Source organism: Ixodes scapularis, unplaced genomic scaffold (genome assembly GCF_016920785.2).
Source record: "Ixodes scapularis isolate PalLabHiFi unplaced genomic scaffold, ASM1692078v2 PGA_scaffold6__148_contigs__length_123643588, whole genome shotgun sequence".
In the NCBI taxonomy this organism is placed as follows: Eukaryota; Metazoa; Arthropoda; class Arachnida; order Ixodida; family Ixodidae; genus Ixodes; species Ixodes scapularis.
The window spans coordinates 32,188,539-32,260,627 of NW_024609881.1; the positions used below are offsets into that span (position 1 = coordinate 32,188,539).

General features: G+C 46.8%; 1 protein-coding gene across 1 annotated transcript; it reads left to right on the plus strand.

The window, feature by feature from the left end:
- The first annotated feature begins 34,759 nt into the window (after window positions 1–34,759).
- On the plus strand, window positions 34,760–38,265 carry LOC120840048. The gene has a single exon (XM_040210483.2). It carries the CDS (start codon window positions 35,180–35,182, stop codon window positions 36,356–36,358), a length of 1,179 nt encoding a protein of 392 aa, XP_040066417.1. The 5' UTR covers window positions 34,760–35,179; the 3' UTR covers window positions 36,359–38,265.
- Window positions 38,266–72,089: the final 33,824 nt, after the last annotated feature.

Sequence of the window (72,089 nt, forward strand, 5' to 3'; positions counted from 1 at the left end):
GCAACCATGCAAAACCTGGAAGCACCCTCTCCCAGTTGTCCCGTATACTCATAGTTGCTGATCTGTCAAAACTATGAGTGTTTGTCTAGTCGATAATTAAAATGGTCTTTCAGTATACTTGCCTTTCTGAGGAGTAGCCTGCACCTTGAAGTTGCTAACATCTCCTTTATGAATATGACTACTATTACTACTTCTCTCATGTTTGCATATACCAAAATATATATCTTACAGGTGTCCTAACAGAAAACAAAACGACAAGGAAGTGGAGGTAACACTGAAAGACAATGAAAGGACAGCAGTGACGTAAATGCGCCACGTCAAAGAACGACTGGAGAAATGCCGCAAAGGGTTAAGTATGCAAGATTGGTCTGCATGTGAGTGCTGCAGTGTTGTATATGAGAACCACAGGACTTTTTAGCAGTAACTAGAAAAATGGAACAGCGGGAACTAAGACAAGCAAGTTTGATCAAAGAGGGACTCTCCGTGGCAAAAGAGGGCTTTTCAGCACACCTGAGAGTGTTAATGTTAAGATATCAAGCCACGTCTGTCCACTTAAAAATTATCTCTGAGTGCTGAGTTTCTGAAGCCATAGGGGTTCTCATGTGGAAGAGCTAGAGTAATTCAGCAAAACACAACCTCCTATAGGTATGTTCCACTTTCCTTCTAGGGAAGCTGTGGGGATGGTACCGGGGGAAGACACGGACAATTAAAGAATAATTTTGTTTTTGTAAATGAAGATGTTTTATAATTTTCATTAACAGCTAATCCAGGCTCTGTTTAACTACTCACAGCTAGTCATTTATTATTTTTAAAATAGAAGTACAGTATTCATCATATCCACTAAGCCTATATAATGCTACTAGTGTTAAGTGCATTTTTGCACCATTTCATGATCAAATGTTTCTGCAATAAGAAGTTTGAGCTGCGGTACATGGCGCATTGCAACGTAAACTATCTTTGCTTGGCATAACTGCCGAAAGAGCTTTACATTTCAGATTTGCTTAAAACTTTATATTGAAACATTAGTGCATAAAATCTGAGTACATGAGTGCAGGCTCAAGGCAGCCTTCATCATGACAATTGATGCACATCACTATGATTCATATCGGTTGCATCAATTGCTATGACGAAATGTGCCTGAAGCATGCATTCACTGTGCTCAAATGTAGTACAGTTTCCCCTTAAGATTCCGTGCAAAATGTAGCATTCCTAATGGGCCCTATTAGCCCCGAGAGCGAACCCAAGCGTCGCTGCGGTCGCCGCGCCCTGATTGGGTGAGGTGTACCGTGACGTCAGGCGGAGGACTCCGCTCCGCGAGCTCACATCGGCTCGCATTCCAGCACCGGTTTCCTGGTTTGGCGTTGTGTGCCGCAAGCTCTTCGAAGAGCTGGACTTCGTTTAGCCGATGTACAAGACGTTGAGTTTGGCCGATATTGACGTGCTTCCGTACATTTTATAAGCCTGCTTGTCCCTTTTACCTTTAAAATTGGGTTACAAATCCCGAAAGCTATCGGCGGAGGCAATTCCGCCGATGAACCTCGACTCTGCGCTGCCACTCCGCATGCGCTGGTTCGCAGATGTATTCAAGGCCCTGCGTCTGATGATCTTTGAAGTGCTCGTGGAACAGGGTTGTTTTACATAAATGTAGCTTCTTCGTGAATTAATTATATAGTTTATACACGTATGCAAGCATATTTCTTAGAGGATGCACAACTACTGGAAATTGGTTTGTGTGGTAGCAGCAAAAACGGCTGAATTGCCCCCAGTTGCCTATATGATATGTATTGAACTGCCCAAAATGTGCACAGCAATAGTGCCGCAATTTGGAATGTTTATACTTATTCCTGACATTCTTTATTCCAGCCTTGGGTATTCGGAAAATACACCATTTAGTATGGAAAAATTGTCATTTCCAATCAAACGAGACACTGCTGCAGGTCCCCAAAGCTTCCTCAGCCTTCAAAATACGGCTGGGCTCTCTGACAACAGAGGAAAACAGGAGTAAACGGAAGCATTCGAACGTCTGTCTAGTGGTAGATGCAGCACTAGTGGCAGAAAATGTGGAGTCTGAAGGGCGACACTCTGCGTGAGAAAAGCTTCTGATATTTTAGCTTCAGGACAATTCGATTTAAGTAAAATCTCAATTTTAGGGCTTAAGGGACTAATAACGAGCTAAACACCTTCGCTTACGTTTGTTATACATTACTTGAGGGTTGATATAAACAAGTGCACAGATACCGCCCGTGTAGTCCATTTAAATACTATTCGAATCCAGCAAAGGTCAAATGCGAGCAATGCATATAATATATGTTCCTCGTTTTTCTACTTTGCCCCTGCACTTGGGCTGCCTTACTTATGATTCTCTTCCCATGGCCCAGACTGTAATTAGCATGTTGTTCGAGCAGCATGCAGCTTTTCTGTTTCGGCGATCTTGTTTAAAAACAGAGATACAAGAAAGTATAGTATACATAACCTGCTAATTCATTGAGACTCTCAGCAGCATTTATTGTGCGAGATGTAAATCTATAATGATGCTCCTGCAATTGTAGCCATATCTACTTAATTTTCATATACCAGCTGTGATTCATGCGTTGCCTGCCCTGTGAACCATGCTTCAAATGTTGGTTGAAGTTTCGTCTGTAGCTACACGCCATACCTCAATAAAGGCACATATAAAAATTTACACTTCTTACGAAAAACATGCAAAAAAAAAAAAAAATAGAAACAAGCGCGCCGTCAGCTAGCGTCGTCACAGCCTCCACAGGGCGAGCGGAGTCGAGTCGGGGAAAACTTCTCTCCTCGCCGTGACGTCACCCCGGTTCGCCGTGAGGGGGCGCCACGCGAACTTCTCGGGGCTAATAGACCATTCCATTTAGCGCACTCTGGGCGGCACCATTTTGTTCGATAGCAGCGCCCCCTCCATACATCCAGGAAATTCAGCGGCTTCGGCGGGGTAAAACGAGAGAGAGGGCACGCGCCCGACTCCGCTAGCAGACGACAAAACGGGAGGTTGCCATTCTCCATCTTTGGGCTGTACTGGCGGGCTGTACGGAACATCGAACTCTCGCTCGTGGCTGCCGTTGTGAAGTGGTTCGCGTTCTTAGAATAGTTATGGCTACTCCAAAATCAGCCTAGAGCTCTTTGTTGTTCTATTTCGGTAAATGATGAACCAGCATATCTTTTTTCCGTTACTTAAATCGCAGTTGAGTCAAGCGGCAGTACTACCCTCAACTACTGCGTTTATTGCTGCACGAGAGCACGTTTCTATTTATTATTTCAGACTTCCACTCATGGTCGCTAAAGGCCTACACCAGTACGAAATTTGTATAGTAAAAAAGGTACAGCAAACGGATTTACTTTTCGCCGGAGAGACCGGCGAATCTGACACAGTTTTCCCTATTTTTTGTTTATTTGCACGCAGGTAACAGCGCAATGGGACCTTGTTATTCTAGCATAGTATTACACGGGATCTGGCATACCAAAATCTGCGCATCTGCGATTGAAAGTTCCAAAATGACGCGATTTTAAACAGAGTTTGTACGCCAGCCGGATGCTAGGTACAGCCCACTCGGCGGAGCAGACGACAGCAGGTGAGAGGGGGAGGGCATTTCTTTTCTTTCTATTGCCCTTTCTGCTATGACCCTAATGGAACGGTCTATAGACCTTTTCTGTGTACTCTCGTCCCCAGCCACCTAATAGGCGTATCCAGTATGGGCGACGTAAAAAGAATCCAACGTTTCAACCTGCAAATAGTAAACAAATAAAGGGGAGGCAAAACAAGAAAGTGTGACGGTTACGCTTATATCCTAAATGCCTCTGTTGGCGTGGCAAAGGAAAAACAATGTTTTCGCCCATACTGGAAATGACGTCAATTTAAGATGGCGGCGCACTTGCAGAAAAGGTCTATAGCCATCCCCAAGAGGATCTTTGGGAGGTCCATGGGATGTCCGGGAGCTTCCAGGCTCATTCAGAGTCTCATTTGGGATGCTTATGGGAGATTTGGTGGGAGCTCCCAGGGACGTCCTTCTTATCCCAAAGGTGACGACAGACACCCTTTGGACATACCAGAGACAAATGTGCGTTGTCTGGGTTTGTAATATGCGGCACTCGCGGTCCAGAAACGAGCTTCATCCAGTATCCAGTAATGACAGAAGAAGCGGTGGCGTGTTTTTTTTTTGACAGGTTGTATATGGCAATCAATTCAATAAAACAAAAATCTTTACTTCTGTGCACCCCCCTCTCCCCCCCTCCCTTTTCTGCCAAAACTTTCCGACGCCCCTGGCTTGATTGTTCAAAAGAGGCGATGTGATTTGAATCCTTAAATAGGAACTCCGTCGATTTTTTTACAGCCTTCGATTTGGCGGAAAATTCGGAGACCGCATCAATAACCCTTTGTTCTTAAGTGGTAGCCCAAATATTTTTTAAAAATAAAAATTTCCCTTGAATTTATTGAATTTGTAAGTTGCTCCGGCCGCGAGGGTTCCAGGAGGCGACTCTCAACTGGCCAGAGTAAAAAATTCCTATTTTTCCCCACCCCTGCACGCCACCGGCGGGCAGGCGGACGAGCGACTAGAGTGACTAGAGTTCAGTGGATTTTTCATGTGCGCCAACAAAAGCTCGCGCTCGATCTCTTCATTGTCGTTCCAAGCGTTTGCATGCCTACTTTCCTTCCGCTCTCTCGAGGTGGGGAGGCACTCACTTGATCGAATGACGTTTTAGCGAACGCCCACGTTTCACCGAATGACATTTTAGCGAATAGTCGGACGCCGCGAAGCGGCGTTTTCGGGTGGGCCAAATGGGTTCGCATTTCTGTAATGAGCCGCCGCAGACTGTCGCCGCGAAGCGGCGTAAAGCGCAGCGCGGCGGATGGGTTAACGCGCGCCCCGGTTATTCGCTAAAACGTCCATTCGCTCAAATGTCGCTGTTCGCTAAAATGTCATTCGCTCATATGATATGGACCCCTCGAGGTCAAGGTGGTGGTCCCGTCGCGTGTGTCTAGTTTCCTCCGGCTCCTCGGGGCGGCGATAGTTCGTACCTTTTTTTCAAAATTCTGTGTCACGAAACAGCTTCGTTGGTCATCCACCTACACAGAATGGAATGGCTCATGATTTTTTTCACAGCTTCAAGGTCGATAATTGTTTTGCAATGAGTAGCAATCTGTGCTCCGCGATATATTGTAGGAACAGTGCCGGGAAAAGCTTCTTGTTACCCTTGTTTTTGTTGGAGGAAAATGCGCTCCCCGGCAGTAGTGGTTCCTTTGCGCGAGCTGTGCACCCAGAGATCTAGTGTTATGAACCATTGTCACTTATGCTCGGAATACTTTATATATAGCCGCGTACTGCGAGTTGAGTATTCTCGAGCAACCGAAACAGCTCCATTGAAAGTCACATACAAATTTTATTTTCAGCATGCAGTCTTATATTACCGGCTTGCAACGTACTTGCTGAATATCTTCGAATGCTTTCCATTATTTTTCAAAGTGTTTCAACTCTACTCAAGATAATTCTTACTAAAATTAACTTGAATACTATAGTCGGTTACAAGTCAAGAAGGTAGGAGAAGCTCCTCCCACAAGCGTGATGCGCCGGTTTCAAATGCCTTCGCAGTCGAAAGAAGAGTTCACAGGAAACGCTCCTTGTTCCGCTTCAATGGATAGATATTGGCTACAGAGTGATGCCAACTTGTCTCTGACCCCCACGTTTTAAGAAATCGACCTTTGTATCCATCGAAGGGGGAACCTAATCCCCGAAAGTCGTATTTGCTTCCATCGGAAGGGGAAAACTCTGATCTCCCTCTCGTGGCTTCCACAATGCTAAGTCGAAGTGGAAAGAGAAAGCAAATATGTACAAAAGGCAAGACCCTCCTTGCGCGTTGGCCGCGACGTCACGGACACGATGGGACGCTATTGCATGCCGAGGTGGCGGAGGGATATATGATTCCCTTTGAGGGGCATTAGCCGCTACCTTCTTAACCTGTTACCGACTATACGCTAAATACATTTTCAACTTGGAAAATTTAGCGCAAAGACAAGGGGGGGGGGAAGGTAGAGACAGGATAGAGCGTTACTTACAACTGGCATTTATAACTAAGCGAGAGAAAGACAGAGGACAACTGACAGTTAAGGGAGGAAGACACACGAATGAAAAGACTAAAGGTTGTCAGAAAAAGAACGGGCGGGGGAGAGAGAGAGAAATAACAATAAAAAGAAAGAAGAAGAAAGAAAGATTGAAGAAAAAAAAGAAAAAGAAGGAGTAAGGTCTAAGCTTGACGACTGCTTTACGCATCTGCGTCGGCCGCACTCCCACTGTCCAAAACGACAGCGACCTACAGGACACCGGGGAAACCGTGGTTCATGTTCTGAATGACGAACACTTCTCCTGGTGATGCATTGCCAACTAGCCCACCAGGTTAGTTTTATACATTTTCAAATGGCTGTTTAGTATCGTATCTAAAATACTTTTGTTGAGTATTTGGCCAAAATTGGTAATTAGTTACTATCCAGATTTCGTTTTTTTTTCTTTTTTCCTGTTCATGCTTGATTTAATAATGTAAGATGGATGAGCGGAGTGCAGGTGGGTGTTTCGTATGTTATCTAGAATACTTTTGTTGAGTTTTCGGCAAAACTCTGGTTATAAAATACCATCTAGGCGTTTTTTTTTTGTTTTTGTTTTTCACGCTTGATTTTATATTGGAAGATGGATGAGCGGATTGCGGGTCGCATGCGGTTCCGAATTTTGCACATGCGGTTTGGATGCACACACAACATACTTGGGTAGTAATTCAATTACAGTAATTAAATTACTGTAATTTAACTACTTTTCTTGGTAATTTGTAATTGTAATGAATTACTTTCGGCTAAAATTAATTGTAATTTAATTACTTTCTAGCGTCAGTAATTGCAAAATTTCAAGCACAATTACAATTACCTTTGAAAAAGTTTGCGGCGTCTAAAGAACCTCTCTGAGCGCTTGCACGGGCGGCCTAGCGCTCAGTGACACTCTCGCACATATAGACACGTATGCATATACACGCACAACAAAAATAATATTGTGTTGTTTGTTGTTTTGTTGCTTACACTGCGGGCTGAGAGACAGTCGTCTTTGGAGCCTACCTCAACGGTGCCGTGTAGCGTCGTCTGCGGTGCGAGAAGACAACAATAGCATGAACATGCCAAAATATTGAGAGAAAAAAAAAAATTAAGCTTCAGCTTTCAGCCAAGTTTGGGAACTTATTTGTCTATGAAGTTATTTTTTTCTCTTTTCTGCCAGATTTTTTTTTTTACGTCCCCCTTCCAGTATTTTTGTTTTATTTTCAAATTTATTGTTGGTTTTACTTCGGATAATATTTGCATAAGCACTTTGCAGACTGACCTTGCACCTGTGAATATTGTCACCAATTATTCGGGAGCCCCGATTCGATACTCATATATTTCTGAGCTGTTATAATTTCAACTCAATGTAAATAATTTACAATACCATGATGTTTTATGTGGACGAGGTCATATTAGCGCGGGTGGATTTCACCGTATATATAAACACATGTAAAATATTCTTATGTGACTAATTGTCACATTTTAATTCGCGTGGCTAACAAAAGTCTGTCAACCCAATTTTTTCTTCAGCGATCTGGCATCAATTCCAGCGTATAAACTAATTTATTATTATTTATTAAAATATAAGAACGTAATACTTCATTGCCCCATACTGTCAAGTTCTATCCTGAATTTGACAAAACGAATAAAAAAAAGTACAATACGCCAACACGGGAGTAAGGGATCAACAAATACGTTGCATTCTATACGACTGGTTTAAAGTTATATGGCCCAAGTCGGGTCGCTCTCGGAAATAGGTAATTGTAAAGTAATTGCATTACTTTAGAAAAGTAATTTGTAATTCTAATTATTACTTTTCACGTAGTAGTAATTGTAATTGTAGTTAAACTACTTTTGGAGCAAAGTAATTGTAATTGTAATTAAATTACATATTTTAAGTAATTTACCCATGTATGACACACAAAGTATGCGAATGCAGATCGGATGCTGATACAACAATTTAAGAACATTGCGGACGCTGTTTGGGTGCGGGTACAAAATCTGCAGATGCAGATCGGATGCGGATGATCAAAGCGTAATCCGCGCGAGGCTCTAGTGATAAACTAAAACTTACTAATTAAGATTCTAACTAGCATTGCTTGGTGACCGGCACCAAGGACAAGTTTGTAGCTGCGGGAAAACCGATATCATGTTCGTTTTTATTTTTCTTGATGCAGAGGAATACTTGTGAGCACTGCAGAGCGACAAAATCGCAAACTTTTTCTGCCGCAAACCCGAGCCTAGCGCATCAAGGGCGCTTTTCCTTTTTCAACTTTCACACTTGTGTGCTATTTTTTTTTTAATTTGTGAATATACATAGCATAAATATAAAAGCTAATACAAAAAAATGTGTAAACGATGTAGATCGACAACATAGGCATATTGAAACCTCGTTACCTAAAGATAAAATTTTTAGAAAATTTTAACTCGAATGTCTTTAGCAGCTTCTTGGGTGTTGGTTTAAATCACATTCACTACTGTATTTTTCACCTTATGAGCAGTATTCTATAATAAATATTGAGTTTTTTTTTCTTTTTTAGGGGAGTTTGCGTATGTGTGTGTGGGAGGGGGGGAGGGCGGAAGGGAAAAAGGGATATGCTTGTAGTAAGGCTTGGACACTGAAGTAGTGTGCGTTGATTTCAGAGTGTTTCCAACTGCTCGATGGAACGACGAAGCCGTCGACAACGCAACGTGTGCACGCTTGGCACCAATCTGAACGCTTTCCATGGTCTCAGCTGTTCCGTCTCTTAAAGGAGCTATGCAACGATATTCAATTGGAATGTTTTTTTCTCTATACGAACTTACTGGCACACCTGGGACTCGAGGATACTCAGACGCAACGCCATTGGCCAAGAAACTCCTTTGTTGCGGTGTAATTTCAAGGACAAAAGCGATCATTTTCATTCAATCTCTCCTTTGCAAAATTTGATGACGTAACTCGGGGATCGCAGTACACCCAAGTGACGATATTTGAATGAGGTTCATAGATTGGACCCGAGCATTGCGTGGGCACTCGACTTGGGCTCGTGACAATTGCTAGCTCGAAAAGCATTCGGGTTGTGACCCGTGTCCAATCGCTGCAACGACGACAACAGCCGAGCCATAACAATGTCTGGAACTCAGCGCGTGTCCTGCGCTTTGCCAACCCCAGCGCGTGGCTATGATCAACACTGGCGGCATATAATCGGCTTCAGATCACGTGGCCGCTTGTTCTGGCTGCGAGTTGAGGGGGTGAACGCTGCTCGTTTTTCTTTAATTTTTTTCTGGGACTTCCGTTGGGTGGGGTAAAGAACGAACGTGTGTTTCATAGGTCATTAGCGTTATGGATCCGTTTTAAGCGGTATTTGCGCAAAGTACAAAAATTGTTGCGTCGCTCCTTTAAATCTAGCCTCTCTATTTTATGTGCATTTTAGGATGCGAAATACCGCACTCCCGTTCCTGATTTTCCCGTATCCGGATTGCACAAGAAATGACACGAAAAGAAGATGCGAGATCTTGGCGCGTTTCCGACTCTTCCGTCGAGTTGAAGCTCGCTCGCTCGCTCCTCCCGCATTCCTAACGAGGCTGCCACAACCTCCCCCCATGTGTTCCGCGCTCGGGGCTTCGAGGCGTGGCGACCTTCGCCCACTCCTCTTGCCCGACCCTGACACCGTATGCCATCTGGCAGCCGTCTGCCCGTTCCCGTCGGAGATAAGGGGACGTCACCCGACTGTGAAGCGGAGCTCTCTCGCTCATGTTACGTAAACTTGCACTCCCGACAACTCATTCCCGTACGGACGCGACTGGCCAAGGGCGAACGGAGTCAACGTAAATACGCGCGTGCTATCTCGCGAACAGATGATATTTACGTGGGCGCCGCCTTGTCAATATGGGGGAAAAACAACCGCGTTCCCATAGCATTGCCGTGGCAACACCATGGTTTGCCCCATATTTACATGCCGGCGCTAATTAACTGAGTTTTTTTTTTTTTTTTTTAAATTTTAGTGAGTGTTCAGCCGAGCTGGTAATTATTGATGATAATTTACCACCTGTGACTGTGGTGCGAAACAACTTGTACTCGTTTTCACCTCAAGAACCGTAGTAAAATGAGTAAGGCTCCTCGCGGAGCTTTACAAGTTGCCCCTTAATGTGGAAAATTAAGATATATTTGGTGCATTTTAGATTAGGTATGTGTGACTTTATCCAGACGTCCACACTTCAAATGCTAAAAGACTCCCTTCTTCCTCCAATAACCAAGTCTTGTAAGAACTACTTCGCCGGGCGTATGAACAATGCGCAAAACGTCATTTATCCAGTCATGACGGGGTCGGACATATGTCCGCGGGATAAAGCTCCTTCATGTTTTAAAAGTAGTACAAGGTGCGTCGATGCACGAGGCTCGTCCAACGTTCAGCCCTTGGGAAGATCATGGCTGCACAACACCGCACTGAACTAGATTTCAGACGCCATGTTCTTCCCAGAAGTGGTGCGCGCCGCGTCTCGAGCATTTCTTAAACAATGAATGGCTCCACACTTCCCAGGTTAGAGGGGCTTTACCGCGGGAGCCGGGACTACATTTCCGCAGGTGCAATGGGGTGTTACAGCGGGGCTTAGGCCGCCGGCGGGTTGCAGTGAAGCGGCGTGTGCGGGTGGGCCAGGTAGGTTAATATTTTTTAATAAGCCATCCACAGACTGTCGCCGCGAAGCGGCGTAAACAGGGCGGGGGAAAGGCGGGGGGGGGGGGGGGGGGTTAACACGCGCCTTAGTGATACACTTGCCGCCCCCCATTACCGTGTCCCCCGCTGGTCGCCAAAGGCGACCAGCGGGGGACACGGTAGAAGAAAATAATGGCACGGGACAGAGCACGGGCACTATAGCTCGAGGATGGTTGGCCGTGATAACAAGGCGCTGCCTCCAGATTATTCAACTGTGTGACAGTAGATCCATCGTACCTTGGGTTGTACGAACTCCTTCGGGGCGGTCGAGGCGGGGCCTGAGAGGGCGGCTGCCTAAGGCCCACAAACGAAAGAACAGCAGTAGGAGAACTCCGAGAAACTGGGGGGACACTTTTTGACCACGCCTACTTCCGTTACATTTCATTTTCTATATAGAGAATACAGCCGCAAACACCAGCGCATTAGAACCTCCACGTTTGCCTCATATTTACGTCTCGGCGCCCATTAAAGGGGAACCCCGAGGATTTTTATAGTCTTCGATTTGGCTTGAAAATGGCAGACCGCATCAATAACCCTTTCTCAACTGATAACGAAAATGTCTTATAAGAACAAATATTTTCCGTAAACTTCATAAATTTTTTGAGTTACGCCGGCCGCGAGGGTTCCAGGAGGAGGCTCTCTGCTAGCAACAATGAAAAAACTCTACTTTTCGCTACTCGTTAACATCACCGGTGGGCAGGCCGATGATCGGACACGAGCAGCCGCGGCAGCCGAGATGCGGCATTCCGAGTGCCTCTGGTCGAGATTATTCTTTTCACAACTTCAAGGTAAAAAGCTACTTTGTAATGGGTAGCAATTTGCGCCCCGCGGTAGACTTTAGGAACATTGCCGGGAAGAGCTTCTTTTTGGAGCGAAGATGCTTATGGCTAGGGTTCTGTGGATTTTTCATGTGCGTCAACAAAAACTCTCTACGCTAGCACCGCCGCATGCGCACGCCTTCCCCGTATAAAAGATTCGAACTAAATAACCAAAATAAAGCTTTGACGACCGCGCTTGCAAGATGCCATTTGTTTTAGGCTTTTGCTTTTGAACCGTTACTGCTGCAGACGCTGGCACGCGCGGCGCCTTCCCCGTATAAAAGATTTGAAGAAAATAACCAAAATAAAGCGTTGACGAACGTGCAAGGTGCCATTTGTTTTATGCTTTTTATTTGAAACAGTTACTTCTGCCTTAGCCTCCTCTATACTCAAAAAGCCAGGCAGTTCGACGACGGAGCCCTAGAGTGCAGGATCGCAGATTTGAGGCTCGAGGATCTGGTAACACAAAGCATTTCTCGGGGAACCTGGTCGTCAGCGCACAGCTTGTGCAGCGGCCATGACCCGAAACATGGTTTTCAAACCCGACGAAAAAAGAAGCGGTTGCGCGAGGAACGCGAGGGGCAGGAGCGGACATTCCTTCGCTCGGGAGAAGTGTGTTTCGGCGTCTCGCCGCAGTGGTGCGCCGGCCACAGACCGGGGCGCCAGTCACCTTGTTCTCCTCTTATCTGTTGTCTGCCGCTCTACCTTTTAAATTTCGGCGGCCGCGTCTCGTGGCGATCTGCTAGGCTTTGTCAGTATAGAGGAGCTAGGCTATGCTTCTGCAGACGTCGGCACGTGCGGCGCCGTCCCCGTATAAAAGATTCGAAGGAAATATAAAAATGAAGCGTTGACAAACGCGCGTGCAGGATGCCGTTTGTTTCAGCATTGCCTCCTCTATTAGCGGCGAGATGTTTTGGTGGCGCCCTCCTATCGTTCCCCCTTGTGACGTCATTACCTTGCGGACAACAAGTTCGATGGTGTTTGTAAATAGCATGGTGGAAGCCTGAAATCATTGCGCTCTCAAAGCAACACTGCCAACACCGTCGAAATTAAAGTTCTTTCATTCCTCTTATTTCCGTCGCTGGTACACCCTTTCCAACGTCATAGTCAGCTTTTGGGCCAATCGTGGAAGGCCGACCACAGCGACGCTTTCGGTCGCGCACGTCGCCAATACTCACAAAGCCTGGCAGTTCCACGACAGAATCATAGAGTGCCCTGTCGCAGATTTGGAGCGCGAGGATCTGGTAGGACAGAGCATCAAAGAGCCATTTCTTGGGGAACCTGGACGTCAGCGCACAGCTTTTGCAGCGGCGAGGACCCGAAACACACTTTCGGGTCCTTGCGTATCGCGGCGACGTTTCGCGGCAGCGGCGAGCTGCTGCGTTTCGGCGTTTCGCCGCAGCGGGGTGCCGGTCACGTGGCTCTCCTCTCATACGTTGCTGCCGCTCCTCCTTTTTCCTTTTGGCGGCCACTTCTCGTAGCGATCTGCCAGGCTTTGTCAGGATATAGGAGACTGTAGTTTTAGGCATTTGCTTTAGAACTGTTATTTCTGCAGATGCCGGCACGTGCGGAACGTTCCCCCGTGTAACAGATTGGAAGTAAATAACCAAAATAAGGCGTTGACGAACGCGCGTGCAAGATGCCTTTTGTTTTAGGATTTTGCTTTGGAACAGTTACTGATGCAGACGCCGGCACGTGCGGCGCGTGGAACACCTACCCCCGCATTCTCCTTGGTGCTTGGTTAATTTAGCAATAGGTCTATTTAGGGTGCCTTCATGTGCGCTTTGCTTAGGGTGGTGGCATCTCGCCATTTTGTCTCACACGTTTATTTTTATTTTTTGTTTAGAAAAGCGTGAAAGAGCGTGGCCCTGCACGCGTTTGTGGCGTTGACTGTATTATGGCGACATTTTGTTTTCGTTGATTTCTTTGTATTTTCCCCGTGAGCGCGTGCTGTCGGCATCGGGTACTACAAAGGGTGGCATCACCCTAAACAGTAGGACATTGAGGCACCCCTAGGTCTATTCAGTCGATTAGATATCAATAGGCGCTATTTTCAAGATCAGTAGACTCTCAGGTAGATAATAAAGGTTTCTCAGAGATTTGCCGCTGTGCGACCCGTGTCGGCCATGTCTACACTCGCATCGTCCTCTCTCCGTTGAAAAAATTATCAATGAGTTTCTATTTCGTTTTTAATCTATTCTACAAGAATACATTAGAAACTCAATAGAAACTCACTGATCACTCTTGTAAGGGTCGTCGTTCCAAGCGCTTGCGGGCATATATAGTCCGTTGCAACTCAAGAAGGTAGGACGAGGATAAGACGGGCCGGGTAGGAGGAAGCAGACGGAACGCTAAAGAGGGAAGGAGGTTTCTTCCTCTCTTCTCTAGCGTTCTGTCTGCTTCCTCCTCCCCGGCTCGGCTTACCCTCGCCCTACCTTCTTGAGTTGCAACGGACTATAGGTTCCTCTCCTTCCACTCACCCGGGGCGGCGGTCCCGTCGCGCGTGTCTAGTTTCCTCCGGCTTCTCGGGGCGGCGATAGTCGTCCACGCGAAATAATGACCACCGTCTACCGATGAAGACAACAGTGAATCTGTGTGCGTACCTTTCGTCACGATAGCCACCTTTTAAGACAATAAATGGGTTCGTACCTTTGTTCAAAATTCTTTGTCCCGTCTGTGTAGTGTGCTAAACAGCTTCGCTGGTTATCCGCCTTCACAGGGTGGAATGGCTCATGTTTTCTTCAATCACTTTTTTTTAATGAATTTCTCCACCCCTACTAAATGATAATATTAAAGTATGGTAATCGAAGATATTAGTGAAGTATGTATACACGTTGCATGCGCCGCGACCCTATCGTTTTCTCTACGCTTGATTACTCCATAGCCGGTAAGAGCAAACCCACAAAGAAGACGGAGCGCCTTGAAGATGCATCTCTAAAGCTGCTGGAGTGGCTCCATCGAATCCTAAAATCGGCAGCACTTGGACTTAAAGTGATACGGAGTAACCTGTAATGTTGTTCGGTTTGGTGCCATCTAGCGACTGCAGCAGGAAGCATTGGGTAGGCCTTGAAGTGGGGACTGCATCGTTCGATCCGGAGCTATCACTTTGGTGGCGTCGCTTAGCTATTTTGTCCGAGGCAAGAAATGGTGTGTATAGTCCAGAAAGACGTGGGCGTGCAACGTGCGAGCTAGTACGGCAGAAACTCCTGCAGCCCCTGCGGGCCGATCGGCATAACGGAATGAGGCACGTGACTACGTGTGTTATCGCCAGAGAGCGCTTCTACTGAGAAGTGTCAGTGTCAGGATTTTCGGTGCGTCATGCGTGTCGCGCTCGTATACGTAGCGCACATCGAAGCCGTTGCGGAACGCAATGTAGGGCTTAGCGTTCTCCCTTTGCCAAGTTACAACGAGACAGGGTATACTCGTATGCTCTCTCACTCTGCTGGCGCCGTCTGGCCGTTGAGAGGCTAGTTTAAGGTAAAGTAGAATCGATTCTACTTATTCGAAACATTACTAATTTGTTTTGTTTTGTTTTAACTTCCGAGTTTATGTCGGAGCGTGATTCACCCACTTCCCACAATCTTCGGGCCTGTCGCCGACAAAAAACTATCATTAGCGAAAGAAGAAAAAAAAAATTGCCTGACATTTTCAATTGCCAGCTTGTTGCCCCGTCCCCCGCCTCCCTCTGAATGCCAGCAAACCGTAATCAAAAGAAAGAACAAGCCGCAAACAATTATTCTTGGACGATCTGCTTACGACAGCCAGTGCCGTCGTAAGCACTTGCTGTCACTTCTCTCTAAGTGACAGTGACGCATCGTGATGCCAATGAAACGACGACATAGCGGCGCGTCATACAGTCTCGGAGCACGCAATCCCACGACCCCGTCCAGTTTACGAGATATGTCTCCCGGTCTGAAGGACGGGTTGAAAGATATCCGTGCCACTCGAGTTCAACCCCCACGCGCCGAAATGATAACATATCGGGACGTTTGCAGGCCGACGAGATGAAGTCAACAGCGAGAGATCGCATGGTTACGATTATTTTTATCTCCAGAGTCCCATGCACGGGGACATCTCTCTAGATATCCCTCGACGGGCCGGTGATCTGATACGTCGGCTTCATTAAGAACCCGCAGTATCATTGCTGATACATCATTCAACAGACGCGGTGTTGGCGGGAGACACGATATACAGAATTATATCAGGCACCTAAGAAGCATGCGTCATGCATATCTATGCTTCTGTCTAAGCGGATTTTTTTTTTGTCTTCTGTATGATGTATACAGTATACGCAGTATGGCCGTGGCTTTACAGGCATCTTGAGCGCGGATGGATAAACTATTTTTTTTTTTTTGCTTAATTGCGCACCTTATCGAACAAAAACATTCCATGTATCGTTTGACAGGAAAGATAAAAACATACAGAAAATTTAGAAAATTAAGTTGTATGTGTTGCTATACGATGTAGTGCGTTGTTTGAACACATTTCTGTACTTATTTTCACGAGTGCGGTCATCCGGCTTACGACAGTCACTTGACATGAAAGTTTGGACCTCTGACAAGTAATTCGTAAGGCAATTCGCTGGTACACTCATGACTGAATGTGAGCAAGTACGCAGTGGAATAAGAGGGCCTGGAGGCTAGTTCTTTTTCGAGCGAAAAATTCTTCATGTCGTCGGGGAAGCTGGAAAATAAAGGGTGTTCTTTATTTAGGTTTTACAGATGTGTTAAAAAAAAGCCGCGAACAATAATTTTGCTTGGCGTAGTGAGTTATACGGTCAGCGGGACATAATATCAGGAATTGATCGTGACAATAAGTCGGCGAATTAACTAAAATTCGTTAGTTCAAATTTTAATTCGTAAAGATGAACGTATAACTCTCATAATAAACTTGCTAGCGTATAATGGTAAAGCCATTAAACTGCAAAGGTGCATGCGAGCTGCACATGAATGACGAAAATGACCCCAGGGGCGTCATCGAACCAGACCAGTCAATTTTTGAAAGACTTAGAGCACGTGGGAAGCTCATTTGTGGTGCGCTAAAGCTACCACTCGTCTAACAGGCGCAAGGCTAGTGGTGCCAGCACAGTTTTCCGTCTCATCATCCGTGTTTTTGTACCGCCCGCATTGGGTCGGTTGCACGCGTCTTAACCTTGGCTCACTACTGCGCTACCCAAGCGCCTATTCTTTCTACAATTTACTGATTCAGTGGTTTTCTGTGATGTTCAGCAAGTTTTTAATCTAAACCTTATGTGTATTTTGAGCTAATTACCTAGAAAGGTAATTAACGAATGGTAGTTATCTATCTGCAATATCGTTCCGATTAGCACGATACATTATGTTCCCCTAACCACATACCTCTCCTGAAAAGGCCGCATAATAGTGTAGGTATAACGGCATTAAAAAAAAAAAAAAAAATGCGGAAAGGGGTAGGCACGAATGCAAGTGAGAAAGCAGTAGACGTGCGCACCTGTAACGAACGCATGTGTTTTAATGACGTACGTCAACCCCATCTGGTGTGCTTTTTAAGCTTTGCGGATTTGTTGTGAAAAAGCCATGAACGCAGCATTCAAATGCGGTTTCTGGAAGTGAGCAGGGGACGATTGTGCAGTGAGTTATAGGATCAGCTCGCTAATTGTCACGGTAAGTCTGATAACTTATGAAATTTTGTTACATAACTTTTTAAATGGCTCAAATAAACGTATAGTTATAATTAGAAAGCTGCTGAGCTTCATCGAATCGGTTAATTTTAGAAAGACTTGGTGCGCGTGCGAAGCACGGTATTGCGTTAAAGTTACCCTTCGAGCAACAAGCGCAAAGCTGGGGAGTTAAGATGTGCATGATAAGAAACGTTAAAGACCGCGCAGACGCGCTTTCGTACCGGAGCCTCGCGGTTGTTGCGCGAGTGGCAACTTGAACGCACCACCGCTCTATCCAGGCTCTCGTAGCCCCTTCCGAGGACGATGAAACCCTATGTTTATATTTATTAACTATAGGAGTTAATTAACAACTTTTAGTTAATCGTTCGCATTATCGTCACGACTACAGAGTCCGTTGCAACTCAAGAAGGCAGGGCGAGGGAAAGGAAGGCCGGGGAGGAGGAAGCAGACGGAACGCTACCTCCTCCCCTCTTTAGCGTTCCGTCTGCTTCCTCCTCCCCGGCCTTCCTTTCCCTCGCCGTATCTCCTTGAGTTGCAACGCCCTCTAATATTTCCCCTGGCCGTATAATTCAGCTCCACAGGTTGCACTATAGTGCAACTTTCAGGGACATTATTTCAAGCAGACCTGTGAAATGTACGAATGCTGCCAGCGTTTGCCCACATCGGTCGTGGACAGTGCGCCTGCGCAGAAACAAGATAAACGGAGCTGAAGCATCTGCCCATGCACTGTGCAGATAGCAGCGCCACCACGGCGGCGTGACGTCATAGCCGCCCTTTCGCGTATAGCTGGTTGAAGCACTTCAGTGAAGCACTGTCGTAATGACGCGCCAAACGAAGCGACACTCTTCCTTAAGTAGCTTTGAAAGCGTTAAAGCACCGTGCAAGCTGCTCCAGCGTTGATTAAGCAGCACAAGATAGATGACGCCGAGACAGGCAAAAGGCTGCCATGATTCCGTTCTCGCTTCGATTTCCAAAATCCGACTTCGTACACAGAACAAGGGCGAAGAGCCTTCAAATATAAGGTGAATGAACCGCATTTGTCTACTTTAAGAGCGTCATGTAAAGTTATTTTTTCGTGGCGAAAATCGTGTTAAGCGAGAATTAAATTAAACGACAGGCGGGAGACTTACGTCTTCCGAGTGGAATTGGCTAACGCTAGGTACTCCCTGCCTTTTGAACCGATCACGTGACCAGAAAGTCTCTGGCGTCGTCTGCCTTAGATTTGCGATTAAGGGACGTACACGACGCAAGATTCGCGTGTTTGTAGCTCCAGGTGTATGTGGCTAAAACATAAAAAAAAAAGAAAACATGAAATAAAGGTACGAGAAAAGCGGTTGAAACAGTGAGTACATGACAATTATCAAAGTCCGCTAGCTTTGCGGCTTCTTTAGGTTTTCATTCCTAAACTAGAGTCCCCAATTTGATGTATTTAAACATGACACTATAGAATGTCTGCATGAGACTATATTATTTTATCAAGCAGAAACAAAAGAGTCAGCTGCTATTAAAGGGATACTACAATAAACTTTCGGCGCTTATTTCTTGTTCTATTCGTGTTCAAGCAAGTTGTATATCAGCCGAGTGCAGCTACAGCCTCCTCCGTGGTAAAGAGAAACTATCGGCACAAGGCACTGGTGGCAGAAAGGCGAACATACGTACGGTGTGAGACGAAAGGAGGAGGAGGAGGAAAAACTTCATTTGTCTTAGGGTGATTGTTGAGAAAAGTATCTCGATCTCGAAAGACGGCCAGATGGTGCCACCACTGTCGTTGGAGTGCGCCCTCCTCGCTCGTTCTCCCCCACCTGTTTTTTTTTTTTTCTTTTTGCGCTTTGTTTGTTAGATTGGTGCCGTGCTGGTCGTTGTGAGCCGCCAGCACGGCACCGGTCTAGCAGACGAGCCGCGCGCGCTATTGGCGACGTGTGCGACCGAAAGCGTCGCCAAAAATTTGGCGTCGCTGTGGTCGGCCTTCCACGATTGGCCGAATGCTGACTATGGCGTCAGCAAAGGAGTTCTCATGGACGGAAATAAGAGGAACGTGAGGGCTTCAATTTTGACGGTATTGGCAGTGTTGGTTCAAGAACGCTATGATTTCAAGCTTCCGCCATGCTAATTACAAACACCACCGACTTTGTTGTTCGCAAGGTAATGACGTCACGAAAGTTAACCATACGAGGGCGCCACCGAAACATCTCGCTGCTAATACTTCACAACTGCGCTTCGCGTGATATTACCAGTGCAATAAAACAGAAACAGCAAGAACATTGAGATTTATTTTTTATTGAACACCATTCGAATGAGTTGCGGTATTTCAAACACGTATTTACAAACTCCGCTGGCAGTCCACCGCCCTCAAAGGGGAACCAGGAAGTGTAGTATGCAGTAAACGAGGTAAACGTTGTCAAATATGTAAAACGAAATTAATTACTTTAATGGACAGACTAACAGAACAACACTTATCCTGGAATTATATAAATGGCTTTATAAACAACTCTCACAAACAAAAATGCTGTATACCCAGACAAGCAAATCAACAACGAAATAAAGCAAAAGGCTTGCAGGCGAGCTGCACAATAATAAACGATAAATAAACCATAAGCAAACTCGTTAATTGGCAACGCAATGAAGAAAAAAAAAACTAATGTTTTGGAGTGACTACATCTCTGACTGTGAGTGATTTTAGGTACTCTATTCTAAGATATAAACACGAAGCTGTCAAATTAACTAAATATTGCTCTGACAGCAACTCACCTGGAGGAACCAGTCCTTGTAGCGACGGATTCGTAACAAGAACGGTGGGGCACGCGTTTTTCACGAGCGAATCTTCGTACAGCTTGCAAACGCGGTAGCGCCGAAGTGCTCGCTGCACAGTCGACGCTGGCGCAGCTTGCTCATGGGCAGGCTTCCAAAGTCCTGGCGATTTGCATACGCAATCAATTTCGATGCTCTAATGGAAAGATTGAGAAAGATCATATATTTCAATGCTTCCAGTTTTGAACGCTAACAAAAAGTTTGATATAGAGGCTCCCCTGTCGTCTGCTGTAAACCGGAAGAATGAGCACTCCGAGTTATTTTAAAGAATTGTTACACCTCTTCGCCGCGCGGTAGACTCCGCAATACGCCGTCATGAGGCACGAAACACAGTCGGCAGAATCTCTGCCAAACTATAGAGACGTCTCTAATTAACAACTGCGAGCAGCTCCGTACTCCGTACTGTTGTAAAATATGCACTTTCGATTTCAATAACCCGCGGAACGGTTTGAAAGCTTAAAGTGACAAACGCAAACAAAAAAAAAAAAAAGGCGAAAATGGTTGTCTGCCTTTCGCCCTTACTGATGATTGGTCGGAAGAGCCCAGAGTGCTTCGGTTTCGGTAGCGAAGATCATATACACGTCGCCAGCGCTCAAAAACACAGCGGCGAATATAGTCTGGTGCGAGACGATTGGGTAGACCAACGAATATGCTCTTCGGGTGGATGCAGGACAGAGAAGTCAGTGACGCGCCGCAACCCATCGGCCCAACCGGAAACTCCGTTAGCTGCCTTCGGGTGGCAGCATCACATCAGACACAAAAATCTCTTGTTGAAAAAAACGACACGAAAATGAATATTAGAACTAATTAAACGATAAGCAAAGAGCATCTGGTGGATGTCGCTAACGCCTCGTTTGTAATGCCCCTCTATGAACCTTGACAGGTAGTGACGGCAACTGTCTCGCCTCTGGCCACCAGAAGAGAACAGGGGAAGGAGGAACTCCCCACTCCCCGAAACACATTATTGTGTGTCTCAGACATTGCAATTCCCCCTCTACAAAATTATAGAAGACTAATTCGTCACTCAAAATTCGTACAAAATCAGCTTTGGGGTTAGTTGCGGTTCCCCGATCGCTGGCGTGCTTCGGCCGCTTCGGTGGCTGGAACGGCTAGGACATCTTCTGGATATCAGCCTCGCCATAGCTTTGCTCGTCCCGAAACAATCTACGTCACGATTGCGGCGGATGTCACGTGCTCTCCGCTGGCTGCCTGCCGAGCGCTTGCCAAAGTAGGCAGTTTGTAGCGAAAAATAGCGCCATCAAACTGAAAATACTTAGTGAGGTCGTCATTTAGGGATATTGTGTGTCATATATTCAGCCTATTTCTGAACACGAGGGGTATATTTCAAGTTTAGTTGAAGTGTCCCTTTAGAGCGTTTCGGTAGATTGCCTCCAGGAGCTCGATCGTGAGTTGCTGTCTTTGCATTCGGTTCCACTAGCAGGAAAGAAGGTGCGCTCTTAATTACTGTAGCAGTTGCTCTTGACTAAGGCTTACACCGCACAATTAATTTCTGTAAAACTTAATTGACACAACGCCTGCACATTACGTTACTCGAGCGCTAAAAACAGGAAATGATTCATGTAACCACAGTTTTTGCCCAGTTATAACCTTGAGGGAAGTGAGAAATGCCACTTTTTGACTGATTTTTAATTTGCACCGATCCCGAGCGCACTGAACGTAGTAACTTAATGAAACTTTTCTTTTCTCAAATTTCGCTTTACTTTAAAAGTTATAGGCAAATTAGAATTACAAAAACAAGCAAAAAATAACCTCCTTCATGACGTCGTAGGTCCTGGCTTGAGTGACCGTGAAATAGAGGAGGGATAGTGAGCTCATCGAGCGCTCACGGCTGCCGCACTCCGTGTCGACGGCTCGAGAGGGCGCCACTAAAGCACGTGTTGGATAGGCTGTATGAAGCGGGCAGTAAGGGCGTCTCGCATTGCATTTGCTGCACGATTAAAGACTAATTCGGAATAACGCTTCATTGGCCACAAGCGACAGCAAACACGGGGTAAATATCAGTTCAGAACGGGAGCCACTTCGCGCTGCCATACTGCCAAATGGCAAAATCGCCAGCCAAGCCCGCGCCGAAAGCCTTTGGAACGCTCGGAACCGGTCGGATCCTCAAGCCGGTATACGGCCGCAGCGCCTCATACCACTAGTCTGGGACCTTTCTACGCGCGCCGTTCGTCGGCGCCTCATACCACTAGCCCTTTCTAGTATGCGCCGTTTTTTAAGCCGCTTGGTGGTGGGTATGTCGACGGGTCGTTTCTTGTTTCCGTATTTTATAAACTGCATTTGTTTCTTTTCTGATCTAAAATACTGAACAAAAACGACTTTCATACATAATTGAAACGGTTCGCGACACTTATATTTTGTATTTCGACTAAAAAAAAAAAAAAAGATTTTAGTGGTTCTGACCAGTAGTAAGCACAGGACCAAAGACGTCACATATCGCGCGCTTTCGCCAACGCGGGTCGCTCTCGTAGGTGCAGGAGGTTTCCGCGTCGTCCGGTTAAAATATGACGCACTAATGTTTAGTTACTCTCTCCGTGCCGGCTGGCTTGCCCGAACCCCAAGAGACCTGGAAACCGCAAAAAAGGTAGGCGCTTAAATATGATTGCAAAGCCCCTTTAAGTCACCCAGCAATGAATGTTCCTTTCAAATAAACCGCAGTAACCCTGGTCATACATTACACAAAAGCAGACTCGCACGTAAGGGTATGAGTTACATGTATTTAAGTATTTGTTTGCGTAACGAAGTAACTGGAACGTCGACAGCACAAATCCCCAATCAAAACCCCACCCTCTCCCCCCCTTTCCCCAGAAACATACACCCAGGCCGCGCAAGAATTACGCTAGATAGACCCAACAAATATGTGCACAAGATATGTGTCATATGACCACGGTTATCATCCAACGAACGCGTTAAAAAGCGAGAAATTATTAATGACGGGAACAAATATTGGAAGCGCGGCGACTGCACCATTACGACACGTTAATTACTTCCAAGCTGAGGTAACGCGTTCTTTTTAAATCGCAGTAACAAGTAGCGTCTACTTAGTTAGTTTCAATGCGAGTAACGAATAACGATATTGTTAGGAAGATAAAGACGAGGAACGGTTGGGTACGGGGGAACGTGCGAGCAGCTCGAGAGGCCGCGCTGTGTGTGCTTACGAACGGTTCGCAATATCTGTCGCTCCCTCACTGCCTCTTAATTTATCCCATTTCCCACCCTTGCAAGTGGTGGAGGTGCTCTAGCTCCCCAACCTCTCGCTCCCCTCCAACTCTCCCACCACATCGGTCTGGAACTCCGTAGCGGTCGCAAGATCACCACTATGGCTGAAGAAGCCCAAACCGGCGTCGCCATCCGCGCTCCGCCTGCCGCTCCAGCCACCACAACACCAACCGTCAAGAACCGGCAGCTGGACCCGCCACTTTTTGCGGGCACACCAGATTCCGATGTCCACGACTGGCTGAAGACCTACGAACGGGCAAGTCTCCACAACCGTTGGGATGACTCTTTCAAGCTCGCCAACGTTTTTTTCTTCCTCAAAGACACCGCTCTGAAATGGTTTGAGAATCACGAAGAAGAAATTAACTCGTGGGACGCCTTCAAGGCCACTTTTGCAAACGCCTTCGGCAAGCCAGAGCAGCGTAAGCAGCAAGCAAAGGACAAGTTGGCTAGCCGCTATCAGGCAAACACCGAGTCATCCACTTCTTACATTGAGGATGTACTGCGGCTATGCTCCCGCGTTGATCCTGAAATGCCAGAAGATGACCGCATTCGCCACCTTTTTAAAGGACTTTCGCAGGAGCTGTTTACCATCGTTACGCCTAAATCTCCACCAACAGTACAGCAGCTCATTGACGAATGCAAAAAGTATGAAGAGCTGCAGAGTGCCCGAATCGCTAAGGCACCTTTCGAGCGTCTTCCCGAGGTGTGTCTTGCCACCGCCTCCAATACCGACATAGCTACATTGATTAGGACTATCATCCGCGATGAACTACGTCCTTACCTCGCTCATTTAACACCAGCCGTTGCTCTTGCCCAAGAAATACCACAGGTGAAATCTATGCAGCAAGTTGTCCAACAAGAAATCCGTGCTGCGTTAGGTCACCTTGCCCTACCAACTGCCGCTTGCCCGCCAGCGCCATCGGCGCCTCCACTCATTTGTTCAATGCCCCAAGACTCATACCCCCGCTATTGTAGGCCTGCGGTTCAACAGACGCCCCAATCTTCCCGGCCTTATGGGCCCCGTCGTCGAACTGAAATCTGGCGAACCGAAGATAACCGCCCCATCTGTTACCATTGTCACACACCGGGCCATATCGCACGCTACTGCCGCCATCTAGTGGACACTACGATGTACCGACCCTTACCGACAGGCACTTCCCGCACCTTCCGGAATGAGGCGCACCCTTCTGACGATCGACACGACCCACGTACTTCTTCGCCCATCACCAATCGCCGTGGCCGATCACCATCACCCTACCCTCGCCGCCCACGCTCTGTGTCGCCCCTTAACGCCGTTGCCGAATTCACCGAGACGTCAAACTAAAGCCAGCAGTCTGTGCGAACACCGGAGGTCAGACTGCACTCTCCAATATCGACAAAAAACCTCCTTCTGACAGCCCAACGACTGTTCAAGTTAAAATTGACGGAAAGACGTTTACAGCCCTAGTGGATACAGGCGCCGCCAAGTCATGTATTGCCGAAAATATTCGTCGTCGTCTACGAAAAGTGCTCACGCCTCCTGACGGACGGTTGCTAGGGATGGGTAACGGGGAACTGGTCCGACCCCTTGGCTATTCAACCCTTTCAGTGCTTCTTGGGGGTAGCCGATACACAGTCATCTTCACAGTGTTGGCGAACTGTGTCGCTGACGTAATCCTTGGGTGTGACTTTCTGACAGCAACCGATGCTTTTATTGACTGCGGAAGTCGGGAGCTTCACCTGAACACTTACAACAAAGATGCCACCTCTTTGGATTCGACTCCGGTTGTCCTTCGTGTCGAAGAGGACGTATCCTTGCCTCCGTTGACCGCAATGTTTGTCGAGCTCGTGCCCGAGGCGCCCTTTAGTGGTTCCTGCGGCTTTGTCGAGCCCATTCGCACCAGCTTTGAAAAAAAAGCCGCTCTTGTACCCTACTCAATTGCCGTACAGAAAGCAGGACGAGTCCAGTTGTACATTACGAACCCTTCAGCGGAAGTGTTAATGCTACCTCGGGGATTTCGTGTCGCCACCATTCAAACGTATGACGAGCATACACTTGCTGCTTTATCTCCGGGAGCTCTCAACACCTCTCCGCGGTCACCTTCTGCCACTCCTTCAGGCTGCGAGTCTGTTCAGATGATCGACCCTTCCCTGACCAACACAGAGCATCAGGCTCTCTCCACTCTGCTAACCACGTACAGTGATTTATTTGATTTTGACCGACGTGCCCTCACGAAGACAACGACTGTGAACCACAGCATTGACACCGGTACGGCAACTCCAGTGAAAAGTCGAGTTTACAGAGTTTCACCAGCGGAGCGCCGAACGATACAAGAAAACGTCGCTGACATGCTCAAGAAAAACGTAATCGAACCTTCATCCAGCCCTTGGTCGTCGCCTGTAGTACTCGTGAAAAAAAAGGATGGTTCATGGCGATTTCGCGTTGACTACCGCCGCTTAAACAAAGTCACCAAAAAAGACGCCTACCCGTTACTTCGAATTGACGACACCTTAGACACGCTTCAGGGCTCATCCTTTTTCTCTTCTATGGACCTACGCAGCGGCTACTGGCAAATACCTCAATGATATTGTAGTGAGTGCGCAGGCGAGCTGGTGGAAATTAACCATTCTGATGTTAGCCTGAGACTGAGGCAGGAAAAGAGGAAGTTTCAAAGTAGAAGAAAAAGGAACAGTCGAGGATACGTCTCTATCAGAGACGTATCGTAGAGACGTATCCTCGACTGTTCCTTTTTCTTCTACTTTGAAACTTCCTCTTTTCCTGCCTCAGTCTCAGGCTAACATCAGAATGGCAAATACCTCTCTCCGATGACGCCAAACCAAAAACAGCATTTATCACTCCTGGTGGCCTTTGCCAATTCAACGTAATGCCGTTTGGACTATGCAATGCCCCCGCGACATTTGAACGAATGATGGACAATTTGCTTAGGGGCTTTACGTGGAACATTTGTTTATGCTATCTGGACGACGTTGTTGTCTTTTCAGCGACGTTTGACGAGCATATACGCCGACTGCGCCAAGTTCTCGATTGTTTCCGTGCAGCTAAACTACAGCTAAACTCCAAAAAGTGCAGGTTCGGAGCGCGGCAAATCAAAGTACTTGGCCACCTGGTCAGTGTCGACGGAATTCGCCCTGACCCCGACAAGATTCAAGCCGTCTCCGAATTTCCTGTGCCTAAGAACTTGAAAGACGTTCGCGGTTTTCTTGGCCTCTGCACCTATTTTCGAAAATTTATACCGGCGTTTTCCAACCTTGCCGAACCGCTGAATGAGCTACTTCGAATGGGCCGAGCCTTCCACTGGGATCAACCCCAAGAACACGCCTTCAACTCTCTTAAGCGGGCCCTCATCTCTGACCCGATTCTTGGACATTTCTTAGAAGGCGCCGACACAGAATTACGCACCGACGCGAGCGGTCACGGATTAGGTGCTGTCCTGGCGCAAAACGTTGGTAACACAAAGCGAGTGATTGCATACGCAAGCCGAACTCTTACAAAATGCGAACGTAACTATGCAATCACCGAACGTGAGTGCTTGGCTGTCGTATGGGCCATTACCAAATTTCGTCCATATCTTTATGGAACCCACTTTCGAGTCGTCACAGATCACCACGCCCTTTGCTGGCTTACGAATCTTAAGGACCCATCTGGACGCCTTGCACGTTGGTCCCTCAAGATTCAGGACTTCGACTTCAGCATCGTCCACAAGTCTGGAAAGCTACACCTCGATGCTGACGGCTTGTCTCGGTGTCCACTGCCTAGTGAGCCTTCTGGACAGGAACCCCAGGGCTCCCCTTTGCTCTCTGCAGCCTTGGACACAATTGATGTAGCCGACGCTCAACTATCGGACCAACACTTAAAACCTATCATACATTACCTATTGGGAACCGCCACACGCTCCACGCGCCAACTGCAACGACAGGCTACCCTTTTCACGCTTCACGAGGGTGTTCTTTATAGAAAAAACTACGAACCACATGGGCGTCCGTGGCTGCTTGTTGTACCCCGAATACTCCAAAGAGATATCATACAAGCGCATCATGACGACCCGACTGCTGGTCACCTTGGATTTAGCAAGACATACTTCCGCATCCGGGCTCGCTATTTTTGGAACGGCATGTACCGCACCATTAACAGATACATCCGAACATGTCGCCTTTGCCAAACGAAGAAAAGCCGTACGACCAGGACACCCGGTCCTCTTCAATCTATTGCTCCACCGGACACTCCCTCTAAAAAAATTGGTATCGATTTTTTGGGTCCTTTTCCGCTTTCTGCCAACAACAACCGATGGGTTATTGTGGCCGTCGACTACCTGACGCGGTACGCTGAGACGACATCTGTACCAAAGGCCACTGCCCAAGAAGTAGCGGATTTCTTTCTCCATAAGATCCTACTGCGTCATGGAGCAGCACAAGTCATCATCAGTGATCGAGGCACCTCCACCATACTGTTAGGGTGATGCTGTCGGCAGCAGAAAGGACAGGACAGTACACGATGATAGAAGAGACAAAGGATTTATGGAGGCCGAGCCGGCTCGTGGGGTCTGGCGCGAGATGGTCGTGCGCGCCACTGCCCCGTCGTCGTCTTCACCTTCCTAACAATATTTACTTTTTTCTGTATCGACTTAGGCTAAGTGGCGCAAGCTACCGCCCGTTACAAAGGGTATATATAGTCTTCGACATCCATCCATCGTGTGCATGTCTGTACAGATGGCACGGTGTTCGAGGCTCACGTGATGCCAGAAATATCTGCGGATACGCGTCAAGCGTCGTTCGAAGCACGCTCGCTTCGTACGTATGTGTGGTTCGAACATGTGTGCAAAACGTCTTTCTATGACGAGTTCGAGAGGACCGTGGTACAAGTACCAAGCACGCCTCAGCCATTGCCTACAGGCTGTCTTTTATGCGATGAATTTACTGTGGGACCGTGACTTTAGGTCGAAGCGAATTCCGGTAGACATCACACAAACCAGAGTTTGGTAAAGCACACCTAAAAGGTACTTAAAGTAAAGTACAAAGTAAATGAAAGAAGCCGTACTTCGAGTAAAATATTTAGTACACCGGGTGCAATGTACTCGATGTACAGTACCATAAATACAATGTAGTACTTTCAAAGTAAGGTACAAGTACGTTTTAGCGCAATCTTCCACGACGCCTCTTTATTTCCCTATACAGTGTTTATTCGTCCTTTTTTTCTTTCTTTACGTACGGATTATCCCAAGGGTGATCGGGGATGCGTCAGTTATGTTTCGGGAATGACGGCGAATATTGGATGTAGCCAAGTGACCAAATAGCATAGTTGTTTTACCCTCGCTGAACAGCTGTTTAACGCAATCAACTTATAAGAAAGTTATTTGGATCGGTCTTGGAGCCGCTGTTAATTCAATCAAAGAAATGACCAGAACCTTTCCTGTTTCTGGTGAAAGTAGTATATTATATCCCTCCCAGTAATTTTTTAGAGTTGACAAAGCGTAATTTTATGATACAGATTTTACAAGGACAAATTTGGGAAATGTACCATGAAGTCGAAAGTTGTACCTCCCTCGGAAAGGATAAGAAAAAAAAAAAGCTTTATTTAAAGTACAAGTACATAAAGCCGTTGCGCGGCTTTTTTTCTTGACTCCACCATTAGATGTAATGGAAATAGACTGTTATTATTATTGTTTTATAATAATAATAATATTAATAATCAATCAATCATTGTTTATTAAAGTGTCCAGGAACAACCAATCGGTCTTAGTGCTAGCAGACTAAAAAAATGAGCAAAACACACACATACAAACACGCATACACACTACTGTAGAAGGAGAACGTAGTTCACCAGTCTGAGAATAAAAATATTAACAAGTATGAAAGACACTCAAATCAACAAGAGAAATCAAAAGGCACGAAACAGAGGCATCACCAGGTGTGAGAGCAAAAACCATATACTAGATCAACGCTTCAACTGATGAGCCCTTTTCCTGCAAGAGGAAGATTCGAACAGCATTTCCGAACTTGCTCCCGCATGAGTTAAAAATATCAATTGTGTCAGAGCAGCGATTATAACACTCAGCCGATCTTTGGATCGGGTTTAAGTGGCTAAAATGTCGAGCTATATAAAAAGATGATAGGAGCCGTGGAGGCACACGTGGAAGTCTGAGGCTCACTTCGGACAGAAGGCTGGGAGAGTTCATCGAGCCGTGCAGGGTATTAAACAAAAACAACAAATCTGCCTTCACCCGACGCTGCTGCAGGCTCAACAAGTTGACAAGTTGCGAGTTACACACACCGTTCAGACAAGGATCACCTTTCTCAAGGTAACGACATTTAAAGATGGAAATAAATTTGTTTTGGGACTCGCTCGTCAGATAAACTGTTAGTTTTAGAAATGCCTTTCCAAACAACCGAGGCGTACTCTAGCTGGGATCTAAGTAAGGAACAACGCAACACAATATAAATTATAATACATTACAACACAAAACAACTAAGGAACAATAATAACAATATAATTATTATTAAATGTTAATTATTATGTGTAAAAATCTTAGACGTGTTTCCTGTCTACTTTATAATATGAGATCACTTGTTCCACAATATGTTAAAAAGATGGTCATTAATGCTTTGGCATACTGTGTTCTTCGCTATGGAATAACCATTTATGGTGGCTGTTCTACGTTATGGCAAAAGGAAATTGACAATATTTTGACTGGAATGTGTAGAAGTATCATATACGGCACTGATACCGAAACAGAACAAGAAAAAAAAATGATCATATTAATCTTCCATTATGTCACGCTCTGTTTACTGAGGCGGTTGTTTTAAGACACTTTTGGGATGACAGATTTAAAGTTCCCCACATTGCACCTCGGGCACAAGACATACCACTCGTTTTGAGGTGCCGAGAATGTCAACGAGGTATGGCAGAAGACAACGAATATTTTATGTACTGGACATTTTCAACAGTCTCCCTAAAAGAGTGTTGGACCTGGATTCGAAAAAAAAGTTGAAACAAGCCCTACGAGACCTATTTTAAATCAAGTGTGCCTGCACGAACCAGGTTCATCTTCTAGACGTCTTAAACTGTGCTCTAAAGATTTTTTTTTCTTAGGCCAGTGATGTGATCTTTATTACAACCCAAGTACTGTGGCAACTTGACATGGGACCTGTGCTTCATTTTTTTAATATTTTGATGTCTGTGTGTGTGTTCTTTATGTAATGTGACTATCTACATACCAACAACTCTGGACACTAACTTTACTAATGCTTCAATGTTATTTTTTTCTTAAAACGTGTGTGTGTGTGTGTGTGTGTGTTTTATGGTGCTGATGCACTCTTCACAATGTTGAAATTAATTGATTTATAACTTTAATACTGGTGGTTTAGCCACACAAGCTAATTCTGGCTTCGGCAGACCTGAAGCATACTTCGTCGCATCCGAAAAATAAATAAACCATTATTATTATTATTATTATTATTATTGAATAAGAAATGGCGCGCTCATCGAAAGTTTAAAAAGAACGATACCCCAAAATTAAAATCAGAATTTGGGCGCTTTAGGTCTCTCTGCAAGGAAGTTTTTAAACGTGATCGTCAGGCGTACACTGATTCCGTCGAGTTGCAGCTAACTAAAAATCCCAAAGAATTCTGGAAGTATGTTCGCTCTCGGTCCCAGACAAAAGGTAGAGGAGAGATCACCCTGCTGGACTCACAGGGAAACTCGACGACAGATGTTTGTGAAATTTTTGCACGCCACTTCCAGTCTGTTTTTAAGCATCATCCAACCCCTTCAACTACTGCCGCGCCAGCTGTCTCTGGGAAGGCATCCTGTATTGCACTCTTCGACGAGGAGCTACTGCATGAGTGTGTAAAAAAAATGAAACCATCATTGTCTTCTGGCCATGATGGTATTCCGTCAGTCCTCTTGAAGGCATACAGTGCCATATTTATTCCTGTTCTAGTGCAGATTTTTAACAACTGCATAAAGAATGAGGTCTTTCCCGCCATGTGGAAAACGGCACTTGTTGTACCTGTGCATAAGTCCGGTCCAAAAACAAATGTGTCGAACTACAGACCTATAGACGCTTTCAGCTAGTCAGTTACTCAAGCTGCCACCAGTCGGCGCGCCCATCGCGCGCTTTCCGGGCCGCCATAGCCGACCTTCAGTTTCTCGCCGTTGCTCCGCGTTGTGTGCTGCCCAGGCCACTACCGGAGCCTCGTTTTCGTGTTTTTTGTACGTTCCGCGTTGAAATCTTGTATTTTCTTTAGGTCTTTTTTATACTAAGGACTTTCATTAATCATTTGATATTTATATTTCGACATAGCTCTTGTATTTTCTTATTTGTGGAAGGGAATCGGACAGCGAATGGGTCGACGACACAAGATAATGAGGCTTCAATGACCATGTAAGTTCATCTCATTCTTACGTTTTGGTCGCTAATAAAGGGCAGTCAACACTATTGCGACATATGTAAATTGCAACTGACGCAGTAAGGCTACCACAGTCTTGCTTCTCGCTGCATGTGCGCACTCGTTTCCGTAAAGCCGACCCGCATGTAAGCGATTTAGCGTGCGACGAGACGAGCAACGGAGATTTCTCACAGTCGCCCGTCACACTGCTCGGTTTTGGGATTTCTAGAAAACGTCGCTCACCGTCTTGGTCGCTTGCTCCGTCGCTTCCATGCGGTTTGCCTCGTCGCGCGACTGACTGAGCGACAGCGAAGCGGGTAGCCATCGCCTATCTGGTCGCTCGCCAAATCGCTTACATGCGGTTTATACTCAATTAATTTCCATGCACACAGCACTGAAGCATTGGCGCCTCGATATTAAGTATAAACCGCATGCAAGCGATTCGGCGAGCAACGAGACACGCGACGGTGACCCCCTTCGCTGTCGCTCGGGCAGTCGCGCGACGAGGCAAACCGCATGGATGCGACGGGAGCAAGCGACCAAGACGGTGAGCGATGTTTTCTAGAAACCAAAAAACCGAGCGATGCAACAGGCGACAGTGAGAAATCTTCGTCGCTGACTCTCGTCGTTGTCGCCGTCGCTCGTCTCGTCGCACGCTAAATCGCTTGCATGTGGGTCGGCTTTACAGAAACGAGCGTGCGCATGCAGCGAGAAGCATGACTGCGATAGCCTCACTGCGTTAGTTGAAATTTGAATATGTCACAATGGTGTTGACTGCCCTTTATTAGAACAAAAACGTTAGAATGGGATGAACTTACATCGCCTCTAAAGCCATAATCTTGTATCGTCGATCCATTCGCTGTCCGATTCCATTTCATAAATAAGAAAATGCAAGAGCTATGGTGACATATAGATACCAAATGATTAAATGAAAGCCCGAAATATCGAAAAAGACCTAAAGAAAACACACGATTTCTACGCGGGACGTAAAAAAACGCGAAAACAAAGCTCCGGTAGTGGCCGGCGCAGCACACAACGCGGAGGAACGACGAGAAACTGAAGGGCGGCTATGGCGGCAGGGTCACGTGACGCCAAGATGGCGGCGCCCATGAAATGTTGCCTGAAAGGGTCTATATCTCTTCTTTGCACATTTTCGAAGCTCCTCGAAGTGGCACTACACAAAATATTGTCATTCAATCTCAAGCGTTATCTTATCCCTAACCAACATGGATTTATGGCGGGTCGCTCGATGACAACTAATCTCGCCTGTTTTATGTCAACCGCTGTTCACGCCGTCGCTAACAGAGGCCAGCTTGATGTGATTTACTTTGACTTGAGTAAAGCGTTTGACATTGTTAATCATGAGATGTTACTGGCTAAACTGTCAAAGCTAGATATTCACAACTCATTGCTTTCATTGCTCGAAAGTTATTTGCGTGACCGGAAGTGCTTTGTTAGCTCGAATAATAATTTTTCTGCTACTTATGAGGCGACAACGGGTGTGCCTCAGGGCTCCGTTCTCGGACCTCTTCTGTTTTCAGTTTTTGTTAATGATGTTTCGACTGTGATTCGTCACTCCTCATTTCTTCAGTACGCAGATGATATTAAGATGTTCATGGAGGTACGAGAAGACCGAGACTGTGTTTTGCTACAGAGAGATGTTCATGCTTTGGAAGAATGATGCCGGGAGAATGACCTGAAGATAAATAGCTCTAAAACGAAAGTCGTGTCGTACACTCGTAAGACAGATAACATTGTATTCCCATATGTTATTCAGACAGACCTTTTAGAACGTATGAACAGAATCAAAGATCTTGGCGTGGTGTTTGACAGCACCTTACACTTCTCCAGTCATGTGGATCACATCGTGAACGCAGCTCTACGCACGCTCGGGAGTGCGTGCCGCATCACTAAAGAGTTTATTAACCCCTGCACATTTCTTATACTCTACAGTGCATTGTGTCGACCACAGCTTGAATACGCTTCTGTTGTATGGAATGGAATTTGTGCCACAAATTCCTCGAAAATAGAACGGGTTCAGAACAAGTTTTTTTCCATCTATAGACATCGTTGCTCAGCGCGCATTGTGCCCACCACTACTGATGTCCCTGTCCCTGTTCAGCGTAGCGTGGCACTACCTACCCTGCTTCGTAGGAGAGAACTTGCCGATATCTTATTTTTATACAAACTTGTCCACGCCGTCACTGATTGCACGGTATTGACGTCAAGAGTACTCTTAAAAATTCCTCTAAAAACAAGGCAAAATGCGTCCTTCTGCAACAGGCGTCTACTCAACCTCCACGATCCTGTGTCCAGACTTGGGCATACTTATAATTCTTCTTTCTCTGAAACACTCGACATATTTAACAATAACACGCTGCAGTTTGTAAAAACGTTAAAGGCCATCACTTAAATTTGAACTGTATGCACTAACTTGCGGCGTTCACGCCGAAATTCCCCACTTTGAATGCATTTTTTTTTCTTTCTTTCTAGCAATTGGTGGTGGCGGTAGTACCATTAAGCTTATCGTGTGTTGTGACTTTGTGTTTACTTTTTATAATTTTTAAGTGTATTTTTCTAGGTCTTGTCCGTTATGTGTGTTGTCCGTACTATTGCTTTATGCCCTGTTCTGCCTTACAGGTTAACACAGTGCACCTGTACCAAGACCGCAAGGTTGTTCCTGGGCACGAATAAAAACATTGATTGATTGATTGATTAATATTATTATTATTATATTAAGAGAATGTATGTACTTCAAGTAAAGTACAGTTTTGTAATCCTACTTGAAGTGTACAACGTAGTTGGAGTATTTCCCAACTTTGGTACAAAGCACCACCTGACGTGGCGTGGAGTCAGCCCTTTATTGACCCATCTGATACCAACTTCCGCCCTGGCCGATGTTCCGACGTAACGCAACATAAAGTGACAAGCGAAGCCCGCGCTTCCTCCACCCCAACCTGTGCAAACACTGGTGTGTAATACATCCTCCTGCGGCCCCCCCCCCCCCCCCCCCCCCCCCCCCCCCCCCCAACCCCTGCAACTTCCGCTCGAGCCGACGTCCAGACTTTGAAAGAGCACAACGAAGGGACAACCGAATCGCGTGCTTCGTCTACTCCCGTCTCGATGTTGACGTGCGGGGGCGGTTTTGAACGTTCCCGCCGCTTACGTCAGCGCTGCGACCAAGCCCCGAGGGAGCAATCTTCGTTGGCTCGGCACCTCGTCCACCGAGAGGCGAGGAGGCCGGAGTGATTGCCGGGGAGCGCCAGATGCCTCTGGCCGGCGCACGAGCGAACAGGCGTCAGCCGCATGCGGGCAGGAGGGCGGTAGGCCGCGGCAGCAGTCGGCTATTTTGCGCCGTTTGTTTGCGATGTGGTGGTCGAGATTCGGATCACGTGGGTCCCCCCGTCTGCTCGTGGCCTGTCAGCGCTGCCAGCGCGGAAGATCGGAGCGGCGCGGGAACGATCTCGAGTAGACAGCGAGCTGCGAGATGCTGCCGCCGCCGCGGGTCTGTAGGGGAGCCATGTCGGCGTTGTTATCGCGGGTTTCGCTGGCACTGCTCGTTGTTATGCTGATTGCGTCCAGGCACTCGACTGCGGCGGAGGATCAAGAGGAGGACGGCCTGCCCTGGTGGGACTTTGTCCGGCGGGAACGCCTGTCCGCCGGCGTGTGCGCGTCCGACGAATCGGATTTGTGCGGTGGCAGCCCCGAGTTTTCCACGTCGCCCTTCATGTGCCGCTGCGACCCGGACTGCGTTCGATTCGGCGACTGCTGCGTCGACAAGGGTTACCCGACGCCTCGGCAGGTGTCTTGGATGTGCCTGTACCACGCCGGACGGGAGTTCTACGGGCAGGCCGACTGTCCAGCGGACTTCGACGAAGACCACGAAGACGGCATCGTGAAGCACTGCCATCGGCAAGGATCGCAGCTGAAATCGCTTCAAGACGTACCCGTGTACAGTGTGATTTCCAGGACCATGTACGCTAATATCTTCTGCGCCGTCTGCCACGGCGACGCTGACAGCTTGCGGCCCTGGACCGTTCGTCTAGACTGCAACCGGGCATGGGATGCCGCACGAGTGTTGACCTTGCTGTCTAGAGGCAGTTACAGTCAGAGGAGTCGTACAATGTATGGCCCGAGCACGTCCGGCCTGAGCTGCCATCTTCACCTAGCAGAAACGGCGTCGGAAAGCTTCTTTCACGAGCTGGTCGGTGTTCGAGAGTGCAGACTCGCCGTCTCAACGTGCCGTGATCACTCAAACCCACGCGACGTAGACCTCTGTGGACGCTACACGGCAATGGTGTACTCGCCCAGCCGCATGGCCAACTACAAGAACTTCCACTGCTACAGGTGTAGCGGAGGTGTCTCTCCTTTCAAGCTGGGTGCTCTGGAGTGTGGAGCTCGCGCGGCAGGGGCCGGCAACGACCTACCGGAAGGAATGCACGTTGTGCTCAGCGTGAAGAGTAATTTCGTGAATGCCGGAAAGTGTCCTGGATCGACGGGAATCTACGATCCGGTTCTGAACCGCTGCTTCAAGGAGCCCGAACGGGCATGGACGCTGCTGAAATCCCCGTCTGCTGCGAAAGCCGCAGAAGCAGCATCGTTGTTGTCAGAAGTTTTGTTGGCAGTAATAGCGGCCATTGCGGGTCATTCCGCGTCATTCATTTGAGTTTAGAAGCTGCACAGCGGTGGAGGTGCCATGATGTAGGCTTATCAGTATCTGTTCGCGTCATTTGTGAGACCTAAGCAGGCGAAGACGCGCTATGAGTATTGTTAGGCTGGCTTTAGTGGGCGCATTTATTGTCAACGTGCGCTGTGAACTGTGAAGACAGAACACGTGGAGGTAAGAACTATTGGTGGGATACCCCTTGGCTTCTTACTCATTTCACATTTCCCTATAAACTGTCAAGAGAATGATTTTGCATTCATTTGGTATACGGGTTCAGTTCTTGGCGTTTCGCTGGAGTCTTGCTGGAGCTCCATGAAAATTTAAACAGTTCAGAGGACGAGAAACTGGATGAACAATGAGATTGACAGAACGCTGTCTGTGTGTTTCTTCAACCGGGCCCCGTCCTTCGCGCTGTTTTAATCCTCAAGCATCTTCCAACTCGCCCAAGCTTCAACTTTATCTGGAGCTCAGCTTATATGTTTTTGTTTGTAAAAAAGCACCACTCTAATTAAATGTTACGCTGCAGCACAATATGAGCTTTGCTGATTGCAGATAGCAGTATAACGAAAGAATAAAATGAGGCTCCCTTGGTAAGATAAGAGGCAGTCAGGTACTGAAAGATGACCTTTTGGGTGTTGCATTTGATATCCCACACCCGTTGAAAGATAGTTGCGCGTTTACTGGCGGGATTTGAAGGAACATTTGGACAAAGGAGTCGTCCTTTGTCCAAACTGAAGAATCTCAGGGGCAGTATTATACTCGGCTGCTGTCTACTTGTTCACATGCTAGTCGTTATGGCCATCCAAACAGGAGTATTGTGCCTTCTGCATCGGAAGTGTCTTTGTTGGTGCTCTTGTTTAAGCGCGAATTTAGCTGCACATTCAAGGTGAGAACAACCGTCTGAGCATTTTGCGGAGTTCCGCTTTCAGAACATTCTTAGGGATGTGGGAGTGTGACTGGCGGCCATACATCGAGTACATTTTTTGCCATGGTGCGTGCGTAAAAACAACTCAAACGATAAAAAAAAATTATAATAATCATCTTATGCAGCGTTTTGTAGTCTCCGGTATTCTCCTCTTATCCAGGTGGTATAAATTACGAAAAGTGATAAGAGAAGAGAAGGTGAAGGTGGTAGAGAAACAGAAATGTCTCGAAGTTCGAATTTTGGTATTTTTGTATGTTTAATTTAACACAATCTTTAAAAAAAAAAAGCGTTGTAATGATTGTGCATAAAGTCAGAATCACGAAAAGACATTGTAAAAATTCAAGTATAAAAATTAATTCGTTCTGTCACCAAACAATTGCTGGTGCCATACATGCAAAATAGCTTGTGAAAGCACTTATTCACTGGTGTTGTAGTACAGTATCAAAATTAAGCTTTGACACAATTCCTGTCTTTTTTTTAACGACGTAGGCCTGTCATGCAGTGAAATTGAAAACACAGCCTATATCTGCTTCTTTACTTGTGTTCCAAGCGGCACTACCTGTAGTGATGTTTATTTATAAAAACATATTAGACCCAAATTACAATTACAGGAGCGATAGCATCATACCTTTGTGTTAGTCGCTTTAAGGTAACGTACGCAATATTAAAAGCGCTCTCTGTTGTTTTGTCTTCATTGTCTCCGTTCTTCTTAGCCGTTTTGATCTGAATATACATAAACAAACTAGCCCAATTAACCATTTTGTCGCGGAAGAATTAACGCCGCAGGTCTTAGTACCGTATGGAATGTTTATCAAATCTATACTGGGTTCTTGGACAGAGTTTGACATTTGGATTCAGAGCCTCCATATATAATCTCTAGTAAAATAAATCAAATCAAAATTCCCGATATTTTAAATATCTTACGCCAAGCCGTCATGAGCTCATATGTCAATAAAAAAAGCATAATTTATAAAAAAAAAAATCGAGACCCGGTGATGGTACGTGAAGCATGCAAAATAGAAGAAACGAAAATAACGACAAAGACAGCGTCAGACTCAAACAAATTGAATCTAGAAGGGAAGACCTGCGCAAGACGTCATCGTTTGTAGATCCCCGACGCGCCCCAAGTGGCAAACTCGCTAAGGCCCGCTTCAGCAATTTTTACAGCAATTTTGAGGTTGCTGGCGGGTTGTTCCCTAGGTTTCCGTAGATCGACACGAATTGCTGAGCATTGCTGAGATCGGGTCCGGCTCGAAACGGACGACCAACTCGAACAACTCGAAGCCGTTTGAAGCGGCAGCAGCCAATCAGGGACGCGATATTTTCACGTGACACCCCCGTGGTGATGATGGCAGCTAAAAACTTGGTTCTGGTTTGAAATCGATCGTTTTTCGAAATAAACATTTTCAGAAAGATGAGTTAGTATTCTCAAGGCCATTCAAAGATATAAAAGCACGTTTTGAGCGCGTAGCTGAGTGTCTAAATATTGCGAGAAATTTCAAAGTGAATAATGATGATAGCAAGTCGTAGCAATTTGTTGCTTCGTGTGAACGCAGACGACCCGTGTTGCTGGTGTTGTGACGTCAAGTTGCTGGGTGAAATTGCTCCATCTGAAGCGGGCCTAAAGCTCGAGGAAGGTCGCCGCCAAGCGGCAGACGCGTGCGTCGTGGCGTCGCCGCGTTCTAGCGTCGCACTCGTTGTGAGACCCTGCGAGACGCGCTGGCGTCGGCGCTGACGCAAGCTAGGTGGCGCTGCGTAATTTCGCTAGAGTTTTGACTTTTAAGAGTGGAAGTAGCGAGCCTTGTGTTCTTAGTGTTATGCGAAGCGCAGGTTCCTCTGCTTCTTTTTGCAGGGGTTGTGGTGAGGTCAGAAAGACGTCGAGCCCTGATTGGCTTTGATTGTAGGATAGTGGGTATGACCTCAAGGCAGCTCGCTTTGAGGTCTACCCACTATCCTTTAAACGGAGCCAATCAGAGTTCGGTATTCTGACGTTATCACAACGCCTGCAAAAGAAGCAGATGAACTTGCGCTCCTCATCGCACCGGTTCGCCATGCGCCCTTTCAACGACGTACCGCGGCGCTGATGCTACGGGTCATTGAAACCAATCCAATGCCGTGTAAGTTTCACGTGACTTTTGGGATGGGCCTGCAGCGCCGCGCGGGGACGCGAGGTCATGTGACACCACTGCAACCAACTTGCGGCGAGATTCCAGAAAGTGCTGAATTCGGACTGCTTGAGATGTACAGGTTGTTCAATTTTTAATTTAAACAGGCCTTAATTGAAAAAAAAGCACAAAAAAACACACCTTGAAAGGTGCCTTAATGCGACTGGGCAGGTGAGCTATCCGGCCAGGGGGTCATGGTGTTGGGGCTAATCGTCACAATAAGTAAAATAATTAGCGTTTTAGGGGCACAGCTCCTTAAGGTCTAGCCTTGTCCGTCCGGCGTCCGTGCTCACATCGATCTTGCTGGTGCTCGTGCTCGTGCAGGACGAAAAAAAAAATGTTTGCGCAGTGGACAAGATTTGAACTTGTGCGGAGAGACCCCAATGGATTTCTAGTCCATCGCCTTAACCACTCAGCCACGACTGTGGGACGAGCAGGGGGCTCTGAGATGTGGTAGTAACTCAAGAGCTGGGGATGACATGGATGAAACGTTGCATGTAGCCGCTCCACGTCTATACAGGAGAGGGCGCTGCGGTCAAATGCGTATATAATCGCGTTAAACTCTGCATGCATTGGCTCAACGTTTATAGACGAGAGGGCGCTGCGGTCAAATGCCCAAATGCATATATCTATCCACGTTCCATACCACACATTCTCTTTCTGACATGGATGAAAACGAACGAAAGGCTCGGCAAGCTGGGGCTCAGCGTCTACGCAGACAAGCACCACCAGAGCTTCGCCCCAATCAACATCATTCACCACGTGGAAATGTGGCTATTTTTAATGTATTTTTAAGTATTGAAAACAAACAAATAGTTCAAATTAGTAACGTGTAAGCGTCATCTAAAGTCAATTAATTCATACAATTTTACAAAAATCTAAATTTTTTGTGAAAAGCTCGGTGGTGCGCTAAATCTATCGCTCGTACAAGACTTTCGCGGTTTCGCAACTAGCAGTCCAAGAAACGGCCTAATAATAATAGTATTAAAGAAAATAAAACAGCACGTGTTGAATTGAAACGCATTTCTGGGACTGAAAAACGAAGCATGGGCACCAAATTTTTCTACAGTTGACAGAGTTTGCGTGTTTTTGATGAGGCCCAGCACGCTAATAATTATAATCATCTATTTATTTTTCTAATTAAAAAAGGTAATTAACCAATTTATTTAAATATCCGAATTATCGTGATGATTTCCCCCTATATTATTGAAGCCTTTACGTATAATTCACCTCCAGAGACTGCATTAAAGTAACCTTTACGGCTTTCTAAAAAAAAGGTTTGTAAACCCTTCAAAAGCTCCTGAAAAAAATTTAAGCAGTTTGGTTGGGACACGCGTGTCAAAAATAAATTTTACGCGAAAAAAAAAAAAAATCTGTTTGGGGCAATATTGACGGCGGGGGATTTATTTGAAACTTCTGTGCGCAAAGTCCATGATGTCACGAAATGGTCATTCGCTCAACGAGATGGTAATTTGGTCTTTCCCCCTCAACCTGAAGACGAAGCCGATTCTCCTCTCCTCCACGCGCCCGAAATGCCTGGAGGGAAAACAAGGGGAAAGGAGGTGACGACCGACTAAACTGCGTCTCGCGCCGTCAATATTCCCTTAAAAAAAAAAAAAAAGAACAATTGTAAAATTAATTTTTAGACACGCGTGTCCCAACCGAACTGTTAAGAAAAACAACTTCTTTTTTTTTTTCGTTTCAGGGGCCTTTTAAAAAAACGCCCTGTTTTGGCTCCCTATGCAAAGGCAGGACATACGGGACGCTGTGTTTAGGCGCAGGTTGCATGCTTTAGGTCTTTGGAACCGATTTTGCGAACTGCCATCAATGGACATCAAACAACATTTCATCATCTGCGTGTTTTTCGATACAATTCGCGAGTCCAGCGACCTATAAGGGGCGCCACCACCAAACAAACATGGCGGCTGGGAACAAGTCACGTCGACTCGGCCGGGAAACCTGAACGGGTGGCGCATTCAATTTAACAGCTTTTATTTTGTTTAATGCAATATTTTATAGGTATTTCAACTGCGACGGTTAAGTATACCCGGTGCACATAAACCTGAAGAGCCTAGTTTTATTTTCCCGGTGATTTTTGTTCTTTTCATGTCAAACTTTTTTTTCTGAGATGTCGTTCAAAACCGAAACTATGGGCTCCGGAGAGATGGTAATAGACTCTAACCAGTTTTGATCAGCCAAAGAAAGCGGCGATGACTACAGAATTGTTCCACCAACAGTAATTTTCAGCTAACTCGCATACCTGGACCATGCGCCCTATATGTCCGCGAAATCGAGCTTTTGTGCGTCTCCACGTTAACAAGTCGTCTGTTCGGTCAACAACACAGGCTGCAGGCAAATTACGGAAATTAAGCACGCACTTCTTGAGCCAAGGAGCATATTAACACCCTGGCGCCTCACTAATCAGCTGATACTCGTATTTCAATTTAGGTTTTAGTCGCAATCGAGAAGTCATTTTGACGAGTATGCTGGCTATGTATTATATTACGTACTATGTCCCACTAAAGCGATATTAGTATATTCTTCGGGTTGAAATATGAACTTAGTTGTCTAGCTATTAGGTGAACGCTGAATAAAAGTATATTTGACAGACAGAGAGATATACTACTTAAAATCAGGTAAATGGTTCTAGCCGGCAGCACGGAGACGAACGCGGACAAACTGAAGCCGGGAGTCTTTATCGGAGATTCACGCGGAAACCCTCTGGCATTGAACTTGACTTCGAATTCTGAACGAGGAAATTGAGTATTTTTTGTGGTTGGACAACCTCAGCAATGTAGACGTATATTGCTGCTGGCTTTGACGGGGGTATAATATAAATATTAGAGGCGCGATAGATCAAAATGTCGTGACAGCTTCTAACTTATTTGCGAAACGGGTCCCCCACCTTTTGAAAGCAGACAATTTCCCTCATTAATCGTGTGCAGTGAGCAGGTATCCCGGAATCAAGTAATTGCGAAATCAGCCCAACTCCTTCCGTGTGGTTCAGAGGATTTTTCGGCGAAAGGCAGCCAAGATAAATAGCCAATGCACCGACCGGCGTGGGTTCCTAATTCTTGAAGGTAATCGAACACAACCAAACTCAAGAAAAGCAACTATCGAACCTTCTTATTCACTTCACTGCAACATTGGTATTCTCTCCAGTGAAACACCTCATCTGTCGTCTTCAGTCCACTGTTCTGCATCCTTATAAAGAAACCACTTATTAGTTACCAAGTAGTCGCAACTTTGAATGTGGTTTGAGAGAGACAAGAAATCAAAACGTTTTTCAGTGATTCCTTTTCATCTAAGAAATCGAAAGCACGCGACCATGTGTTATGGAATAAGTGGGCTTTCAAACACGTGATGGAAGGAAATAACCTACTGAGGCTTCACCACACTAATGAACACTCAGGCAAACTTAAGGAATATTCAAACCTTCGTCAAATTACACTGTTCGCCACCGCACCACCGAGGTGGACGGTAGTTTTGAAGGAAAAATTCCTAATAAATTTTCGTACAACCGACCCAAAAATGCCCATGGGCCGGAGCGATCGAAGGGCGCCACCCTGTAACATGCTTCGCGGTGCCTGTTTCAACAGCCGGGGTATAACGTCTCCGTCTACGGGACGTAAAGGAAGCAACCGGAGCGAGTACAAAACGAGCGAGGAAGATACATAGAAAGGGGGGACGGACAATAATCTTCGTTGTCCGTCCCCCTCCGCCCTCCCCCCGCCCTCTATGTATCTTCCTCATGTTTAATAACCGTAGCGACTTCGCAAACTGATCAGCCTACAACCTTGGTGGTAACAAAATATAGGAGGTAGGGCGCACAACGAAAAAAAAAAAAGAAAAAAGATCGGGGTATAGCTAAGCATAGCTTATGGGTTGTGAATGCGAAAGCATGCAAGACGCTCGTCCGCTCCCTTTTTCATCTGCTGCGTACTTTTCGTCGCCGGTCGGCGCGTGTGCTCCCCTGGTGACCTTGGACGCCCCGCGCTGATGAACACGCAGCGCCGTGGGGTGAGCGGTTGTGGAACCTGACGAGCGCAGCGGCCAATGGCAGCCCCGTCGAAGCGCGCCAGACAATGTAACCGAAGGCGAAATCGCGGAAACTGGGTGCCGTTTTCGCGCTTCAGACTGATGACGTCAGCTCGTTCCATGAGACAGTTAATGCTTTCGGATTAAAAGGGAATTGCGGTTGGATGAGATTGTCTGTAACTTAATTTATATGAAACGATTAGGAGGATGCTGTAGTTTAATTTGTGTATGCTCATGTGACCTACGTCAGTGATGGTGCAGCAAGCCACTTTAAGAAGTACCAACTAGACGAGCTGCAGAGCAGCAAGTACACGTCATCGAAGTATTTTTTTCGGAACTGGACACCCCAAGGGTGCCTGCGATAGAATCGGGGGTCGTGTCAAGCACCAGACAACGTTGTAAAACCTCCGACGGCCCACCACGTCGGTGATCAAGTCGGCGGCAGAGATAGTTACCCCACCGAACACTAAATTTCAGAACGTGAAACTTATCCACCTCCCGAAAGCTGGCGCCAAAGCGTTCAGGGATATGAAAGCAAAGTAGCTGGACTCTGTTTCTGTTGTGCGTGGCAGTGTACACGGTCCGACACTTCGCAACCACAGCTGTTTTAGCAAGAACAGCAGACACTGAAAAGACGTATCTTTGAAAGTAAGTCTCTTATTGTTGTGAAAAGCAGACTGAAGTCACGAGCTTGCAGTTCCACTGAGAATAAAGGAACAGAGATCGCTACAGGCAAAACGGGGTAAGAATGTTTTTCCTCGGAGTGCCAGGAAGGCGCCATGACCGACTCAGGTCAGCGTCCGGCAGAAAGAATACACGTGACAAGCGCCAAATGTGCGCACAAGATCATGATTCATTAAACTCGTTTTAATTATACCACTTTAAACGTGTGTTCTTTCTTGTCATTATTTAAACCTAGTCGTCAGCAACCCAGCCTGAAGGGTAATCTCCGAAATTCATTGATCCGAGAAATCTCTATTTAAATATAGTTGATTTGTGCTTCAAAGTCATCTGTAATCTTTTGTATAAATTCTTATTTTTCACGAACTCTTGTCACAGTGATATTTCTTCACGGACTTACTACATTTTTCGACCCCTTGCTTGCCCTTGTTTTGAAATCGGCAACGTCCTACCTTTCTCTACTCCCGTTACGGCAATTCCGTATATTTAGCGCTCTGTAAAAATAAATAAATAAATAATTGCGAAGCATTTTTGAAGGGCCTGATAAGACAGATTATGAGCCTTTATCTATAAGAAGTAGAACAAGTAATAGGGTACGCTGTTGGGCCTAGTTGGTTCTTAGTTAAATATGTAAAAATAACAGCGCTTCTCCTGTATACTTCTTGTCCTCGTCTTTTTTGCGCTATTTTATATGTTTAGCTAAGAAAAATTAAGATGGCCTTCATTTTAAACTGATTTCCAAATAATAGCAAAATCGGTAACCTATCTATATTTTAGTGTATCTTTTTTTAGAAAGGCTATTGCTTTGAAGTTTAATGCCAATTTATACGAATATTGAATAAACGCGACCTCCTCATGGTAAAAAATTTGAATTTCCAGTCTATAAGATCCGGACAAATAAAGCTCTGAATTGATTCGTAATCAATAATACGTGTTTACCTCCTTTTATTTTACGTACAATCCCTGCAAAAAAAAAAAAAAAATTAAACCTAAGGCGACAACAGTTTTTTTTTACAGATATCCAAAAGGACGGTTTCACGTAAGTCGCAAAAACTTGCGCGTATACTGACAGCGACTTTGTGATTTTTGTTCTTCAAGAGAAATTTTATATCCGCAAAACAAGTTCGAATATGATTTGGTGGTTGCACAAGTAAAATATATCTTTTGATAAAAAAAAAAAAATGTCGACCTAACATGGTTTTTTGATCCTCTCTGAAAACGCCCAATACAAACCATCTCAACCATTCAAAATTATGCTGTTGTTTTTTGTTTTTTCCAAGTATCATTAGTTTTTACGCGTTGTGGGGCCCTCCATGGCGGCGGACTGGGCGCTGCTTCAATGATAGAGCACGAGAACATAATTTATGTGTGCATTCCGTACGTTCAAAACAACCAGTATAAAAGGCGGAAACGCAGAGCTCGGGTGTAGTGTTCGGGTTAGTGTGCCGTTGTAATGATGTTTGTATGTGCCATGTATGCGTATGCGCTCAATGTTTGTTTACCTGATGTATGGTGGCTAGAGAGTTGGGAGTGTCGAGCGGCGGCCGGCGCGCGGCACCAAAAGGAAATCTGTCGCCAGGAGGCGCTTCGGAAGCCCTGTATGCTATCCGACCGCGGCGTCAGTGGCATTTTGGCTGCGCTGGGGCCGAAATGCGCTGCGTGCGGACCTTTTCCCGGCCACTTGTCGGCTGTGTTTTTTTACAAAATTAATTGGTGTGGCATAATGAAAGTCTGATAAACCTGGATTCGATAGTCGACCCGATTTTGCTGAGTCGACGAAAGTAAATCCGCACTTGAAGTCGTTCTCTTCTCACCGCAACGCTCTCGGGGCAATATAAAAAAATGAGGAAATTTTTTTTTTCTCTCGTGTACTATGTTTTTAATATACGTGAAACGTCCGCCGAGGTATCAGCAGCCGTGACGAAATTTCGCGTTTCAAGCCGCTGTGTTACGTCTATCAAATGAATCGACGCTGAACGGCTCAGGCATTTAAACATTAAAATATGTGTGAGGACGCTGGATACTTCTGGAGCAATTCCCCTGTGATTCAAGAGCAGACATGGCTGGCGAGAAACAACGCAAAGAGTTGTCATGACACAAAGCAAACTGCATTTTTGGCACTTTACATGTTTATGCAACGTGGAAAACTAGCAATGAAATACAAAATCGAGTTTAAAAGAGAGTGAGCGAAGTAACATAATATACATCATAGGGTGTTTATTTATAACAAAAATCAGCGGATGTTTATCGGCGTTTATTTATTTCACCAATACCGGTGCTTTTTGGTGAATTCTCTCATGCAGATGCTAAAAACGGGGATCTTCGGGGGCGGGGAGATTGCGAATGCAAACCACCGCTGAAGACAAAAAATCATCCCAAATTTTATTTACGTCTTTTACACAACCTCTTTCACACAGGATTATTGTTGTATATGCATGCATACATTCCTAGGCTCGTGTCTGTCACTGACACCCGCTCCTTCCTGTTGACGACGCGAAAGGTCAGCGTTGGGTAAAATATATCTAAAAGATACTTCAGGTAATTAAACTACAAAGAAAATGAGACGTGATGTACTTTAAGTAAATTTGTATGAGATACACTGGAAACAACGTACTTGAAGTAAAGAACTATAAGTACAATGTACTTTCAATGTAAAGTACAAGTATTTTAACACAATCTTTCATGATGCCCTTTCATTCCCCTATACAGTGATTTGTTTTTTAATTGGTATGCATTGTCCAGGGGTAATCAAGGGTGCAATGCCTCAAAAACAGCGGCGAATATTTGATAAAGTCAAGTAACCACAGAATATTTTTTTTCTTTTTAGGAATGGAGCCGAATTTTGAATTCCCTCTTCTGAATTTGGCACCCCTTGCTCTGGATTGTTGCACCCAAGGTGGTTAAATGTAACAGGACGGAGCATGACGTCAGCCCCATAGCTCTCATAAAAAGATGTCCTCTCCTTAATAAAAAGAAAAAAAAAATGCGTGTGCAAGCGAGCAAGCGAGTTGGTGATAATTAATCATAACGTGACACCTGAGATTTGGGTGCGAAAAAAATTAAGGAACTTTCAAATAGAAGGAAAAGACAAAAGAGAATGTCTTAAAACATTGTGACCTCCTCCTCTGTTGTCTTTTACTTCGACTTGAAAATTTAATTTTTTCGCACCACAGTCTCAGGTGCTACATTATGATTAATTTTGCTTTCCTGATATCTTAAACCTCGTTTCTTGCGCTGACCGACAGAGAAGCAGAGGTCGGCATTTTAGGTCGCCCTCACTCACTCTCACCCTCACAGCCACACTCACCTAAACCCCTCACTCACCCTCACCCTCACAGCTGCACTTACCTTCAGCCCCTCACTCACCCTCACCCTCACAGTCACACTCACCTTCAGCCCTTCACTCACCCTCACTGAACCTCACGGCCCTCACGTCCCTCACTCACTCATGGCCCTCACGCCACTCACCGCCCTCACGCCACTCACCGCCCTCACGCCCCTCGCCGCCCTCACGGCCCTCACCGCCCTCACGGCCCTCACGCACTCATAGCCCTCACGCCACTCACCGCCCTCACCGCCCTTACGGCCCTCACCGTTCTCACGGCCCTCACGCCACCCACCGCCCTCACGACACTCACCGCCCTCACGCCCCTCACCGCCCTTGCGGCCCTCACACACCTCACGCCCCTCACGCACTGATGGCCCTCACGCCACTCAGGCCAGCTTCAGATGGGGCAATTTCGCCCAGAAACGTTACGTCGCAACACCAGCAACACGGGCCGCCCGCGATCACACGCAGCAACCAATTGCTGCAATTTGCCATCGTCATCATAAAATTTTATTTTTCTTCCACTATTTAGACATAATTACGCGTTATAAACGTGTTTTTATGCATTTAAATCTCATTAAGAATACTAATGCACCTTTCTGAAACAGTTTATTTCCAAAAAACGATCGATTTCAAACCAGAACCAAGTCTTTCGGTGTCATCAACACCGGCACGAGGTATCTGGTGAAAATTTTGCGTCCCTGATTGGATGCAGCCGCTTCAAACGTATTCGAATTGCTCCGAGTTGCTTGCTTATTTCGAGCCGGACCCGATCTCAGCAATTCGTGTCGATCTAGGGAAAGCTAGAGAACAACCCGCCATTAACACCAAAATTGCTGAGAAAGATGCTCGATCTGAAGGCGGCCTCACGCACTCACCGCCCTCACGCACTCATGCCCCTCACACCCACATCATGCACTCACCGCCCTCACGGCCCTCACGGCCCTCACGGCCCTCACGGCCCTCACGCCTCTCATGCCACTCACTGCCCTCACGCACTCATGGCCCTCACACCCTTCACGCACTCACCGCCCTTACACCACTCACGCACTCATGGCCCTCACGCCACTCACCGCCCTCACGCCCCTCACGCACTCATGACCCTCATACCCCTTACCGCCCTCACCGCCCTCATGGCCCTCATGGCCCTCACGGCCCTCACTGCCCTCACGGCCCTCACGGCCCTCACCGCCCTCACAGCCCTCACGGCCCTCACTCACCCTCACACTCATGAATTTTCCTGGTTCAGAAGCTCACTCACCATCACCTCACCTGTGAAGATGAGGATGAGTGAGGGTGAATGAGGGCCCTCATGAGTGAGGTTTGCCGAGGTATGCAGAGAAGTAGCGAGAGTTTAAAAACCTACGGGAACGCCGATTAAAAACAAACGGAGCGATGCGTCGTCTGCTCACGTTTCTGGTGAGAGTAGAATATCCCTCCCAGTATTTCTTCGGAGTTGACAAAGCGTCATTTCGTGATACAAATTTAACAAAACCAAATTCGGGGAATGTGCTTTGAAGTCGGGTATTGTACTTTCCTCGGAAAGTAGCAGAAAAAAAAGTACAGTACATACTCAAAGAATGTACTTCAAGTAAAGTACAAGTTTCCTAAATCTAATTTAAGTAGTAATTTAAGTGCAATGTACTTTAAGTACAATGTACTTTAAGTACAATGTACTTAAAGTACTTCCCAACGCTTGCCGCAGACGTGTTCAGCAGGAAGCTATGAGCCCCAAAACATCACTCATGCAGCGATATCTCGAACGGATCGAGCGATACGTTAGACAAGTATCGCTTGATGTACCGCTGTCGAAGTGAAGTGCGCACACCACAGAGTTTTCCTGAAGATGCGTGTCTCCCCTCGAAATATTCCTGTCCCACTGAGAAAAGAGGACTGGGCCCTTCGGGACGGTGAACAACGTGTGCTTTTCTTTTGCAGACCTGTAGCCTGTCGTGCATCCTGGAACGAAGCAGCGCTTCGCTCTCTGCTTTTTCTTTACGCCGGAGGTTGACGGGGCAATGTCCATGGTCTCCGCGTGTCACCTGACTGACGGGCATGCAGGAACGGTTAAAATAAATCCACACGAGCGCTAACGAGGAGATGAAAGCGGACGTGAACTCGTCGCTACCCGCCTTGCCGCACGGAAATCAGTGCGCCAGCTGCGCGCGCCTAGCATGCAGGTAAGGGACTTTACATGCAGGCTGATTAGAGCGCCCCTGACGGTGATTTCCCAAACCGGCCGCGGCGATACATGGGAGAGACGGCGCGCTCGACACACCCAACTCTCTAGCCGCCCTACCTGATGCTTGTAGTATGCCTAATGTGTCTACATGTGTGTATAGCAGAGGTCGCAGAGGTTCCCGAAGATCCCGATGTGTAATGGTGGCTTGAGAAAATGAAAATATTTTTTGTAGAACATGAATTACCTAGCCTAGCTACTTGCAATTGCTGTGCTTGACCCTGCCATCTGGTGACAAGCGATTTAACTTTCTTTCACGCTACGCGATCAACAGCGGCTTCGAGTTTGTTCTTTTGAGAGCGGCTTTTCGTTTCGCGGATTGGTTTTCCATTCCTCTGTGATGTGCGGTTGACGGAGGAGTTGTGACTCGAGGAACAGCAAAGGTAAGACGTAAAGGGCGCGAAGTAACTGGGTATCGGTTGTCTCCGTTTAACATCGCAGTGCTGACGACAAGAATACTGAGTAACTGCTTTCGAAACGGAAGTTTTTGTACCTGCGGGGGGAATCGGGCTTCGGAAATAAACACAGCTCGCGGAAAGCTCGTGTTACGCTTTTATTTGCTGCTCCTCTCGTCCCGTACAAGAGACGTATCGTCCTCGTTATGCCTCACTGAGCTCGATTTGCTCGATTCAGGGCCGCCATAATGAGATGCAGGCGACGGAGGAACTATTTGCTCCCCGGCTTCAGGGGCGAACGTTTCGCCCTTTCTAAAGGAACATAGGTTACAGGAACGTTCCTCCCCTAAGGGAGAACTATCGATACCCTTTATTCTAAGAGTCTAGTGCGAAGAGCTAAAAGTCGGGACATGGTGTCAATATACCTCTGCCATGAAGGGACAAAGGTAAGCGAAGCACTGACCTCGTGACAAGTTCGGTTCCCTTGCTCCCATAAAAGTGAAGAGACAGGATGTCGCCTGCTCAACGAATTTGGGGGGGGGGGGGGGGGGGGGGGGTTAGAAGTGCGACGTGAGCAGCGGAAAAAGTTTGCCGCAGAAAACTGCTTCGACCAAGTACGCTTGAATGAAGAATGCAGCCGATACCTGTCGCTCCAAATTAGAAATTGCAGTCTCCCGCGTACGGGGCTCCACACACCGGCAGCCGAAGGCAACGCTGAGTTCGCGGAGCTCGGTGACGACCTGTTGGCAAGGTTAAGGGAGAGGGAGACACAGCATAGAATAAGAAAGCCTAACTCTTGGAACGGTCTGAGCGCGCAGAAGAGAGGGTACCACACATTGAGAAGAGCTTCATGGCAGCTTCAAAGCTCCCTGAATCTCGAACAAACAAGCAAACATCGTTGGCGTAGGCACTGACCACAACAGAGCTTCGGTCAGGTGAAGGGAAGCCGAGAATCTCCGAGCTGGATGTCATGCGACAAAGTAGTGGGTCCAGGCTCAGAACATCTAGCAGAGGGCACAAAGAGCAGCCCTGTTGCGCTCGCCAAGTGACGGGGAATGGTGGACGGAACCCCCCATGATTAGAAGGCGGATGGTAAAGTCGCTGCACATGGATCAAAGCAGGGCAATGAAGGCCTCGGGAAACCCAAAGGCGCTCAAAATTTAAAACAAAAAGCAATGCTTTACGTGGTCAAAGGCTTTCGCCTGGTCAAGCGAGACGAAGGCTCTTGACAAGTTGGTGAAATATGGGTAGGCAAAAAGGTCGCGAGTGAGAGACAAAGAGATAAAAATGTTTCTTCCAAGCACAGAGCATCTTTGCACTGGGCTTGTACCACGTGAGAAAGAGCTGGTCGGAGACGCGAGACAAACAGAGATGCCACGAGCATGTAGTCCACGTTCAGAAGTGTGATGGGACGTCATGCCGCAGGGTCAGACGGGGACACATCCTTGGGCAGAAGGTCCACTTGAACACACCAGAAGGACGATGGGACTTGGCCTGTCTTCAGGAAGTGGTTGGCTAGCTGCACAAGAGAGTCTGCTAGGATATCCCAAAAGGCAATATAAAGTTCATCAGGCAGACCGTCAGGCTCGGGAGCAGACGACTTTCATTGAGTGAAGGAGGTCAAACAGCTCGTCCCGGAGTAGCTAAAAAATTCAGGGAACGACGAAAGGTTACCACATAATAAATGAACCTGTAGAGAGAAAGTTGGGGTGGAAACAGCGAAGTCCGAGCGATAAAGGGACGAAATTAAATCACTGACGTCTGTGCCAATGTCACGGGGGTCGTCTGAAAGGCTACCGTTTGCGAGGCAGACATTTGGGTTTAAGACATACGACTGCCCTTCCGTGTCGGCGCGTGTGGCACTGAGGCAACGGACCATCTCCTTAAAGGCAGCAGTGCGAAAGATAGTTCACACACTCAGACCACACACTCACCGTCAAAAAAGAACCTTTCAGCGCTCGTATTGTGCATTCCTCCCTTTTTCCTTGTGTTTTTGCTCGCTGCTACCAGTTGTAATCAAGAACCAATTCGCCTGCATCGCCACACTTCCATGTTGCTCTGAATATAAACTGGTTTGTATTTTAAAGCGAAGCTGTTGTGTGCTAGGACCTGAAAAAAAGAGCGTCCATTGATGTTAACAAATGAACTCCCATTTTAACGGCGCTCCTTCGTTCCGGTTGGTCGTGGCAAGTATAAATACAAAGAGGGGACAACCGGAGTGAGTCAGCCTTTCTTGGCATTGTTAGATAGTGAGGTCCGGATCCTTTGTGATCGCAAACGGGCACCGACTTATCTCATCTGATAGTGCGCTGTGACGAGGCTGAGGGCAGAACGCGCCGTTCTAATTTTCTTTTCTTTCGCTTCCGCGATGCTGATAAAGAGAATCAGAAAAAAACTGTCCTCGAGGAGTGCCTCAAAAAATTGAGTTTAGAACTTTCCCATAAGTGAACATAAGACAATGATCACTTTAGTCATTAATAATTAAGGACAATTAAACAGCCGAAGTCGTGTACGTGTCTTCATTACAATCATATTGCCGCCCGCAGGATCGATAAAGCAACGCTCGGTCACGGACTTCTAGAAGATTCGCGTTTATTCTGGTTCCGGTTGTAACTTTCCTCCTGCTTTCTTGTTCTCGAAAGTGCCAGTTCATCTTCGCCCCGAGCGCGCGACTATCGAACCTTTGCCGAACTTTTGCGATAGTTACGCACTGTAGATAAGCAACTGCCCGCGACCTTGTCGAGTCAGTCTCGCTCTCACTCTCTTTTACGCTTTACGAATCGCCGCCTGCTTTTCTGCTGCCTCGACGCTCTTTCTTTACTTATTTTGTTTGGCACAAGTTCGCCGATTAAACCTTTATTTTCAGTTCACTGTTCGTCTTCTCGTCACCTTTCTTCGTGACCATATGAAGATCGTATAGACCGACACGCGGGCTTGACGTCACGGAGCTGCGGCGGCGCTGCGATCGCGCCGGAGCCGGGGGGGTGTGGGCAAAAGCGCACACGTTTTGCATGGGCGTCATAGCATTTCAGCCTGCCGCGAAGCTGTGTTGCCGTTAATTGCACCTAAATGTACAAGAAAAACAGCGGAGTGAGTTTCCCCAAGTTCCCGGCAAACTCTGAAAGGCATAGAAGGTGGATAATATCCGTGGATCGAAAAGAATGGTCGCCTCGCGCGAACGACCGTTTGTACGGCAAACATTTTCTTAAAGCCAAGTGCGGCTTCCATTCCAATCTCCGTCCCGAGGCTTGCTTATATGCAGGGAAACCGTTGTCTTATCGAGACCACCCGGATTTTGTTCCATGGTGTGCGCGCACGAAGCATCGGCCAAGCGCTCGTCGGAGGCTCGCTACGCCCGTGCTACCCAGCAGAATGGGATCGGCGACAGAACGGCACTGTTGTAGGCGTTACCGAAAAAAAGTAACGAAATGCGTTACTGGTTACTTGCTAATAAAAGGTACGCGTGACTGAGCCACGTTACCTAAAAATAAAAGGAACGCGTTACCGCTACCGATAAAAAGTAACGCACGTTACTTCAGCGTTACTTTTTTTTAAATTATGATTTAACACATTTTACGGTTTTGACGCTACAGGTCATATATCAAGAAACATTATGTTCATGCAGAAACTGAGCATAATTGCTTTATCTCTTTTTACGGTTTCACCTAAATACTTACGAGAAAAACGCAAAGAAAAACATGGCTTGACGCCTAAAACACGGAAAAAAATTGAAGTGTAATTTCTTTAAGACTTGGGAAGTAGTAACGAGTAACGTAACTACGTTACTTGATATAGTAATGTAAGTACGTTACCAGTTACTGTGTCAAAAACGTAATGAGTAGGTTCCTACGTTACTGAAAAAAGTAACGCGTTACCAACAACGCCGTTACTTGTAACCTGTTACCGCCAAGACTGCAGAACGGACAAAGCATTACTCTTTGTCATGCCTTGTGGTCATGAGGGTAGAAAAAATATCCTACCTTGACTTGAAGACTCTGTGTGTATTTAATCAATTAATGAATACACACACTTCCGCAGACCCACAGTCTGCTGATCCCGCCGGCAGTGCGGAAACCGACTCGAAGAAATCGTAGGCCTCGATAGACTTGTATGCCTGCACCGTGTCGGCGTGAACTGGCTTGGCGAACAAACTAAATAAACGCCAACGTGAGCCGTCGACTTCGGTGGCAGCAACTTCACGTCGGAAGTCCAGTAGGCCTTATTTACGGCGTACGGATCCTCGTAGGCAACGCCGCCCACGCACAGTTTGTTTCGATACCGCTGCCGTTCAGGCTCGGTCAGCGAGCTCAAATAGTCGGGCATAGCATACGACACACGTTGACAAGTAATGCGACGCACGAACAAAGATACAAGCGTCCCTACAACGTCAACAACGAGCGCACGCCATAGAACGCAATGGCGAAAACACGGAGAGCCGTGCTGCTTTTGCCCACATAGCTACCGCGCATGCGCGGCCTTCCGGCAGTGTTGGTAAACAGAGTCGCTCCGCGTGTCGGTCTATAGACCTTTTCACCCTCCGCCGCATGGGCGCTGCCATCTTGGAATCACGTGATGCGGCCGCCATTAGGTTGCTTCAACTTGTGGCTCCGCTCTCCCGTTGCGCCTTGGCGGATACGTTGAATTCGTGTTTTTCGCCGCGCTTCACCGCGTCTCTTGCCTTACTCCGTAAAGTGTCGTCCGATACTTAAACTTCCCATGCAATTGCATTACATCATTGGGCGCGCAACTTCTGTAGTTAAGTTTGTAACACGTTTTGAATATTTTTTTACCGTCGGCGTGCGGGATATGTGTGAACAGGCTTTATAGGAACAGGAATCAGCGTTAGCACTTGCGCAGATTGACTACATATATGACTTGAAGAAAGCCTCGAAGGTTCAAATACCGATAACTTACGAGAACTGAGGTTTGGTTACTAATAAGGGCGGAACATTTGCAATAGGAAGCCCAATGTTATTATATATATGAGTATATGAGTGCGCGTTGGTGTCAAGGGAGGACACGAAAACACTCAGCGCAATTAACCACGTGTTTATCCTGAAAGCATGGCGTTTTGTAGTTACAACAGATCAACAGATCGAAAACAGTTTCTTTTGATTACTTTAGGGAACTTATGGACAAGACGCGGGAACAAACGTTTAGTTTGAATTTTTTTTTATGCTATAAATAATGGTACCTTAACATTAGGCAACTTGTTTGTTCGCAATATCACACCTGTATTTGGTTTACGTTCTTAATCGCGTGTGTGATATAAGCATTCGCTTTATCGGTATATCTATGATTTCCACGAAATAGATCGTGCTTAGTCCCATGTCCATAGTCTTTCAGTTGCTTAAGTCATTTTTCAATATAACCATGCAGTTTGAAATAATTTATTTCAACACAAATATTTGGACTCCCCGCGTAACGAATTATCACGGACAACTTGATAGTGCCTATGATTCACAAAATGTGACGCTGAAAAGAATCCTTCTGCATGAAAATCACCTGAGTGCAGCCGGTTGTCGGTGGCAAATAGGGAGTTACTTTCAGTAGCTGGCGACGTCAAAATGTGCAAAGCGCATCGTTTCAAGTCAGTAAACAGCTTTCTACAAAGGTCCATTAGGCGGCGCCTGGCGTTCGACTTCAGCCAAACTTATCGGAGATCATTTCTTTTGCGCTCTTCAATTCATTCTTCAAAGTTTATGGAAGATGAATATCAGACTTTATTTGAAGTCTGGCATTCACTTATCTCACCATTCTCATACCTTGAGAACGTCGTAAGCAAACAAATAGTTTATTTCATAAGGCCAATATTTTGAAATGCTGTTAATGAGTACTTTAGTTAAAGAAACTTTCTGGTCAGCCTATGCTGGTCTATCAAAATATTTTTCGAGCGCTTAATTTCTTTAAATAATACAAGCAGGGACAATATCACTTTTTTATATTATCTACCTGATTATATGAAACTTTTCTAGTCATTATAAAAGACGTTTCCAGTCTCGAAGTTAGAAAAGGTTGGTGTACGGAAACCAAACATCGAACAGTGAACTCGTCAGTTCATCTGTTTTTGGTGATTCAGCAGATTGTTAATCATGTCGTCGACCCGCTTTTTCTCTAAGCACTGATGCAGTATAGTCTGCTGCAATATAAGATGATCAGTTGAATATCTGACTAGAGCGCGAGCTATCTACCTTCCGTACCGCTCGGTGCACGCACAGCCAAAGCACGGCTGCAGGCAACGAGCGCACGCTGCAGGCGGAGCTTGTCCTGCTCTTTATTTTTTTCTTCTGAAGACTAGTGTCCGCGGGTGGTGCTCCTCCCTGTGCATCAGCGCAGTTGTTTCACCGCCGAACCTGGCCGAAGTTAACGATGGACGGAATCAGACGCACATAGTGTTCGTAAAAAAAAGATCGCAATTTAGGCTCGAAACCCTTTCGTGGCTTGCCAAGTGGCTCAACAGTATTGCTTCATTCGCTGTGTGCTACAAGAAAGAAATTTATATCGCAAAATTAATCGAAAGTAACATGAAACAGCCTCACAATCGCGTGCACGTTGAAACCGAAACCGACCAAATTGAAGCAACCCAATGGCGGCGAGTGCGCCAGCGCCCTCTACTTGCCGGTCAGGCAACTACTGAAATGAAAAGGTCTATAGGTGAAGTATATTTGTGGTAAAGTTGTCGTAAAGATAACAGCTTCGCTGGTCCTCTATCTTCACGTGAAGTGGATGGCCTCTACAATTTCTTCTGCATAATTTAGCGGTAAAATTGACTTTGTTCATGGGTCACGAAACAACCTTTCCTACTAAATCAAGCGAAAAAACTTAATCAGTGTATAAATCACGTTGCGTCAAGGCACATGACGCTAATTTTCCCTCTAAATTATCCGGAGAAACTCATTTATTGCATAAGACAAGTGACGTCAGTTTTTCCCTCTTCTTAATTTAGCGGGAAGGTGCAGGGACGGACAAATTATCCTAAGTGCGATTGAAAGGTTGGAAACAGGGGGGCTTGACGCAGATTGAAGTGTTGTACTTGATGAAAAAACTGGATAGTCATGCGAAGGTCCAACTTCGGAAGTTGCTCGAAAGAAACATTAACAATAGTGCGTACATTCACAAAAAAGAAACCCTTTAAATGGCGCTTATTACTTGGATGCAAAACGAGTAGTCAAGTTTTTGCCTTTTTTCTCTGTATACGGTATATGTGGAGTGGTCGTTCTCGGACTTAAAGAATCTGTTTACAGGGAAAATGTACAGCCTAAGCAAAACATGCATTAGCGGTGTTTCTGATTACTTTTTTGAATGCAAGGGAATACAACGTGTGTTTTGGTGATAAGAGTCATATTAAAATATTTTAGCCATATTCAAAGCAGTATGAGTGTATTCCTTGCAGCGCATGCAGGTGCCCCGGAAAGTGCCCCGATTTTCGTGGCATTACACGATTTTGTCCCGATTTCTCGAAACGTTTTTCCCAATATTCCCAGCGTTCCTCATACGAAGTTACTGTTCCTCCAGTCACTGCTGAACAGATTTAAAGATGTTCAGTCATTTTAGTTGTGACTGAGCTACGAGATACATTGACGGCCCCCCCATGTGATCTGCACGGGTTGGGGAGCCATCGTTTTTGTGGTCCGAAGGTGTGTCTGGTGTCGATATTTATTTGAAAACTTAGAGCACTAAATAAAGGAAGTGATTTCTGGTAGAGAAGTGGGCTTGAATAAGTACAGAAGTTTAGGAAAGTACGCACAACTGTCAGCCATAAAGAAGGTGCAGGGGCACCCCAGCCCTGTAAGTGCAGGGGCACTAGACCCAGTCAAGCTACCTTGCGGAAACTTTTTGCCCGGTGCCGTCAGTGCAATAGCGCTAAAAAATAAACAAGTTCAGGGAGCGGGACATCGGTCCACGCCTACGCCTTCTCGGGCGCTTGAAATGCGTGAAAATTCGCATCCTTCATACACGCCTTTAAACACAGTACGCCCCAGTAGTGTCTTGAACTTGAGCACACGCATAGAATGCGCAAAATAAGAAATCCGGGCGATGTTCGAGGACGCAAATCCCAAGTGCCTATTGTGACAAATGCAAATTGCTTATTGTTACAGGATAAAAAGTTTGTATCGTTTTACAATCGGATGTAGAAAAATATGTGTCACTTAGAGCCTTTTTATTTATAGATTTCATGGCGTCGAATACTGCGCAAGAATAGCCCTATACACATCTAAAATACGTGTTGACGTTGCAGACTGCCATTATGGGGAATCTATATACGCATACAGTCCATGCTATGAAGCACACATAGTGAATCAGCTTGTTAAAAAAATCAAAATAATTCCAATATATGCCAAATCAAGCGATCAAAACAGATGGCATCACCGAAGCATGGAGTTATGAAACGAAGACCATGTTGTAAAATACTTAGGTCTAACTATTAATACGAAACCCAGCTGGGGACACCCACATAGACAATACTTGCGCCAAGGCCTACAGAAAACTGTGTTTTTTAAGAAGGAAATTGGGAGCGTGCAATTGGACTGTCAAACTTTCAGCATATAAAGCCCTTGTTCGCCCAGTTATAGAATATGCGTCAATCGTGTGGGACCCATATTTAAAGAAAAATAAAAAAAAAAGTCGAGAAGATTCAGCGACTAAGTGCACGATTTATTTTTTCTGATTTTAGGTGCCTCTCCTCACTTTCTGAAATGTTGTATAGATGTGGGCTAGAACCTCTCGAAGCCAGGCGGAAATTTGCAAGATTAAGCTTTTTTTTTTTTGTTTATAAACTTTATAATAACGAAACTGGTTTAAGTAGTGACTTGTATATTCAGCCACCTCCTCAGCGCTCAGCAAGGCTAAACTACTCAAAAACTGTTAGACAATATACTACTAGAAATGACATATTTAAGTACTCCTTTTTTGTACGAACCATTGATGACTGGAACTCACTGCCCTCAGACCGCGTGAATGCTTCAACATGCAATAGTTTTAACTCCTTTCTTATAAAGATGCTGTAACCCTCTCCTGTCAGGATGGTGGAAAACCATCCGAAGTATTTCCTAAATAAAATAAAACAATTAGATTAGCAACAAACTGTGCATGAATAATCAAAATAAAGCAGTAAACGAGTGTTTATTTTTGCTTTTTAATTGTTTTTTTTTGCTTGAATTCATAGCTAACATTGACATATCATGCTGTGCAACATTGACCTGGGCCTCAATTTTCGCTAACTTAAACATCGCTCAGTAATAAAAAGTCATCTTTAACTAAATAAATTACACGTTTATAATGTGGATAATGCTGCATAGTACCAGTTACGTGTAAAGAAACCACGCTGATTTCTATCATTCCCTGGCGAAGAAAAAATATTATGTACGTTTTCCCATAGGAATACACAGGATGTCTGCAAAAGTAGACTGTTTGCTGTCTGGTTCAATTTGCTACTGAACGTTCCGTAGACACTATAGCGCTAGCTGAGCCGCTAGCGTTTATTGTAATAACTCCATGCTCGGGGCTAGTATGGCGTGCAAGTTCGTCTGATCTTTGCGCACTTAGTGCGTTTGGTCACCCCCCAAACGCGCACACGTGCTTTTGTTTTCTCCCGACCTCAAGCAATGACGGTGCGCGCTTGACTGCGTAGTCATCGCTCGTTCCCTGCGCCTTCTCTATGTTGCCCATTGATTGGCGTGCTTCTCCTTTGCGCTCTGACGCGCCAAAGACTTTGGAACACTTGCTCGCCGTATAGGCAAGATGGTCACAGTGGTTGACATGGCTGAGTTTTGAACGGCACCTAGAGATGCGAACCGGGGGCACGGATTGACCACGAGTGCTGACGCCAGCGTTCGGCCGAAACTCGCCTCCAGTCAACGAGGACACGAGTCTGAGCCGAACACTGAAGTCTGCAAAGGTCTCCTATCCTCACGTCGCGTTCTCCTGCTTAGGGTGACGTTGTACAGCAAAATGGCGGAGCCCACGAAAAAAAAATCAGTGAATGGTGCGTCGATGCCAACGTTACTATAGTAAGTTTCAGGTCAAGAAGGTAGGGCGAGGGAAAGGAAGGCCGGGGAGGAGGAAACAGACGGAACGCCAGGGAGAGGAGGAGGTTTCCACCCTCAATTCCAGCATTTCGTCTGCTTCCTCCTCATCAACCTTCCTTTTTTTCGCTGTACCTACTTGACCTGTAACGGACTATAGAACAACTCAGTTGGGAAACTGCCATAGATGGCACAGCCTGCTCTGAAAAAGTAGTACCGATCCGTACTTAATAACCGAATTAATGGCGATCGCAACACCGCCATTTCTTCCCGCAGCGGCCACTCGGGCAACTACACGGCTGCTTGTATTGGCTCGAGAGTATAGCACTCGATAACGTCCACAGCTAAAGTGCTATTTTGGCTTCAATCGGCCATTTTGGCGCCGAAACGCACACAGTTGAAGGGAGGGCTGCCGATACTCGTCTCCCAAGCGGAAACGCCGGAAACGTTTACCGAACTTAGGACGCACCCAGGCCGGCACGCGCGACTTGAAGTCACCGGTAAGACATGGCTGTGTGAAAGCATAACTATTTGTGCCGCCAAACCGTGTAAACTAAAATTGTTTGCAAACATCACGCTTCTGTCATTTGGTACTAATATTCAAAAAACGTTTCTACAAAAAGAGCTATTTTCGTTTGTTTTTACGCATTATCATGCTTTCTAAACGCTCATGGTGACCACAGCAAAGAAAAACAAATTGAGCCTCCATCTTATCACTTCGAGCCTGGGAGTTTCGGTACTCTGGGAACATTGAATAACGCTAACAGTAGCCATATAAGGCAGATTTCATGTTTCAACTCGTCGCTAAAGGGTGGCGCTGTTATCGTATTTAGCTCGTTCTAGGTGGATGCCAGTGGCCCAGGTTTCAAGGGTGAGTTTCGCAACTGTGTGTTTTAGTAACGTTGGCCGACGCTTTGAAACATATCATGTTTAGTGGCTCGAGGTCCACCAGAAGAAATCATGTGGTTCTGGCCTTGCTCGACAACGTCGAAACGTTGTATACGTGGGGTAAAGTCGGGCATGGTCTTCGTTTCCGAGGGTGCATACGAGCGTTTCCGATAGACCAAGGACGCGACGTGCGGGCTGCTTAGGATCGTCGCGTGCGCCCGCAAAACAAACACGGAACATATCCGCCCCGCCGGAAATTTTGGCGGAGTTCCGTGACGAGGCCCCCCCGCTGACGCAAGGCCTTTTCTTTTTGGCATTGATTCAGTCGAAAGCCGCCGCCCAAAGTAAACGGGAAGGGCTCTTCTGCGGGGTACACGCAGAAGAGTCCTTCTGCAGAAGAGGGAAACCGCACAAGGCAGCGGTGGTGAAAATTGAGCGGCTATGGGCAACCTACAATGCTGTTTGGTTTGACGCCATCTAGCGGCTGAAGCAAGAAACATTAAGTATGCCTAGGAGTGCCGGTTGCTTTGTACAAGCGTTAGCTGTTACTCTGGAGGCGCCGCTTAGCCTAGTGTCTGAAGTAAGGAATAGTGGGTATAATCCCAGGAAGCCACGATCGGACAGGCAGAAGTACGGCACTGGCGGGCCAATCGGAACGTGCCCACGTATCGCCGGATAGTGCGTTTAGTGCGAAGAAGTACCAAGTTTTTCGCTGCGTCATGCTCCAATATTAGGGAGTTTTAGAATAGCGCACGCTAAAGCTTTGCGTGCGCAAAGAATAGCGTCGTCGCCACTGCGCATGCTCCGAACGCAAACCAGGTTTTGCGCTTTGCGTGCGCAATTTTAGCGCGCGCTATTTCTCGGAAATAGCGTGCGTACGCAAAGAGTCTTTGTGCTTCTCCAAGGAGGATTCGTGATGGGAAGTTGGCTAAAGCCAAGACGAGCACAGTTGAAAAAAATGGCGGCTTCCAGGATTATGTCGGCGGCTGCCTTGGCGGCGTCGTGAGTGCGACGTCGGCGGCATCCTCGCGACTGCAATTTTCAATACGGGACGACATTGTACTCGGTTTGGCAGCGATCACCGGCAACTTGATGCTTGCGACGCACGAACATTTCACGGCGAAGGAACGATGTGCGAAGGTCAGTACACGAGACTTCTCTTGCCGAGGCGACGCAAGCGGACACGACCGGTCAACCGCTCGCGTCGTGTTCTCATGTTTAAACAAATTAAAATGCTACTCTGGACCAAACAACTCGTTTTCTTTTAAAGTTACATCATTTCGTGTGTGAAATAAAAATTTGACTATCTTGGTGGCGTCGCAAGCGCGAGATGCTTTGGCTTTTGCGTCGCGGCGGAGAAACGCTATTCTAAAACTCCCCTGCGTCGCGTGCGCTAATACAAGCGCTAAATTTAGCGCTAGCGTGCGCTAAAATTGCGTACGTTTTTCTAAAACTCCCTATTAGTGCGGTGCGCTCGTATACATAGCGCATATCGAAACCGTCGACACGCAATGTGGGGCTCATCGTTCACCGTTTACCAAGTGACAACGAGACAGGGTATAACCGATAGACACTAGCTTTTGTTTTAAGAAGTTAGTTTTAGGAGACATGGCAAACATTACGTAAACAAGCTACGTCTGCGCCACTCTTCGCTTGTGACATCGTATTCGACCGTTACGTCAAATCTCCCTAGAGCCCCCCCCCCCCCCCCCCCCTAAGCCTGACCGATAAATTCGAAAGTGCATCGTCACGGCGTTTGTCGCGTTTGTGCGTTTGCTATTCACCCAATCAATCAATCTATCACATTTACCATGCGATTTTTTCTGCGCGTGATTGGCGTGACGGAGCACTTTTGGAGATGACTGAATGGCCCCGTCGAAGCGCGGCGTTGGCCACGGTCACACTTAAGATGATATCTGAATTACCCTGCAGTTAAAGTGATATTTACAATTATATTTACAATTACAGGGTAACTCCAAATGGTCCGTGTGAGTGATAGTTTTAGTTACCATAAACTAGCTTTAAAAGTGCTGATGGTAATGATAAATAAACGAACGAATAATATTTGGCCGGAGCCTCCCGTTCTGATACAGCAGGAGATTTTAAGCACCCTTCCGCAAGCGGCGCCATGAACAAACAGAAAATGTTCGTAAAAAAAAAAAAAAAAAACCACTGAGACAACAAAAATGAACAGAAAGAGAAAAAAAATATTAAAGAAAATAAAAAAGTGCACGAGGGCTGACCGCGTTTTTAACAGGCTGTGTTTCTCTAGTGGAAAAAAAAAGAAAACAACAACAAACGCAATCTCTGAAACGTCCAATGTTATTCCAAGAAATACAAAAAAAAAACAAAAAAACAACGCTGGACGCTAAAAAAAGCTTTGCCGGGAGAACGCCGGGTGACGTCGTCGGCGCCAAAACTGAAATAAACGGAGAGTTCGGTTCCTTTTGTTTTTAAAGCGAACTACTCCGGAAACTAAAATTAACTAGCTTTCTAAGAGGAAACGGCGGGTGGAAAATTCCTCGCCCCCACTAAAAAAATACACACAAAAAAAGCAAAACAAGAACATGTTTTCACGAATGACGAATGATGTGAAGGCGAATAATTGGAGAAAATAGCGTTTATTGGGGCGAACTTGTGCCCAAAACAAAATAGAAGTTTAGTGTCGCATGGGGGGGGGGGGGGGGGGGGGGGGGGCGTTTATGCCAGCGAAACAGAAGGATCGAACGCTGCGGCGAGCCTGACTGCGGCTCGGCACGCGGAGCCCCTTATGAACACGCGTGGGCTTCTAGAACTATGGGCGTAAAAGGTTCGGCGCGTTGCAAAGTAGTCGCTGTATTCGGCGAGGAGGTTGGTCAGCTGCCGTCGTTTCGGGCCCGAAAGCTTGGGGTTAATGTCGAGCTGCGCAGGCGACATACTACTCTCTTGCTGAGGCGGCGAGAATTCTTCAGCAATCGCGGCAATTTCGGTGGAGTTCCCAAGTTCCTCGACGTGGCCCATATACAGAGTGATTCAAGGAGACGCCAAACTCTTTAAATCGACTGCAAAATTCGGTTTCTTAACCTATCGCGCTATGACTTTGTGCAGCGTTTCCCACAGATGGTGCATTTTTTTTTTTCGGTCAAATTTGCAAAAAGCAAACTTACCCGAGGAAAAAGTAAAGAAAAAAAAAAGGCTTAGCTCCTATGGAAACGCAGCGACGCCACCGGTCTGCGAACAACACGGCACCGTTTCGCAAGGGAGACAAGAGATGGCACAAGCGGTCGCGACACCAACTGCCGCTAACGAACGACCATACGACGCCGAGAGCCGGCGTATTTACCAGACAAGGAACTGCAGTTCCTTGTTGTTACCTCGCTTGTTTTTGTTTCTGCGACTGTCGCCGCCTGCGGAACGCGCGCCGCTTTTGAGTCGAAAAGGTTGTCTGCTAAAGACGCTGGCTCTCGGCACCGTATGCTCGTTCGTTGGCGGCGTTCGTTGCGCCATCTCTTGTCTCCCGTGCGAAACGGTGCCGTGTTGTTTGAAAACTGGTGGCGTCGCTGCGTTTGCGTAGGAGCTAAGCCTTTTTCTTTCTTTACTTTTTCCTCAGGTAAATTCGCTCTTTGCAAATTTTACAAAAAAAAAAAAAAAAAAAAATGCACCATTTGTGGGCAACGCTGCACAAAGTCGTAGCGAGATAGGTTAAGAAACCGAATTTTGCGGTCGATTTAAAGAGCCTGGCGTCTCCTTGAATCACCCTATATCTATCTATCTCTCTATCTCTCTCTTTCTCTCTCTCTCTATATATATATATATACATATATATATATATATATATATATGTTGTAGCGAAGACGACGCTGTGCGATGGGACCGGTGAAGAAGACAACGATCGCGCGCCTTTTTTTGATTCTCGGCTAAGAGGCTGGGCAGACGGTAGTAAAAGCGGACCTGTCCTGACTCCCACCGCCTGGTCTTCCCTGTACGCTACAAGTGGTGGAGGTGCGGGGTATTGCATAGGCCGAACGGCATAACATTGAATTCGTATAAACCGTCTGGCGTGATAAATGCGGTTTTGGGTTTGTCAGTTGAATTCATTGGAATCTGCCAATATCCCGATTTTAAATCCAGCGATGTAAAAAATTCAGCGCCTTGGAGGCAATCTAAGGCGTCATCAATTCGTGGAATGGGGTACACATCTTTGGTCGTGATTCTGTTGAGGCGGCGATAGTCCACACAAAAGCGAATACTGCCGTCCTTTTTCTTTACTAAGACCACAGGAGAGGACCAAGGACTTGAAGACTTTCTGATTACTTCTTTTTGCAACATTTCAGTCACTTGTTGCTCTATTATCTCTCTTTCTTTCATTGAGACCCTGTAAGGACGTGTTCGGATGGGACTATGACCCTGCGTGTCTATCCTATGCTCAGCTGTTGAAACTGTGCCGAAAGGTAGGTCGGCAGCATGGGCTGTGCCGGTACACTTGTAGCGTACAGGGAAGACCAGGCGGTGGGAGTCAGGACAGGTCCGCTTTTACTACCGTCTGCCCAGCCTCTTAGCCGAGAATAAAAAAAAAGGCGCGCGATCGTTGTCTTCTTCACCGGTCCCATCGCACAGCGTCGTCTTTGCTACAATATATATATATATATATATATAGAGAGAGAGAGAGAGAGAGACAGCGGCAGGTATCGTGAGGTGTTGCGTTTCTTGTCGGAAGTTCGGAACGAGGACCACAGTGCGTCCATTCTGAAATTCATAGGGTGCCAATGTGGTTGTTGCGTGCCGATGGAGACCGTCGTCAAGTTGTCTGCCGCCGGGAGTACCCTGCCGCCGTATGCAAGCAGCAGGGCCGGCGAGCTGCGTGACGAGCCATTTGGATTTCGACTGGCTGTGCCTCAGCCCTGGTGTGCCACGACTCGCTTTACACAATATACGCCGCTATGGGCAGAAGAAAATGCGGGGCGACAAGGAACAAATGAGCACAACTTACCGATCGCGAAGCTTGCGATCGGCGTCGACACCGTTCCAATCATCGGCGGCCGTTTTTCTCCGCGCGTACGCACGGCTTTCAATAGAAAACATCGATCACTTTCTTTTTTAATGTTCCCTTCACGTGTCTGTTTTTTTTTTCTTGTTTGCCGTGCGTTTTCGTTTCCTTGCCCATGCCTCCCAAGCTGCGAGCCGAGGATGAGGACTCCTCCAGCGACACGGAGTCAGAGTTGGGCTCCGGTCCGTCGTCGGTTGAGATCCTGGCCCCCATGGACCGTATGTTCACCGCCCTCGAGTTGGTGACGGAATATTTAGCAGCCGTCACGGCCGGGACCGGCGGCCAGCGGCAGCGCGAGCCCGAAGGGCTCGACGACCGCAAATTCGTCGCCGACTTCGTGGCGGTGCCGGGCGTCTCCGCAAGAGCGCCCAGCGCCTCGGACGCGTAGCGCCTCGGATGCCTACGTGCTGAAGCGGATCTTTCCCCTTCCCTTGCCGGCTAGTGCTTGACGATGGCGGGGGGGGGGGGGGGGGGGGGGGGGTGTTGACGGGAAAGGGCTATACGCACGACGTGAAAAAGTTTGGTTCTCGTATAAAAGAAATTGTCAAAAAGAGATATCTGAAGCTGTAGCGTAGCATGGTGCAGCGCCTCCTCTCATGGTGGTAATGAGTCTGCCTCGTACGCAGCAGACCCAGTTTCGACCCCCCCGTGGGCTTACTTTTTTTTTTCTCGAACGTTTTGTTTTGTTGAGGCATTTGATAATATTTACATTTCTTCTTTACGATTAACACTGAAAATAATGAATGTTTGATATAACTTCGGTCAACTAAATGGTATGGAACTCCCTTTCCTGAGGTGCATGGACCACAGCGGATCTTTGGTTGCCGGCTGGACGCCGCAAAGGGGGGAAGGGTGGGGGGCGGGCCAAATGGTTAATAGGTTTGTAATTAGCAGCCACATACTGCCGCAGCAAAGCGACGTGAATGCAGGCCGGGAGGGGGGGGGGGGGGTTAACGAGCTTCCAGTGATACACGGGCTGTCCAGCATGAGCTCTCTTCGCGGTGCGTATCGACACTTCCGGTCAAGGTGCACGACGTCGTGCGTATAGCCTTAGTCATTCTGTTTCCATCTCTTGAGGCGTTCCGTCGCAGCTTCCAAGAGGAGTTCCTGGCACCGGGGTACGAGTTCCGCGTCCAGCGGGAAATCGAGCGTCGCATACAGCACCCAGAAGAAGGCCTTGTGGAGTACATTCGGGTCATGCAGGAACTGATCAACTGAGCAGTGCAAGCTGCTCCCGAGTCGGGGAGGGTTACTTACATTGTTCGTAAATCACCCCTGTTACAACGCGTATCTTCATCGGTCCAACTACGACACCAGTGAATACCTCGTGTAGGAAACCCTCCTGGCTTGCGTGGACTACAGGCGTATACCGCCCTCAGCTGCAGAAGCCTCCGAGCCGTCCTGTGTGTGGGTACCCACCACACACGTCGACCAAGAACGAGCAACTCCGACTCGACGCCTTCCTGAAAGGGTCTGTGCCAACCTCGCCTACTTGCCCTTCACCCTGGACCCACTTGACTGCAGTCGAGATGTCGTCGTGAGGTCCAATGTTTTTACATCAAGCTGGGTTATCAAGAGTCTAAATTGCTAATCCAGGGAAGCCCCAGGGAACTGGGATTGCCCCCCCCCCCCCCCCCCCCTTTCCCCGGGGGCCCGCACCAGAGCGAAATTGTGCCGCAGGTGCTGCAGACCTTCTCAAGCGGCCGGCTGCTGTCCCCCCACGGCAAAGGCCGGCTGCCCCACCGTCTTCGAGATCATTGAACGGCGAACAAATGCTTCAGCTTGCGCCGAGAGGTGGCTGGCAATGAGGGAATGAACCAGTGGAGTTGAGAGGCAGCGGCAAGTGTGGGAGAGAACGGGGTGACATGGGAAGTAGAGCGGCAGAAGACCGTTGGCAGCCCAGTTCCTGCTACAACTACGGACAGCGTGACCATTCTCTCAGCCAATGCCTGCACTGGCGATTCCGGGGCCATAGAAACCAGCGAAACCAACAGGCCCCGCGACACTGAACTTGGAGATCTCGCTGCCGCCGGCTTTGCGGCAGCGAGATCCAGCCCCGGGATGAGCGAGTCGCCAGCACTTCTCTCGCCCGTGTCGCACACGACCTACAGATCAATGCATCGAGCCTCAAATGACACTTTGTCTACTTGCTGTTCCCATCGCCGCCCTTCTTTATAACGGAGCAAAAGGTTTGCTTATTGAAAACATTTTTGAGCTGTGCGAAACAAAAAAAAAAAAGAGGACCGCTTTGTTTCTAAAATACACTTCTGCAGCTAGCTCCAGGCTCAGCGTAACAGCAGCAGGCGCTGTAAAGCTCAGCATTTTATTTGACAAAGAGGCACACCAGCATTTTCTTTATCTGCCAGGATTGAACGTGCCAATTATCTTTTGGTGGAGATTTTATTGGAAGCGAAAAACTTTTGCTCGACTTTGCTGCTGGTGGCTATTGGTTGGCTGAACATTCACCTGGATGTGACCCCCTTCACCAGGCGAGAGGATTGCATTACCGGCGCAACTCTCCCGGCTCTCTGTACAACAAGGTCTGCTGCAGCCTTTCCTGCCGGTGCCTGAGACGCCCTGCAGGTGCGTCCAGGAAACAAAAGCAATAGCTAGAGAGCATCTTGCAGCCATTTCCATCAATGTACTACACGGAAGTTCCGGGAAAGACTGATGAGCTGCTGCATTGAATCGAGACTGGCGACGCTCGACCAACTGCGGTGCAATCCAAAGCCCCTCATCGTCCATGTACGAGCACTCCTGAATGCAGCACTACTGGAGTGGATCGACACCGGAGCTGTTTGGAACTCCCAGAGCCGTTGGGCTTCTCCCGTCGCAGCCTCAGCGCTGTAACGGTGAGAGTTTCATACCAGTTTCCCTTGATCGACTCGATCATGTACGCGATCGACAACACGAAAGTGTTCACAACGCTTGACTGCAGTGTAGGATAATAGAGGTAGACCCAGAGGAGGTTTCGACAACCGCTTTCACGTATCACAAGGGAGTGTTCGAGCTTATATGAGTCTACCTTATGGCCTTTCAAATTTGCCCGATACCTTTCAACATCAAATGGACATTGGTCTCGGTCATACAAAGCGCAAGTTTGTGATGGTGTACATGAATGACGTCATTTTCCCCAGTCATTCAAGAAATACCTGGAACATCTTAAGATTGTGCTCAAGCAAATGCAATCTGCCAACTTGACAGCTCACCCTAACCTTCTTGGCTTTGCTGTTGTTAACCCAAGTTTTTCACCCTAATCGGAACAGGATGTGTACGATAACCGATTGCCCACAGCCGAAAGACGTCAAGAGCTTGCAATGCTTTCTAGGATTGATTGGATGTTACTTCCAACCCGTCCTACACTGTGCCAAGATAGCTAACCCTTTGCATTTGCTCTCGTGCAAAGGAGAAAATTGGCATTGGATACGAAAGCAATAGGACGCTTTCCCTCGGCTCTCGAAGGCAATCACCGACTTCGCTTCGTTAGCTTCCGGGTCTCTTTAAACTGTTTGTTGTTCAGACTGATGCCAGCGACTTTGGCCTTGGTGCGGTCCTGCTTCAGGAACACAACGGTATTCCGCTGTGTTCCAGCCGACAGCGGCCAAACACTACTATTACACAATGAAAAAGAAGTTTCTCGCCATTATTTTTGCCCTAAAATATTTAACATGTATTTCAATGGCACATACTTTCAGATCCAGACCAATGAAGTGTTTTCCTGGCCGAATAATTCGCGGTATCCAGTTGGACGTCTCGCACAATGAGCTCCAACATTACAGGCATACCATTAAGCCGCTACATACAAGAAGAAAATTTTGTCGCGACAGATGCGCTCTCGTGTGCTCCTTTGCAGGTCCTTCCCACTCAGGACGAACATGCATTGATGGGAATAACTGGCATTGTGGCCGACACATCAGTCAGAATGGGGGACGTTGGTGACCAGAGAACTTCGCAAGGCACAGTGGAAAGGGAAACTCCGTATACGGGTGTGCGAGAAGCTTGCAGAATAAAGTGTAGGCCGCACTGAGAGCAACGGTAGGTACGACTCATACTTGCTGAGAGAGAATAAACTTCTTCCCAGTTACGTGTTTCAAGCAGACGATGACGCCCATGGCTCGCCTTTTAGGATTGCGAAACTTCGAGCGCCGTTCATCAGTCACTTCCATGATTGAGCCTCGTCAGGTCAGAGCATCAGCAGTATGACTTGCAATGAGTTACGCCATGTCGAGACTTGATAAGAAATCAAGCAAGATATACTGAAGTATTCCCACTCTTGTCCAGGATGTCAGAAGTCAAAGCCACGCGAAGGTCACCTACCAGGATTTATGCAACCAATCGTAAGCTACTCTCCTTGGCAGATTGTTGCCTGCGATCCGTAATGGGATCGTTTCCTCATAATCCGTACCGTAATCAGTATCTTCCTGACATGACTGATCACTTCAGGACATTGCTTAAATCGTTTCCTTTACCGAAGCTTCTTTCGCAAAAAAATCTAGGATTGCCTTATCGCCGTCCTTACCGAATTCAGCTTTCTTGCAGAGCTCATGGTGGATCATTCTTCCGGAGCAAGGTTGTCTCGACATCTGTGCTGTGCTTGGCATACAGTGCAAGCTCACTTCTCCGCAGTGTTTATAGTCTGTCGTGCCACTAGCTGCTTGTTGGCAGATGCATCACATGCACAGCGAAAGGGAATAAAGGCAGCATAATATATTATTGGTTTCCCAGGGAAACGAACACAAGACGTGTACACTTGAGAGTATAGAGCATTGCTTCTTACATCTGATCAGTGTGGTCATCGCTTTAGTTATTGTGGTTAATTAAAGTGGTGTTTTTTTCATACATTGAATCAATGGATATTGTTTCAGGTGCTTCTGGTACGCTGCCTATAGGCAGTGGATGCTGCGGTTGTGACTGCGACTGGGGCGGAGCAACAGGCGACCACTGCCCTCCTGCATGGTGAAAACAATTAGGGACCGATCGCCAGCGACACATTTTCCGGGTTCCTGTGCCCTGATCGCTAAGACTGCACAAATAAAAGTGCTTTTGTTACACTGTGTATAGAACCATGTTTTTTTTTCACCACAAAAGTAAACAATGCATCGTTCTATGATCGGTCTTCACACAAATGTATTGTTAGCCGTTAGAGCCAAGTGACAACTTACTATTGCCCAACTCTTAGTTGTAATCGATTTGCATAACTTTTCACCAAGAACACTCGGGGTTTTGTTGGCTGCCATCTTTGCTGCGCTTGTGTGCAAGTATTTTCATACTCCGTTTCACCTTACAACTGACTGCAGCGGACGCTACGAGCTATTGGAGCCAATGTGCAATAAGTAGAATAGCAGCGCTCCTAGCGGTTCAGGTGCACTCTGGGAGCAGGAGACTGTCAATAAGCAGTTTCGGTTTCGCCGGGTTGTGAATCTGCCGTGTGCTACCGTCTCCACATTGCCATTGCTCGCGTCGTCGTGGATTGCTCCACACTTATGAACGATGTACTAAGTGCCCTTACGAATCTGACGCAGCGAAGAATAAAACAATTCATATTACTGGCACGGGTTTGGAGCGAGAATGTTCCAACGGCAAACTGAAATGAACGTAGAGCGACGTCCGCCGAATGCCGCGCCAGCTCGCTGCGTGCATTTGTTTGCAACCTCGAAAACATCCACTGAGACTTGCCCTCATTTTATTTATTTTATAACACCCTTGCTTCGCCAATCGCTATTTACAATTGGACTAGCACAATACATGACGAAGCTCGCTGTATGAGAACATTCAAGCGTAAACTTGCGCCCTTTGCTACGTTGCTGTGTGAAAATTGGCCGCGGAAACAAGGGTGTTATAGAAACAGAGTACTAGTCTCAGTGGCTGTTTTCAAGGTTGCAAACAAATGCACGCGGTGTGCTGGCACGGGATTCGTCGATCTGCATTCACTTGATTTCACCGTTATGGCGTTTTTGCTCGTCCCCCGTGTCAGAAAAAAATACTTATTGTTTCGTTATTCGCGGCAAAAGATATCTAGCG

Coding starts and splice junctions, on each gene's coding strand:
- LOC120840048 (XM_040210483.2), top strand. CDS start 35,180: ATGCTGCCGCCGCCGCGGGTCTGTAGGGGAGCCATGTCGGCGTTGTTA.